This window comes from Terrapene carolina, unplaced genomic scaffold (assembly GCF_002925995.2).
Source record: "Terrapene carolina triunguis isolate 2854851 unplaced genomic scaffold, T_m_triunguis-2.0 Scaffold68, whole genome shotgun sequence".
Taxonomy (NCBI): Eukaryota; Metazoa; Chordata; order Testudines; family Emydidae; genus Terrapene; species Terrapene triunguis.
The window spans coordinates 24,285,671-24,357,759 of record NW_020664419.1 but is presented as its reverse complement, the minus strand read 5'-3'; the positions used below and the strand labels follow the sequence as shown (position 1 = coordinate 24,357,759).

The 72,089-nt window shown below is 41.4% G+C and overlaps 2 protein-coding genes across 2 annotated transcripts; one reads left to right on the top strand and one right to left on the bottom strand.

Moving 5' to 3' along the window:
* Window positions 1-2,803: 2,803 nt before the first annotated feature.
* ABCD2 (ATP binding cassette subfamily D member 2) lies at window positions 2,804-21,743 on the bottom strand. Its single transcript, XM_024216062.3, has 7 exons — window positions 20,793-21,743; window positions 19,154-19,334; window positions 13,479-13,600; window positions 9,618-9,786; window positions 5,413-5,507; window positions 3,507-3,652; window positions 2,804-2,816 (listed from the first exon to the last, which is right to left on the bottom strand). The coding sequence occupies exons 1-7, from the start codon at window positions 21,726-21,728 to the stop codon at window positions 2,804-2,806; spliced, it is 1,662 nt and encodes a 553-aa protein (XP_024071830.3). The 5' UTR covers window positions 21,729-21,743.
* Window positions 21,744-29,473: 7,730 nt separating this feature from the next.
* Window positions 29,474-58,189, top strand: CUNH12orf40 (chromosome unknown C12orf40 homolog). The gene is made up of 13 exons (XM_024216063.2): window positions 29,474-29,496; window positions 34,833-34,872; window positions 37,097-37,232; window positions 38,088-38,220; window positions 40,232-40,298; window positions 44,067-44,270; window positions 45,851-45,984; window positions 49,317-49,837; window positions 50,108-50,180; window positions 51,123-51,183; window positions 55,962-56,028; window positions 57,077-57,159; window positions 57,569-58,189. The coding sequence occupies exons 1-13, from the start codon at window positions 29,474-29,476 to the stop codon at window positions 58,187-58,189; spliced, it is 2,163 nt and encodes a 720-aa protein (XP_024071831.2).
* The last annotated feature ends 13,900 nt before the right edge of the window (window positions 58,190-72,089 follow it).

The window sequence follows — 72,089 nt, the reverse complement described above, 5'->3', positions numbered from 1 at the left end:
TGTCAGGTTCATATGGACGCTGCTTTGAGATCTTGAAAAGATTTGATCATAAATGTGGTAAAATAACTTGAGTGAGAGGAGAGGGGGAATTTTCATCCACCAATCTTCAAAAGTTTCAATCCCACAGTCCTTTTTACAAATACAAGCTACTTGCTGGCTGAGGGCCAAGCTTCTCAGTTTTAAGGAATTTATATCCCAGAGAGCTGGACTTTCCCTTTCCTCAAAAAGAGGACTTTAAATCCTTCAACCCAGTAAGACAGAGAAGCTTTCTATTCAGATTTTAGAAGGGTCCTAAACTCCATCTCTCACTTTCATCCCATTCTGAAGCAGAAGACCATAATGGGGCCACCTGAACTAAGATGGAACTTAGTCAACTGAGAGCTCTGAAATGGACCTGCTAGCCAGGAAAGACAACAGTCTCATTGATGTGAAAATTCCCTCCTTCTGGGGCAAGGCACACTCCAGCACACTCCCATAAGGATACTAAGGGCAGCCTTACTTTGGCATATCCTAACTTTTGAGTGCTTGACATTATTATTGTATATAGACTATAATTTGAGCTACTTGTGTGTTAAGCTTGAGAATCTATTTTGTAGTTAGACTATTTTTCATAAACAACCCATTCTTCTATAATTACTACTACAGTCAACCTGGTCCTGGTTCTCATGATTTTTGAAGATGGGAGAACAGGCAACAGTGCCTAAAGACCCCCTTTTGTCCTACAACTACTCATACGCTGAAGGAACAGTCTTATTTTGCAACAGTCATGGACTCTATTGCCCTTGTTTTTACTGAACTCGGTTTGTTATAGAGTTTTGTTATGTTTTGTGACCAGGCTCTTTCATCAGTTCATTTATTTGTAACTATATAGAAAAAGATAATTGTAGAGTCGCCAGCACATTAAAACTCTGTGCTTTATGCCTAATGCCAACATACCTAGTGAAGCACATTAGACTATGCAGTATCTTTCTATATTACATTACATTTTTTGCTTAGACTTAACCATCATAAAATGTTTATGCAAGGATATCTCAAAAGTAGAGATTTTTGATATGCTGCTTGGAGATTATAAATGAGGAAGGGCGAGAAGAGCTAGTAGTAAGATGATGATGAGACATATAAGCCCCTTTTTGTCATATTCTAATTCTAGCAAAAGCTTATTTATATGTTTATATGGCAGAGTTCAAAAAGCTCCTAGCAAAGAAATCTATCACTTTGGAAGTAGTGACAGATGTTAACAGTGCAGAGGCAAAGGCATGAACACTAAAAAAAAAAGACCTCTTTAAAAGCAAGGAACATACTAATGTTCACCTTTCACCTCCGTGTCACAGTTACAATCAAGTGCTATGCAAGTAGTGACTGAAAGTGATAGTATCTGATGGCTACTCTGAAATGAACTGATGGTTTCAACTTACTTCCAAGAGGACATTTATGCACATCACAAAACCATAACCCCCACTGGTACCTCTGTTTGCTATCTCAACAAGGAGGGCAAGAATTCAATGGCTAAGGAGAGTGAATTACTCTCTCCCCTTTAGAGGTGACCCCGTCAGGTCACAGCTAAGGATCACTTGCAGAGCAGTTTGGGGGAAGCCTTCTCCAAAGACAGAAAAAGAGACATTGAATTCAGAAGTGGCTCCTCCAAGTGGAGTTCAGCCTCACTAGTGTCTAAATCTCTAGCAGTCAGAGGGAAGTTTAAGATGTAACCCTTCCTGACCCTTCTAAATGTTTCAGGTGGAGCCAGGAAGGAAATGGGGAGGGTGGCTTTTTCTTTAAAACTTGTTTTCCCATTGCCTAAAAAAGTCCCTTACAGTTCCAAGTGCCACTTCCGTCATCACTTCAGATCTCTGGTTCAAGGGGAGCTGGAGGATTGTAATCACAGGACCTTTGTTACCAACCAGGAAGACTGCTAGCAGCCTTGGACAATGGGTGCTTCTTTTCCAAAATGGCCTATTTTCTTATTGCAGCTCTGCCTGGCTCCTAACAGAACTGCATTCACACTGGAGGATAATTATCCTTTGCTATTTCTGTTAAATAAGCTGATTCTCGAGTTGGCTTTTAAAATCTTAAATAGAACATAAGACTTGCCATGCTTATTCAGAGCAATGGCTTACCTAGTCTAATACTGTGTTTCCCACAGTGGCCAGAACCAGATGCTCTGGGTAAAGACGCAAGAAACCCCTGAAGCGAGCAATTATAAAATAAACTCCCCATAAGGAAAAATTTTCCTAGCCACCTCAGTAACAGATTGAGTAACATGCTGTGAAGCATGACAGTTTATATCCCTTCCAAACTTCTTTTTTTTTTAATCCTTGCTATTGTAACTGTGGGTGCTCATTATCCATTTTTTTTAATCCTGCTAAACTCTTGGTCCTTAATAATATCTTGTGGCAGGGAGTCCCACAGGCTAATGTTGTCATGTAAAAAGTATCCTTTTATCAATTTTAAATTTGCTGCCTTTCAGTTTCACTGAATGTCTTCTGTTACCCTTTCTCATAACAAGAACAAGAAGTGCCTGGTTTACCTTCTTTATACTGCTCATCATTTAAACCTTTCTTTCCAGGTGAGAGTGTACCATTGATTTCTATAGTGATGTAACAGCTCCCCAGAAGTTCTGAGAAGTTCCTCTTGGGATTGTTCAACTCTTCACTGCCTTCTACTCAGTACTGAGCTTTAATGACACTATCTAGTTGCAATATACTCCTTTGCGTTATTTACACGCAGGCTTTTTTGTTGTTTTGAAGGCTCTGTTTGTCTGCAGAGAAAAATCTATCCATCACTTAACAGCTTCCATTCTACTTTATCACTGGTATTTTCTAAGCAGAAACACATTGTGAACATTTACTTTTACCCAAGTGAAGAGGGTGAACTACAAAAGGCAAGCAAAGATTTTCAATGCTTGATTTAGCTTTTGCAAAAACATCCAAGTTAGAACTCTAAAGAGAAATATTGGAATATATTGGATTGGATTGTGTTCTGGGAGGCCTATAGATTACAAAGGAAACATTCAAAACATCATACTTTCGTTGGCAAAAGGAACACAGATTTAAAAGCGAAAATGTAAAAGTAATGCTGGATTTGGTTTTGGTTTAGTATTGCAAAATTTAGGGGTTTTAAATTGTAATTCAAGTTTGGGGAAAAACAATGTTCCCCACTTGTGATACTTTATTTCACATTTATTTTAAAAACAAGCTCTATTTGGCCTATTTCAAGTTTTGCTTGACAGAAAAGGAAACTATGTTCCAAAGCCTAAACTGTCCCCCTGTGTTCTTCAGTCATCCAGCCCTCTCTGGCTGTATGTGGGCTCATCCCATCACACGTTGGTGACTGGCAATGGGAGCTCTCCCCGTACAACTGAATGTGGCGGCAATTCTTCTATTCTTTCCAGTAATAAGAGGTGAGGGTTACCATCTTCTAACCTTACTTTAGATGCCAGAGGTTTAGAATGTGGACCAAATCTCACAAAACTGGGAAAAAAGTATTTCCAGTGTAGGCAAAGCACGTACCTTTGTGGGATATAGAACATGTGCTGGGGAGGCGGTTTGTAGAGAACACCATCATAGACTGGCCACAGACCACTTAAAATTCTGAAAAGAGAACTCTTTCCACAACCATTGGGGCCAGTGATTAAAAGATGCATTCCTTCCTGTACCTAAAATAGTCATGAAAACGATAAAACAACCACCTTTCAAAATATATCACTTTTACCATGAAGCATATAATGACACAATCTAGCACACCCCACAATGAAACCACCTAAGCATTTAGTTTAAGTAAGTACAAATTGTGAAACTGGCTACAACTCTTATTCAGTCTCTGCTTGAAAAACTGCATTTGCATAGAATATGTGGATTCAAAGAGCAAAAGCAAAGGAACCAGAAGAAATCATGTTTACTAGCTCCAAAGATACAATTTAGATGTTTTTTTTTCTAATTTAGGAAACAATCCAGATGGGTATGGTATTACTTACAAAAGGCTATTTTGTGGAGGGACATGAGTCATTAGCACTGAAACCTTTTTTAACATTTGGGCACTTTGTGTCTTGGGTAAAATCTGACTGCAGTTCATTTTAACATGTAGCAAAATTAGACCCTAGTCACATAGAGCTGGGAAAAACATGCCCACATACCATATGTCACTATCTATGATGAATCTTGATTTCAGTATTCCTTGTTCTGCATCTACAGATCATATTTAGAGCCAAATATTCCCCTCAAGTACTTGCATGCACTGACTTCAATTTGAGGAGACTGTAAGGAGTTAAGGACACTCACTACCTTACAAACGTTAACATTTCTATAACTACACTAAATTCCATCACAATCTCATTAAACAGCATATAGTATTTTTTGTATGGGTGAATTAGACACAAAGGGGTGAACCTCAAAATTCCATTTCTGCTCATATAGTGTCATTTTTATGCATTTCTTATATACATACACATACATACATGTATATATATATATACACACACACACACACCTTTGTTTATTCACCCTATACACCCCTATACTTCCCCCCACCCACCCACCCAATAGCACTGTTTGTGAATTCTCTCTATAAATATACTAGGTAAAGTGTACAAACATACAGGTATCTCTGCCTGAATATCAGTCCATCATTTTATAGTGCTAAACGAAATACATTTAAAGTAGCTGGGAGTTTTGCCAAATTAAAGGCCCTATTCTGCCAGATGCTGACTATTTCTTTAAAGGGGCTCCCTCTCTCTGTCTCTCGCACACACCCAGAATACAAATACAGAGGTAACATGAGCAATTAGATGCATAAATGAGGTAGTGGACGTTCTCATGCAACTTTCCAATGCTTTCACCTATTTCTATATAATTACTGCACTAACATTCAATATTGTGACATATTTTGGAATCATTCAATAAATGAAATGCATTAACAATGTGATGCCAATAGGAATTGATTGCTATTTGCAATAAATCATTGAAAACAATGTGAGTTTTTACTGAGCAAAGATTGTAGGATTGGGCCTGTCAGCTGTTAGTTACTATTGATCCTTGGAGTGGTCAAGTGAAGTTCCACAGACTCACTGTTTGCTCTAATGTTGTGGACTTGGAAGATTTTTAAAGCATCCTAAAGGTGTTAAGCACCTCAGTCCCATAGAAATTCAATGGGAGTTGGATGCAGAACTCCCTTAAGCAATTTTGAAAATGCAGCTGTAGTTTTTAATCTGACAATGACACAAGTCAAACCATTCCTTCTCCTCTCTCTCCATTTTCTTTGAGCAGGATACACTGTACATATCTGCCTCTAGTGAGCCACTATGCCTACCTTTCTTGACTTCCCCTCTTCTCCAAGTATTTAACATAGGGTACATGAACTCTGTGTTGTTTTGTGTTAATGTGATGGCAACAATCAGAAGATTCTTGCATATCATCTTACTTTGAAGTTTAGTCTGGAAACCACCACATCTCCATTTGGGGTAATAATAGGAACATTTTCACAAACAATTCCATGATCAACATCAATAACTTTTCCTACAAATTAAAAAAAAAGTTAGTGAAACATTCAGGGGGTCAGTGATATCTATTAGTCCAAGAACAGGGCTGAGAGCCACGAATTTCTGGAGTTTGTATGTCCCTTCATGCTTCAATCACCATTCTAGAGGACATGCGTCCATACTGATGACGGATTCTGCTTGATAACGATCCAAAGCAGTGCGGACTGACGCATGTTCATTTTCATCATCTGAGTCAGAGGCCACCTGCAGAAGGTTGATTTTCTTTTTTGGTGGTTCGGGTTCTGTAGTTTCCACGTCAGAGTGTTGCTCTTTTAAGGTTTCTGAAAGCATGTTCCACAGCTCGTCCATCTCAGATTTTGGAAGACACTTCAGATTCTTAAACTTTGGGTGGAGAGCTGTAGCTGTCTTTAGAAATCTCACATTGATACCTTCTTTGCATTTTGTCAAATCTGCAGTGAAAGTGTTCTTAAAATGAACAACATGTGCTGGGTCATAATCCGAGACTTCTATACCAGGAAATATATGGCAGAATGTGGGTAAAACAGAGCAGGGGGCATACAATTCTCCCCTAAGGAGTTCAGTCATCAATTTAATTAACGCATTTTTTTTAAACGAGCATCATCAGCATGGAAGCATGTCCTCTGGAATGGTGGTAGAAGCATGAAGGGGCATGCGAATGTTTAGCGTATCTGGCATGTAAATATCTTGCAATGCCAGCTACAAAAGTGCCATGTGAATGCCTGTTCTCACTTTCAGGTAACATTGTAAATAAAAAGTGGGCAGCATTAGCTCCTGTAAATGTAAACAAACTTGTTTCTCTTAGTGACTGGCTGAACAGGAAGTAGGACTGAGTGGACTTGTAGGCTCTAAAGTTTTACATTGTTTTGTTTTTAAAATATTTGTAATAAAAATAATAATATAAAGTGAGCACCATACACTTTGTATTCCATGTTGTAATTGAAATCAATATATTTGAAAATGTAGAAAAACATCAAAAATATTTAATAAATTTCAATTGGTATTCTATTGTTTAAGAGTGCAATTAAAACTGTGCTTAATCACGATTAAGTTTTTGAGTTAATCGCATGAGTTAACTGTGATTAATTGACAGCCCTACATATTTTGTCAAGTCTTAAACTAATCCAAATAAAGAAACAATTAAATACAGGATTGTTACACATGGATCTGGTAGCACTGCCTATAATTAAGGTTGCCTTACACTTTCCATTATAAGACCCTGTTTTCAGTTGCTTATAACTTTACCAATCTGTAACTATTTGGGCTGAAATTTTCCATGTTGGGCATTTTCCTCAGGCTGAATTTTGCAAAGTTTCAGCTAAAATATTTTGGTGGCTTCTGGGAATGAAATTAGGGTTGTTCTTCCCATCTTAAAATAGTTCTTACAACCACTTAGTTGAGAAGCTCTGTTGCTTCCAAGCTCTGGAGCAGGAACTTGAAATTTGGCAGACAGGTCACCCTGATGTCAGGGATGTGCCTTATGCCATCTCCATGAAAATTCATCCAAATTTGGCCAAGTTATAAGCCTCTGAAAAAAGTTTGAACATAAAGGCTTGTTAGAGTTTGGCAGCTACATTCTCTGAATAGTCCATCTGTTGCCTGCCTCATTTGTCGGAGAAGCTGGAAAATGTGTAGTGAAGGAGGCAGGAGACCATCAGAAGAGAATATATAAGTCTTATGGTTAGAGAATTAAAATGCTATCCTGGAGAACTAGATTCTACTTGATTGTCTCTGCCATGTGATGCTGGACAAGCCACTTGAACCAAAATCACCACCATTGGCCACTAACTGTGCGTTCCTTATTTTCTAGGTGCCTGACGTCAAACAGCTCGGACCAGATTTTCAGGAGTGCTCATGACTGCAACAGAAGTCAAAGCTGCATTTTGGACATATAAGGTGTTATAAAAATACTAAATAATCTGAAACCCCTAGGCGTCTCAAGTTGGGCACCTATGACATATTTGTCCTTAATTTCTCTATGCCTCAGTTCCCCAGCTAGAATACAGGGATAATAATACCCTCAAACAGATGTTGTGAAGATCAATTCATTAACATTTGTAAAATATTCAGATATCATGGTGAGAGTTGCATAGGTAACATTAATTCTGGGATTTCCTAATATTTGAGTGCTTGACTTTGCGACCTTAAGGCTCTCTTAATGTAAGGGGGTTGGAGGTTGTTTGTTTTGTTTTTTAATGTAATGAGGCATATAAATTGATAGCACAGCTACAAAAATTAAGTGATGATCCTTTTTTATAATTCTGAATGATAAGATAAGGAAAGACTAAGTAAAGTAATATATTATTGTTATTTGACTAAAGTATTTAAAAGGTTGTATGCAGTGTAGTTGTAGCCATGTTAGTCCCAGGATATTAGAAAGATAAGGTTGGTGAGGTAATATCTTTTATTGGACCAACTTCTGTTGGTGAGAGAGACAAGCTGAAAAGCAGCTCTGTCTGGCTCGAAAGCTTGTCTCTGACCAGCACAAATTGGTCCAGTAAAAGATATTACTTCACCCGCCTTGTCTGTTTAAAAGGTTGTCATTCTTTCTTAGCCTAGATCAGTAAAGTTATGGGCTGTAGTAAATACAGAGGATAATATAACATTATTTGGTGGCACAAGTTGATACTGACGATTTAAGAGGAAATAAGTGGTGTGGGGCAATGTAATAAACTTGCCTTAAAATACATGGATTTTTCTTTTAACAATATGCACACTTACATGTATGCACACATGAGTGTACACACATGTGCACAGATACCCACCCACGCACCCCTCCACTGTTATAAATTCCTATGCAGGGATTTCTGAAATTATCAAGGCTGAAAGAAAGGAAGAAAAATGTTATTACAGTGGAACTTCTGATGGGAGAGCCTCAGAAAATATGTTGCCTCTGCAACTGTAGTGGAATAAAGTCTTGGTATGGACTGAAGAATGGGATGCTATACCACATGGAAACATCAGCAGAGTTCTCATATTTGAACTGCATTCAGTCTTTAAAATAACTAGGCAGTCATGCTAAAGAACAATTGCCTGTGGGCCAAGGACATTAATTTACCACTATTTGGTCTAAAAAACCCTTTTCTCTACTACATTACAAAATGTAGCTATTACAAAATGTTGTTTATTTTATTGGTAATCACACATTGTCATGTCCTACAAGGTCAAGAAATCAGTTAATGCTTACTGTTAATGTTTGTGCCGCCTCAGGGTGTTTATTATGACCCTGTTGAGAAATCTGTGCTGAAGGGCAATAATGTTGTAAGAGAAGGAAGAAAATATTTCACACACAGCAGTTTAACTCCTTCGCCTCTGAATAGCTACTTTTTTCCTGTGGGGGTGGGGAAGGGATTTGGTTTGTCATCAGCAGCTGGGAAGCAGGAAATGGAAGGAGTCCAATGTGGGTAATCAGGAGAAGTAAATGGCAAAAGGCCATATGAGGGGATTGGGAAAGAAATTGGATGGGGGTGAGGGGTAGAGACAGAAGGTGAGTAATGGGGCACAGTGAGAATTCAGTCAGAGGGCACATACACAGACCTTAGAAGGAGGAGAAAGAGGGGAAATGACAGAACGTAGAGAGTAGGAGGAGCAAGGGGAAAGGCAGGCAGGAGGGTTGGAGCTGATCAGAAAAATTTTCAGTGGAAAATTGCGTCTTTTTGTTGAAAATATGAAAACTGAACACATTTTGATTTTCAGTGCCTGACGTTTTTTAGGCCAAATCCTACTAAAAACATCAAAATTTTTCTCTTTTCAGATGAAAAATTTCAGGTTTCAGTTTTCTAATTAAAACTAAAAAAATGTAAAGGAAAGCAGATTCTTTCTGGGCGAAAAAATGTCAAAAAACCAATTTTCTGTGGAGGTTTTGATGGAGAATTTCCAGCCAGCCCTTGTGAGAGTACATTGGGAAGGAATCTCAGGGTTGTCTGCTGGGAGGCATAGAAAACTGCAAAGAAGTAGGTTAGGAATATGTAATGGGAGGAGAGTTGATCTGTGGCAACTTTGAAATAGCAGCAAGGGTTGTGTAAAGAAAGACTTTGTTTATACCAGTAAAGTTGCATAGTAGGCTGAAGAGTTTATAGAGAAAAGTATCAAAATATGAATTACCCACCCTTGATTTCCAAGGGGCCATCAATGTGTAATTCTGTTTTATCTTCATTCTTGCTGTTGGTTTCAATCTCTTGAACAACAGCAGTTCTTTTGTAAATGCCCCTCTTCACTTCATCAAAGACTGAAAACATGTTGTACACTCGAGCTGTATAGCCTGCTAACTCGGTGACCTGAGAAACAACAAATGATCTGTTTAAATTACATAAACTGGAAACTGGAAATTAAATACTTTGTCCAGTCATTTATGGATAGCATTCCCAATCGTTTTGACTCAGTACTACTTAGATTTCATTCTGGATTAAGAATAAAAGGAAATTTTTCCTCACCAATTAATTTTATTTCTTTGAGATCTTCTCTGACAGTCCCCCCAGATGCACACGTACAGTTCCTATCTGCCAGCAGATGGCGACATTACGTTGAAGGACAGATCCTAAGCTGACGTAAATTGGTATAACTCCAATAAAGGCCTTGAGAATTTTTAGTGATGTCATCACCAGCAAATAAGGGGGCTGCTAGCTCCCATCTGTCAGCTGAATCTCCTAAAGCAGTTCCTATAATAGCAATTTATTGTGCAAAATACACCACACACAATTTTTAGACCTTGGATCCCTAGCATAAAACTTGATGTTTGAAAAAGTCCGGGAAATTTGCAGAAGACAGTGCTAAGCTTGAAGGGAGGAAGCCTGGACTGGCATAGAAGATATCAAAGAAAGAAAATTTAACACATAAGGAAAATTTTCCTCTCTTTGATTTTCTGTGCCAAGCCAGATGTTTGGCTACCTCCAAAAGCAATGCTGTGCCATACAGTAGGCACTGATTATACCTCATGAAAGCTGCCTTCAGCACTCTCACCAAATGATGAATCAGCTCATGCCTGAACATTACATTTGCTGAACACTACAGATTAAACAGTGAAGGACATATACCCCAGGTGGCTGCCTTCCCTATCTCCTGTAGTTCTGTATACACCTTCCAGGACACAATGCATTTAACTTTCTAATGCCACACACTCTGAATGCTTCTGGGACTTCCTTGCTGGCACTGAAGCAACTTTCCCTGACTAGAGACTTCATTCTCTTGGAAGGAATGGATTTGGATGCTGCTCACTTTGTTTTTCTTTCTTCTGTGGCTCTCATGCTGTTGTTGTGAGGCTCTGAACTGCTGAGCCTTTTTGCGAGATTCCTAACACCCATCATGGGTCAATGTGGAGAAAAGCATGCCAGTGTACCATTCTATTTAATTGCGAGGGCATCTGTGGTGCTAGAATTCATATCTTTAGTCCTGCTGAATTACTTCTCTGCTGTTCTGTTGGACTCTGTGGCAATCTAGTCTGTTTAGATCTTCTATTCTGACAAATTCTCTCAAAAAACTCACTCCTCTTTTCCACTCTTCCTAGCATATTTAGGATCTGTTTGGCTAGTCTGCACTGTTGCATACTCTGACTATGGGAATAACAAATAGGATGGCTAAGAGGAGCATGGGGGGCTGCTTTCAATACCTGGTTTTCCTTGGCCATCTCTTTGCTCTGGGTCAGTTTATTTGAGTGAGAGATGGTGGCTGTTCAGTGTACCCACACCAAAACATTTTTCAGCCTGTGGTGAAAGTGCAGAGGAACGAGTCCAACTGTTCTCCTCCGGATATGACAGACAGACTCGTACATTTGTCAGCGAAAACTACTACAGGGTCATGGTGTACCCCAGGTACTCCCCTCTCTATACACTGGTATCTGGAGTCAGGATTCCTGGATAGGCTGAGGCCCCAGAGCAACTGAGACTCAAATGAGAGAGGAATCTAAAACTGCAAGGAAGGCTCTCCAGCAGACCCTGGCAAAGGTCTCCTTTGTTCAGGCCTTTCTCCACAGCCATTGAAGATACTGATCCTCAGCCTGCTGGAGACAGAAACAAATGAGCTCTAGGACCTGGCAAGCCCCTTTTCTTGCAGGTGATGACCTCACCAAAAAGTCTCAATGTACTGTCTCCATCTGCTGGCAGAGAGGAATTACACCCAAGCATCTGCAGTAGTATAGAAGACTCCTCATTGCTGGAGTACTTCCCTGCCGTAGGAAAAGACTGCCGTAGGGGGAAAGGCTCTGACAGAGGGGAGCTGCTAGAACCTTTCCCAGCTGCCTCCCCCACTGCTGGAGCCTTTCACTGACACATGTAGCAACACACCACAGTGTGAATGCAGGGTGCTTTTCAATGTAGCATGTAGCACACGTACCTTACACGCCACCGAAAGTGGTGTGTCGTTTAGACATAGCCTTAAAAAACAAATACATTAGCTAGTTGTAGTAAAGCATTTAGAGATAGCCAGATCCAAACCTGGTGTTAGAAGACGTCTCTGGTGTAAGGAAGTGTAACTCTAGACAAGTCCCATAATTGTACAAAATTCAAGAACAGCTATTTGTTATGAATTATAAGGTCCTGCTCTCAGTCATGGTTTTATAAGAGTATAGGAGTTTATAAGGAGAACTTTACAAAACCCATGGTAATTATCAAATGTTTCAACTCCATGAGTAAGCCTAGACTGTCCTGCATTGGCAGGTTTTTGTCTCTAACACTTGTGAAAAGAGTTGTACTGACAGTATTTAAGACTGAAGATCTCCTGCTACCAGTAGAGCAAGTACAACGTGGACAGCAGCAGGACAGACCTTTCCACATTGTCTCACCAGTGTGCCCTCCATACTGACCTGCAATGACCACTTCTAAATATGACAGTGTAGTTCAGTCTCCAAGCCTATTCAAGGTCTGATCCAACTCCCACTGGGAGACTTTCCAGTGAATTCAGTGGGAGTTGAATCAAGCCCTCAATCCTTGGCCTTTGCTAAGCCTGCAAACCAGCATTTCAAACAGTGTTCTCTGTTACAGTGATATTTGTGATACTGAATGCTGTACCCTATGAACAAACCTTAGACCATCATCTCAACTCACACGCTGCAAGAAAGGTAACAGGTGGTAACAGTTTCAAAAGCATGAGCCTGTAGACTTACCCATCAAAACACTGAAAATTTGGATTTACAGTGGTGGCCTACAGACAAAAAATAAAATTGCAAAGAGCCAAACATTGCCCATCTTACTAATGAGGTCAGTTCCAGTGACTGCTACAGGGCTGCTCATGTAAGAAAAGGGAGTGGGATTCGTACTTTATTACCATAAAATATTAAAGTTCACGGGAAGCATATTACCATTCGATGGAAATTGCCTAAAAGTAACTTAGAATAAACTATGAAGGTGTGGTATCCCAATACTACTTTGGCAAAATTTTATGTATAAAATTAAGATGGAAGCTCAGCTCCCTGGGTCTTTCACTTCATACTCTCTGAATTAAAGTGTAATTGTGTTACAAGTCAAATCAGTTTGCTGTCTTTCACCTATTATTTAGTGGATATTTTTTCTGCGTCATAAAGCAGCCATGTTTGCAAGGCGCCATGTAAATGTATAGCATTATATAAATGATTTTAACACTGAATGCTAATAGTAACACCTTCACATAATTGGTAACCAGGCAGTCTCTCTACATTGTAGGCCAAGTATTGAAACAGATGAATCAAAAATCACAGTCTATTAGAAGAACTGCTTGAGAAGTCTGCACAGTATCTGGCTCTAGTCTAGAAAATGCTGTCATGGTTTATACTCATGGGCCACAAATTATCCCCACATTAAAATACTATCTGTACTTAAGTTACTGAGAGCTAAATTCTGCAGTCTTCACTCAAGACAAACTCCCATTGATTTAAGGACTGCAGAATCTGCCCCAATATGATTACAAAAGAAAGTTTAAAAAAAAATCTTACATTTGCAAATTCTGTTTTATTTTCATTTATTTCTCTTTTCAGTTGTATACTACAAATGACACCCAATACCTCTTTGTAAGAAGACATAATCCTTTCAATGGCATCTGCTCCAGAGGCCAACAGATTTCGTGAAGTAGTAAAGGCTTCTGTTCGCTCACTAACCATTGCTTGTTTATGGCCATCTTCTAACTCTAAAAGCAAAAAATGTTCTTCTGTTCAAATATTCTTCTGAAAAATATCTCTACAAATTAAATTATGGTTAAAATGTGAGCCATTATTAAAACAGATATTAAGTTAAGAACACTAACTCTATGAAGACAACTTTCTTAAAGGAATCAGAAAGGCAAACAATTGGCATAAAACTTCTAGTAACAAAGAAAAAATGGGAGTATGAGAAATTCTTCTTCTTACACAAATCATCCTTTTTTCTTTTTAACACCCATCAACCTCTTTTTCTTTTTAATATACTATTACTCAGTCTGAGTTTTACCACAACTGTAGTGAATCAAACAGAATTTCAGTTTCATTGTTTTGTTTTTACTAGTACTGCTATTACTCATTTTCAACCTTACTTAATTCTTCATTCCACTTAAAAAGGAACATTCATACTGATGCACATTTGGCAAAATTAGAACATTTTATAAGAATGCAATTAACTGACAGTAAGTTTCTATATTCCTCTTGGTAGTATTAGAGGGATCTGTGTCTGAGTAAGAGTCTTCTTTCTCACAACCCAGTTTCTCTGTCTGTTTGATCCCATAATCCTTTGTTATAACATTGTAGCCTGTTAGCATGAAAATTCTTCTGAATCAAATAAGAGCAAGAAGTGATGTCTGGTGAGAAAATATCCTTAACAACTGACAAAGGCAAAAATGGCAGCCGAAACTAGAGAGGGCATGGGAAAAATAAACACATTTATGTTTCAAGTATAATATCTTCACATGAAGTGTTTGTTTTTCCCAGAGTAAAATTCATTAAGTATTTCATGCCTGGAGTCCAATTCTGCTATTGTGATATCTCTTGCCATCATCACACCCACAGAAACTGCTATACAGCATGGAGCCAACCTGTAATTTCCTCCTCCACAAAATCATCAAGATAATAATGTGGCTGAATTTTTTAAGAATGAATAATGTATAATCCTTAACATTTGCAACTAAGCAAATTAAGATGACAATATATGGTCAACCAAATGTGAAATTTTAGGTTGCAAGAGGGGTTTTGGGAAGATATCCTTAACCAGTCTATAACATTATGCAGACTGGTTAACGGTGCTGCAGATTGGAACTTCTGTCTTTCTCTGAAGTATGGGTACTGCCAGACACTAGGCTAGCCAGACTAGGAGGCTGATCCAGTATGCCAACTCCTACATCAGGAATTATTATTATTATCTTCTATTAGGCTGGCTCAGTGCTTTTAGTCAAGAAAATCTGTGAGCAGTTTCCTACAGGTGTAACGTGATGGTCATTTTATGTGCTGTTCTATGGCAGGTAATGCTAAAGCAACGTAAGCGAAATTTTCTTACGCAGCGAGTGGTTCTCTCACCTCCGTGACAAGGTCAGACTCTGCAGTGTTTGAAAACATAAATCCCGTACCAAATCTTGTTGTACCTGTCTGTATCTTCTTTTTGCTTTTGAAGCTCCTGATACCCAAACGCTAGTTTGTTTTAATTTATCAAACCACCAAAAAAAAAACAACCTGGATAAATACATCCTTGGTATAACTCCACTTACATCAATGAAGATACACAACAGATAAGTGTAAACATTTTGGGCCAAAAATATTATATAGAAAGTTACTGTCATACACATATGACCCCAATTTGGCCTCCCTTTGTCTCAAAATTCAATTTCTGAATTATTTAAGAAAACTGTGGCTGTTCAGATTTTTTAATTTAAGTTATTCCAAGTCAGTAGTGTGTCACCCAGCACACTGGGATATACACATCTGGTACACAATGAGAGTCATGCCTTTCTAAAAAAGGACAGAACCTTCCTCAGTCAGGGTGCGATCCTAAAACCCTCACTTATATAGATAGTCATGTAAGTTGTCACATTTACTCCAATGGGAGGACTCATGTGAATAAGGCTCTGTAGGGAATCCAGTCCTCAGTAGTGATGCCAATTCAGTAGTACAAAACTAAAAAAAAAAAAAAATTATAACTCTTCCTTGGCAGATAACCAAGTTTTACTGATCTAGACAGCATTTTAGATGTCACTGTGGATTTAAAATTGGGTAAATTTGAGGAACTTTAAACTGCTCCAGAACACAATTCTCCATTATTGCATGACTGAAATCAAACCACCAGACCTGCCCAAAATAACTTTTCTTGATCATTTTCTCCAATGTTTTTCACACATAGGCTTTTCCTTCTGTGTTAGAGGAAGTGCCATATTACAACAGACTGGGCCAGTGGTCTCTCTTTAGTCTAGTATCTAGCCTCTGTCAATAGTATAACTTGTTCCCCACTTATAAAACTTCTTAATCCCATTTGTTTTATGGAAAACCCATATTTATTGTGCCTAATGAAATTAAAGTCTCCTTGTCATTAATGTTTAATTTCCAGGGAACTAACTACATTCAGGATATTTTGGTCTACTTGTGTTTTTTGTATGATTCCTTTTGCATACTAGCGTACTATAAAACGACTTACAAAACTCATATACTGTAACAGCAAACGGATATCAGAAAAGGTAGCACTAGCTGTGGTCTGTGTGTATTTTAAATACATACAAATACCTAATTTTTTTTTGGCAACAGTGAAAAGGCTATTGCTGTACTGATGCAATCCCTCCTGTCTGAAGACCATCTATGTGAACAGTTTCAGGTTGATTTCAGGCATGGTCATAAGTTCTAAACACTAGCTATTCGGTTCCAAACACTTCCTGGATTCTAATGGGTTTATTCATCAATGACAGTTCTAGTTCCCATTCCTCAGATTTTAACCAACTTCATTTGCCTTCCACACTTGATCTGATTGGATACAGTACTATTTCGCCAACTAAATCGCCTTCAGCAGTGAGCTGCGCTTGTTGGATTTTTAGCATACCTGGTTTACTTCTTACCACTTGATGGGGTCAATTTGTCACCATTAATAATGCATTTCTGATCTTGTCCCTGTTCTTGTAGAATGCCTCAGGGCTCTGTAATAAGTTCTACACTTTAACATTTTGCATGTTCCTCCTGGCAAATACTCTTCAGTATTACACCTCTCCCCCGATATAACGCGACCCGATATAACACGAATTTGGATATAACGCAGTAAAGCAGTGCTCTGGGGGGGCGGGGCTGTGCACTCCGGCAGATCAAAGCAAATTCGATATAAAAAAAATTAAAAAAAAAAATTAATGGAGATACCCTATCTCCTAGAACTGGAAGGGACCTTGAAAGGTTGAGTCCAGCCCCCTGCCTTCACTAGCAGGACCAAGTACTGATTTTTGCCCCAGATCCCTAAGTGGCCCCCTCAAGAACTGAACTCACAACCCTAGGTTTAGCAGGCCAATGCTCAAACCACTGAGCTATCCCTCCCCCTCACCTATAATGTGGTAAGATTTTTTGGCTCCCGAGGACAGCGTTATATCGGGGTAGAGGTGTATGTGACAGGCCTACCACTGACATGGAGAAGACAGATTTATTTTTCTGACTTCTGCTCCGTCCACATTTTAAACATATTTGTCAGAGGTCCATTCCTGGATGTCAGAGAATGTTACTTACTGTAGAGTTGATATGGGTGAAATACTGCTCCTTTCCTCTATACACCTTTATAGAGGCTCTCTCTCTTTGAAGGACCCTAACCTGTTCATGATTCATGAGGGAAGGGCTAGGGAGGAGACATTTACATTCTGTGGTTAAATAATCTCTTTATCAGTTAAGGGATTTTGCTGAGCTGCATTTATTTCCATTTTAGCAGAAAGTACATTAAATTGGTTAACCTCATTTCTGTTTCCAAAGTACTAAAACACTGTTATCCTTCACTGGTTGTTCTGTATAATATGGACCTGTATAAACTCCTTTGTTTAGAATATGATTGCCAAATTCCTTATCAAATTCAGACAATATGCACAGATTTCACCTGCTCTGAAAACAATCCATTGGTACTTGGTTAAATGTACTGGATTTAAAATTGATCTTTTCATTTACAAAGCATTACAGAATCTTTGCATGGTGAATCTTATTGATTTTTTTAAGACTTCTTATGATTCCAGTCATGTATATGGAGATTTGTTGAGCCAACTTCAAAGTCAGTTTTTCTCTATCCATTTATTTAGCTTAGGTATTGCTAGGATACTTATCATTATAATTTCTAAGCTCTAATATGCAGTATCTAAAAATGTTAAACAGGAATTTTTAAATCATTGTATTCTTTTTTTGTGGATTTCTCTTCTACTGAAGTTAGTATATAATCACAAAGTACAAAGACTTGCACATGTTTCAAGTACATAAAAAGGCTGTTACAAGGAGGAGGGAGAAGAATTGTTCTTCTTAACCTCTGAAGATAGGATAAGAAGCAATGGGCTTAAACTGCAACAAGGTATGTTTAGGTTGGACATTAGGAAAAACTTCCTGTCAGGGTGGTTAAGCACTGGAATAAATTGCCTAGGGAGGCTGTAGAATCTCCATCATTGGAGATTTTTAAGACCAGATTAGACAAATACCTGTCAGGAATGGACTAGATAATACTTCGTCCTGCTATGAGTGCAGGGGACTGGACTAGATGATCTCTTGAGGTCCCTTCCAGTCCTATGATTCTATGTAAACTACAAAATGAACAAGCAAACAATTTGTTTTTGCTTGTTAGTACTTCTTAATCTAACACATTCCCCTTGCCTCCTGCTCTTCCAAGTTGTATTTTTTCCCTGACTTTAAAAAAAAAAAAAACATTTCAGACAAAATTAAAATCAGGGCTTCACTTCGCTCTCATTGCTGGAAGATCTGGACATGATCTTCAGAAGACCTGAATAGTGCTGCCATACAAGCCTATAACCTGAATAGTGCTGTCATAAAAGCCTATAACCTGAGCTTCACTTCTCTTTCTGTACTCTACTTGAGGTGAGAGGAGATGCTGATTCTTACACAGGTCAACACAAAACAGAATAAATAAATATTAATTAATCAATGTTTGTGAAGCATTCTGATACTAAGGTGATGAGCAAACGCCACAGAAAACCCACTAGATAGGTAGGTAGATGGATAGTATTTAGTAATATAGCAGCAGACATTCTGAGAATTGACACACCTTCCCAACCCTGCTTGGGGCATGAGGGCTACAGCTAACATTACAACTTGATGAGACCTCACAGCTTAGGGCCTCCTGTGAAGAGAGGAAAGCGAGCACCTGACATTCTTGATATTGCAAATATAAAAAACAAGATTTTATTTTAAAGTTTGTGAGACCATCTTCATACATCAGAAAGGGCAGTAAACGGTTAAAGTGATATTTATAAACTGCTTAACCACAATTCACCTTGGCATCTTATTTGAAAAACCTATCCTTTGATTCAGAATGTGTTTATCACGCTTAAGTTCAAAGATGCAGTTTCTGTCACTGATATTTCTTCAAATGGTTTGTTTGTAAAGTTTTACACATGCCAGGAGCTGCCCAAGGATGAGGCGTGTATGGTTTGAATATTATAGCACTACAGCTATAAATGGTATTAAAATGAAATGTAGTCTTCTTACATGACTACTCTTCTACACTAATAGTTTTAAAGAAACATTTGAAATTAAATAAAAGTCTTTATTACCGCCATCTGCAAATCCTGTTGCTGTGATGATAGGTACAGCCACCATAATCAAACCACAGCTACTCCAGACATACTTCATCAGGAACTGCTCTATCATGATGTACCATAAACGTTTGGACAATATGAGGTTCATTTGGTCTGCCAAAGCCTTGTAACTTTCCTGTAGTTGTTTCATTTCCACCTATAGTTAAAAAAATGTAAGTATTTACACAGTATAGTAAATATTAATATACATATGAGTACAATACACACACACACGTACATATAATATAATCAAATGACCAGTGTTCGGATTTGAATTCTTCACTATATCTTGCAATCAGTACAGCAAGCTATGTGGTACCTGTTTAGACAAAGGGCCACATTCTCAGTGTAAATCAGCATAGCCCATGGAACTCATTGGGCCGGATTCTGATTTACACCAATGCCCCTTTACCCCACTCTGGCAGTTTTATACCCACTTCACAGTGCCAGAGCAAAATGCAAGCGAGTGATAAAAGCTGTTCCTTACCATCGAAGTAAAACTAGTTCTACATGTTTAATGAAGAGGATTTTAAGAACTATACACCTGTAAGTTGAAACTGCAACTCCATGAACTAGGCAACATTTGGGGACTCAAGCCTACAAAATTCCAATTTATTCCAATGAGAGTTTTGCCTGAGTAAATCTGCAGAATTCATACCCAGAATTGGTATTTCATGTCTTTCAGCAATGTGCCAAGAGGAAGTGATAATGTACATCAAGGAAACGAGTCAAGAATAGTGACAAATCAGTATGACATAATGCAGTCAATTTGAGCCCACACAAAAGTTGGAATAGGAAAAAAAGAATTGAATTACTGTTTAATTTAGCTGCAGTTAATGCAATGCTGCAGACAATTTTTGGTGCTCATTGCTACTATAAAAATAAAATGTTTATGTTGTTTTATTAATACTTTTGACTGAAAGGGTAGTGTGAAATTTTACTATTTTCTTTTTCACATTATGGGAAACTTTTTAAAAAGCCATTTTAAACACATTACAGTCAAAACTCACAATAAAATTTTGAAAATGTCTTCAATATGCTGATTTTTAAATTATCAGTTACTTTTATGTAACTGATAACCTAAATACTGTACTGTATTTCAGCAACTTTAGGACTATAGTGACTACAATTTTTCTTACCTATCTACACAAGACAATGTCAAAGATCGTGTTGCCATCTAAACTACTGCAAAGTTTTCTTCTGAATTACTGTGTGCTACTGATTTTTGCATTTAGAGAAAAAGTATTTCTGTATCATTAAATATTCTTAGTTAATAAAATAGGGGAGAAATAAGAGCCTGGAAAGGTTAAAAGGTAGGGCACCTTTTGGAAATGAGACAGAAGAGGGAAATTAAAATGTATTAGAGAAATGTGATGCTGCTCAGAATACTTTGAGAAAAATAAAATGGGGAATACTCTATACTTCTGTCTCTCTCCATACCATGTGAGAGAGTATGTATCGTAAACAGGTTTAGGAATCAGAGGAATTCATATCCCTCATGGGGGAGAGGGTGAGGGCACATGACCAGCATTATTACAGTAGATCAACATCTAGTAGTACAGCAACAGTTCTGAACCATCTCAGATTTTGGTCCTTGCCTTTATTTCCATTTTACCTTGTGTCCTCTGTAGAAGGCGATCTCTTCCACATTGGCTATAATCCGCGAATGGACGTATCGCAGATAACCCTTTCTATGAGCTTCCTCTGCGACCAGCTTGCCGAATTTGGGCGAGCACGCTTTCAGTACTCTCGCCGTGGCATACACCACCAGGCCTGCCAGCAGCGTAGGTCCGATGGGGCTTGCTCCCCTGGACCTGGCAGTCTGGATAAGACTATAGGATGTCAGCACCACATCCAGGATGGGCTTGGTCAAGTTGGAGTACAGGTGTGCCACCGACTGGGAGAACATCATGATGTCCTCGGTCAGGGATTGGTCGGGGTTCGCCAGCCTCCCATCCATATTGATCACCTTGTAGTAAGTTTGATTGGCAAAGTAGGTCTCATAGGCATGATCCACCAGGCGGGTACGGAAGGCTAGGGCCAGCTTGCACTCCAGGTACCGTATGGCGCTGTTCACAAAAGTGGCAGGGATTGCAATCATGAGCCACTTGATTAATTGGATGGCAAAGCTCCTGGGCTTCTTCTCCACGATGCTCTTGACGATCTTCCCATCCAGCCCGGCCACGTAGATGGAGAGGAAGGTCCGGGAGACCAGAGCCACCGAGTGGAGGCAAAGCCAGCCCGATTCGGCGCTCACCAGCTTCGGGAAGAGGATCTTACGAAGTTCCAGCAGCTGCTTGAAAAATTCCGCATTCACTGCCGGGGAGGCTCTGCCCCGGATCCGGCTGCAATGCAGCGGCTCCTCGTCCCCTCCAGCCCGGCAGGCAGCCTGCAAGCCCTTTTCGCAGGCTGTCTGCTGCAGGCGCTTGCGGAGGATGGGATAGAGGATTTTCAGCCCATATGCCGCAGCCACCAGGCACGCAGCCCTCTTGGCCGCGCTGGATCTGGTCCACTTCCCTCGCCCGGCTGCGGCACGCAGCAGCTGGGTCATGTCGCACAGCCGCAGGGACCGCCGCGGAGCAGGGATGCTCTGGCGCTGGGTCATGCCCAAGAGGAAGACCGCCTAGGAGGGATGTTCATGGAGCCCGGGCATGCCCCATGGCTCCTTCCTCGCCGCCCTTGTCGTGACAGAGGCGGACGGACGCCGGCTTCCACCAGAGGATGGTTCCTTCAATGCACCGAGAGCTGCCGCACGCTGTGATCCGCCGCCGCCAACTCCGCCCCCGCCGGCCGCTCATTGGCTGCGAGGAGCTGGGGACCCCGCTGATCCCTCTGGACCTTCCCCAGCCCCGCGCGGCGCGCTCTGAACGTGCGCCAGGAACGGGGCCGGTCGGTGCTGGCAGCACCCGATTCATGGAGCCGTAAGGCTGCTCAACTAGGGCTACGCATTGGCCTTCGCAGGGGCCATCAGTGCGTCGCTAGACACTGCGAGGACCACGCAGGAGGAGCATCAGAGGGGGAAGGGAAAGAGCAGGGCTGCTGATTTTGCAAGTGTATCACTTCTAGATTTACCTACAGAGAGAGGAACAAAAGGGGAACTGAAGGGGGGAGGGAAGGTGCTTGGGAGCTGCCTAAACTCTTGAGTGGGGAGAAGAGGAAAAAAATCAGGCATAACTCCACTGAATTACCCCCTCTGTAAATATTGTTGCCAACCCTCCAGGATTGGCCTGGAGTCTCCAGGAATTAAAAGATTAATCTTTAATTAAAGATTATGTCCGGTGATTAAATCTCCAGGTATACATCCAGCCAAAATTGGCAACCCCAACTGTAAATGAAATCAGAATCTGGCTCTAGATGAGAGCTCCAGGCATGGCCCTAGCATTGCAGCTAATTCAGAATGAAATCAGATGGGGGAGAAGACAGAGAGGAAGAATAGGCCCCATGTGAGGGAACTTAATTAGCTCGAGGTTTGAATTCTAATTCTAGGTAGGCACTTGGGACAGCGTGAAGGATCAGATGGTTCCCTCTGGGAATATTTTGAAAAATACATGTAAACTGGAAATATTCCTCCTCTCTCCCTCCACCCACCCCCATTTATCCTGTTGCTACACTACTACATACAATTTATTGTATTGTCAATCATGGGACTTTCTCCCTGAAAGAGATTTGAATTCCTGTTACCTGAATCATCATTAGCACCTATAACATATCATAAATCCACAAAAAAGAATGACAATACAAACATGTTTCTAGCTATTTTTCATTTCCCTTATTCCCCCAATCCCCATTATCACATTATTTCAAGGTATATTGCTTAGTAAGAGTATAGCATTTAGGACTCAGAAGGAGAAAATAAAATGTAAAAAAGAGCAGTTGAGCATATTTCACATTTTAAAAGTTAAATAATGCAGCCACTATAGCTATAAATGCAATAGTTCTTCCCCCATTTGGTGGCGGAGGGTAAATCAGAGTTTTGAAAATACATTATTAGAAATAACCATAAGACTAATATAACTAAGGATCACAAACTTCCATAAGAAATATTCATTAACATAAGGCCACTGAAAGGTGCATGACTCAACCATTCTATAAATCAGCTTATGCAGAGTAAAACTAGCTCATATTACTGCTAAAAACAGACTTTTTATGTAACAACATTTAGGAAGCATTTTACTCTGGATGTTTCAGTAATAGGAAACACTACCTTATCTTTGTGAAAGTTAGAATTGGAAAAAAAAATCTAATCAGGCACCAATTTCCGTAGTGTGAGAGCTCCCCAAACAAACCCAAAACAAGACAAGGTTCAACAAATCAGCTATTTTTCTGCCTCCTTCCCTAACAGGGTTGCAAGAAATCTGTACCCATTGTTGATTGGAAGAGTTTTGTAGAACAGATGGAAATGTAAAAACAATGGAGTTAGAATATTTGTAATTCTATATAGTCAAGGGTGCCTAGTGGCTTGGATGGGTGTCTATCTTTTTACTGTGAAAATCAAAATAAATAAAATAAATTAGATCTTAGAAAGCAGTTTTGTTGATATATGCGATAGCTGTACTCTGGTCTAACTCTTTCACAGCTGCACTTAAAATAATAACTAGTGCAATAGGGTGTCAGTAAAATAACCAGAAAACATACAACTGAAAGATACACAGGAACTAGACATGTTGAGTAAGAAAGTGCCTAGTTCAGACACACTCCGTTTTTTTAAATCACAATTTCCATTTGATGATTGCATATTTGTGCACTAGGCATAACATTATCTTAAAGTTGGTTTGCCAAACCACAGTTACTTGCAATGTGCCCCACCCCAGCATTTTTTTTTTAAATAGGGAAAAAGTTCATAGATTCCTATTTCACTTCTGCATATCTGCTGAGTTTTGGCTGTACCAGAGTCTGAAAAACTGAAGCTTTCAGTCATGCGGGGCCTGTGAGAACATAAATGAAACAAAAATCTCCTGACCATACAATACTGTAATGAATAAGAGCAATGCATTTTCTCCTTTTTTTTTTTTTTTAAGAACATGGGAAATGCCTGAACTGTCAATTGAATTACCTACTTTCTTCTATTCTTGCTGCCCTGAGATTTTTGCAGTCACTCTCTATAACCTATAAACAAATTACATCTTTTGTGGAATGTAGCCTTAGTTGTTAGAATTTTTGGAGTGGTTGTGACTAGTGATTTTATCACTTCATAATAAAACTACTCAGGCAACACTGATGAAACAGTTACAAGGCTAGTAACATCTAGATCAGGGATCTCAAACACGCGGCTGGCCCGCGGAGTTATTTCCTGCGGACGCCAAGCTCCCCTCACCCGCCGCTCTCCCTCCCCCCCAGCCTACCTCCAGGTGCTTAGCGCTTTCCAGGAGGGAGGGGGGAGGAGCGGAGAGCCACGCACTCAGGGGAGGAGGCGGAGAAGGGGCGGGGCAGGGGCGGGGATTTGGGGAAGGGGATGGAATAGGGGTGGGAAGAGGCGGGGCTTCATGGAAGAGGTGGAGTGGGGGTGGTGGTGGTGGGGCTTTTGTACCTTTAAATGAAAAGATGTCAGTGATGCAGCCCTCGGGCCAATGTACTAGTCCTCATGTGGCCCTCGTGGTGATTTGAGTTTGAGATCCCTGATCTAGATTATTTTTAAGCTATAGGGTCTACCCAATTTCTAACAACTGATTTTATTTAAAAAACACAAAAAAGAAAGTCCATTCAAATAAATTAGAGTAATTGACACTGGAAAGGGGGCACTGTTGTAATTTCTGTCATGCATAAATGGAGATCCAGAGATATGCATATGTTTTTTTGTTTTTAAAGTAATTTGGCTGCTTTTTTATTGATAAAACTGGTTTCAATCAAATACATTAAAAGTCACCTGTATGCACTTTCTGAATGGAAGAACAATCCCAGAGAAGGAAAAATAAGGAGGATATGAATGACTTCTAAAGGCCAAGATGCAAGCAGAACAAAGTATACTGCAACCATCATGTTGCTCCTGGAGATCTAATAGATTCTCCTTTTTCCAAACAGTAAAGTTGTGATGAAGGAAGGAATAGAATCATTGCATATGGAAATGGGTTGTATTCAGATAACATTACATTCTTTTGAACATAAATAGAGGTGATTAATGTTAGGTTAGATAAGTTCTATGAACATATAGGAACTAGAATGGAGAGTGCATGAGGATGCCAATTGGCTCCTGCACCACTATAGTGCCCTGCACTACTTGTGGACATTATGCAATACTAGAGCTGGAATGTAGGCGACAAGAGAATCATTTACTGATATCATCCAGCCTTCACAACTTTTTACAATTCTTTTATATCTTTTGAATAATATTATAAAATGCAAAATTTGAGGCAAAAGCCCACTTACCTGATCTCCTCTAGGCCAGTTCCATGGGATCTTGTGGAGGTTGTAACAGACATGGGGGTGGTGGAGTGTCATTGTAGAGTGGGAGCTGGCTGATGTGACATTGGAGGATTTGAAATGAAAGTCAAAGGTAAATTTAAAATAGATAAATACTGTATGTCCCATAGTCTTCCTATTTTGTGCTTTCAACATTTAAAATACATTTAATTCATATAGGTATATATTTACACACACACACTGATTTCAATGGGAGTTGAGTGTCTTAGCTTCTTACACAATTGGTCCTTTAACATCTACTTTAACTAGAGATTTTTCTTCTGTATTTCTACAATATGCTGATTAGTTGATTATATTTCTTCATTTTGGATGAATTCTTAGTATTTCTGTTGCCCTTCTGTAAACTAGGTACTGTGCTGTTATGTTGTGCAAATATTTTCTTCTTCTATTTGCATTAAGAACCACCTAATTTAATATTAGACTTCAATTGTAAATGATTTCTAAGATATGCAGTATATGAGTGCATATCATAGCGTCCCTAGTATTTTGTGACCATGCTTTTTTTTTATTTCACTCCACACGGTTATATATTATTGTAGGAAAGATCAGCTTTGATCTGAGCCAAATAAAATAGTGCTTGATCATGCAAATCCTTATTCACATGAATACTTCTACTCATGGGTGTAGTTCCATTTAATTTAGTGTGACAACTCACATAAGTAGGGACTACTCTTGTAAGCAAAAGTTTGCAGGATCAGGCCCAATTCCAGTCCCCAAGGCCAATGTCAAATTAGGCCTTTTAACCAAGAAACCATTTAAGGAGCCTCATATTTACTCTGAAATGTTGTGTCAGCAGCAAACACTTGCTCAATATAACTCCTGCTTTTGGTCTGACTCAGTATGGCCATTCTTATGTTCTTATGTTTAATTGCCTAATGTCTGATGACAGGATTGAAAATTCTGGCCAGAGTAAAAAAAAGTGTGTTAAATTAACACACACAAAAGTTCAGTAGTAATAGACTTCATCTAAAGCTAGCTGTGAGAGTCTTCAGATTTTATCATTTATTCATTTGCTAAGTAAACAATTTTACCTAGATACACAGAAGTATTTAGGCACTTAAACCCTAGATGCAGGCACCCAAGTCTCTGGGCCAAAGAAAGAAAGTGAGAATGACTGTAGTCCAGTGGTTAGGGCACCCACCTGAGAGGTGGGAGACTCTTGGTCCAGTTTCCCTACCCCAATCACTCATTATTTATCTGCAGTGGAACAGCTTCAGGAGAGATTGAGGGAGCCCCACATCAGAATATCCAATAGCTCAGTTGTTAGAGCACCCCACTGAGAGGCAAGAGACCCCTGTTCTAAAGTTATAAAGTAGTAACCGCCTCCTCTGGCCATTTTGGGTGGAGCACAAAATTCCTGCAAGAAATGCCTTAGATGCTTAAGCAGCCTGGAGTCAGGCAACTGGTTCCTGTTCTTGGGTCACTAAGCAGAGATCAGGGGCAGCTCCAGGCACCAGCGCAGCAAGCGCGTGCCTAGGGTGGCAAGCTGCGGTGGGCGGCCTGCCAGTCACCCTGAGGGCAACAGTCAGGCTGCCTTCGGCGGCATGCTTGCGGGAGGTCCGCCGGTCCCGCAGCTTCGGCGGCAATTCGGCGGCGGGGACGCCGATGATGCGGCACCGGCGGCCCTCCCGCAGGCATGCCGCCGAATCCACGTGACCAGCGGACCGCCCGCAGGCGCGCCGCCAAAAGCCGCCTGCCTGCCGTGCTTGGGGCGGCAAAAAACATAGAGCCGCCCCGGCAGACATAGCTACCTCCCTGCTGCCAGGCTTAGGTGCTTATCTCCACAAGAGGGATAGGACTTACCACCCACACCTCTCACTGGCTAGCTTACATGGGTTCCCACCTAGCATGTGACTTTGTGGATCACATTCTAAGGTGCCCATGTCTCCCCATTCATTGTATAGAGTGCCTAACTTGACTTTGTGGATTGCAGTGTAGTCCCTGTGATTTTCTAGGTGCCCCAAAGTTAGGCCCTGTGATGCTCAGCGTTGCAACACATTTGTGGATCTCGCTCTTCCTTTACCATAACCAGTAACAGATTGAGATCACTTGCTCGGAAGTAACTATAAAATGAAAGGACTTATTAAGAGACATAAGAATCACTTATAATCATGGAGAAAAAGTTTATTTCTAATAAATGAGTTGAAAATTCAGTTTTTATGTATCTCCTGTTGGTTAGTAAATACAGGGTTTTACATTAGCTGTTCTAATTCACTTCCCTCCACGTGAGACAGTCCTACTGAAGGAAAGCAGAGAGCTGGAGTCATTACTGAGCAGAGGCTGTAGGCTCTGTCAGTGCTCACCTCTACAACAAATTGTGCCCTGATTGTGCCCAAGAAAAAGCAGCAACTTTAGAACTGTACCTTCCCTGCCCCCAAGTACTTCTGGCAAGCCACTCTGAGCAGTTCAACATGGGAGCATTGGGGTGTGGGGAGGGGCTTGACAAAGGAATCCAGGGCAGAATTCTATTGTTTGATGAGGTGGCTATAAAAAAATGTTACCAAATAACTGAAGTCTTCAAGACTATTTCATTCATCAGGTTATTTCAGTTTCATGAACAGAGGAAACAGCTTTGCTCTGTACTTCACTACAAAGAAAACCAATTGAAAAAAAAAATCATGAAACTCAATATCTCTTCCTTCCAAAAATGAATAAGAATAATGGTGTCTTGCAATCCTTTGTATGTGTGATATCATCCCATACCTGAGCCCATTGTCTAAAAGCTTTCAAATGTTGACAGTGAAAACATATTATTTAAATATTAGAAATCCTAGGTCAAATTCATCCTTGGTGTTACTTCAGTACATTAAGCTCTGAAGATTGGACTTGAGGTCAGGAGGGGACACTGTCCGGTCATGGACTGGCAGTGACCATGCAGTCACCCGTAATTAACCTGGCTGCACCAGATCAGTCATAATCCTGTGGAGCTTTTAGATGCTTGGAATAAAGCCATAGTGTGGTCATGGACACCATGCTACATTTCTCCACTGTCTAAGTATATTGTTGCTACTTCACTGACTTTACTGGGCTTACACTAGAGATAAATGTGATTCCTTATGTTAAGTTTGTTTGAAAGAACTTTTCATGATTTTGGTTCCAAAAACACAATTTGGGGTGGGGGGGGGGATGTCAATATTTTTTACACTAAAATATAATCAAGTAATTTAAATCTTCATTCATGACAATTTTCCTAACTACCAGATCTAGTAAATGAAACAAGTGAAAAAGTTGCTTGTGGTCTTTTTTTGCTTTGACTCAAGGTAATACCACAAAGTGCTGCAGAATAATTAAGAACAAAGGTGGTATAGAAAGTATCAAATCTCCGTGACCAAATTCAACTCTGATATAAGACAACACATTTGCCATTAAAAGTTGGTTCAACCAGGGGCAACTTGGAAAAGCCTTTGGGGACCGGGGCAGCCTGTGTGGAAGGGAAGCTGGTAGCTTGTTGCCAGGGTAAGGGACAGGACCCTGGAGCAGACACCCCCCCCCCTCATTCTGCCCCATCACATTAGCCTTCCCCTGACTCAGAGTCTGTGGGAAGGGGCTTCCTTCATCCTCTGTCTCCCAAGCCTGTCACATTCCTTTCCTGCTGGTGCACCTGGCAGCTACCACTTCCTTTCTTCTGCTCCTCTGTGAGCAGTCCAAGCTGGCTGGCTGCCACTCTGCCAGCAAGGAGAGCACAGGGAGAGGAAGAGGAGAGACAGGCTCCCTCCTCTCAAAGCCAGTGGTCCCGCTGGTTGCGAGCCGTTATTACAGAAGGTCCCAGCTGCAGCCGGTCTGCAGGCAGGCTGCCTTGGCGTGGGTGATCATTTGCGAGAGTCACACCCCCTCACCCTCAGCAGCCCTCCAAGCCCCCTGCACTCATTCTCTCGGACAATGAACTGGGTTGGTGGCTCCCGGTGAGTGAAGCTCATCCAGGGCCTCGTTGTTAAGGCACAACCAGGCCCCAAGACAGTGTGAGGCTTTGACCCCCACCCCAGAGCGCGCAGCCTGGAGCTGTGTGCGATGCGGCCTACACACTTCCCCCACTCCCAGACGGGGCAGCCTGGAGCTGTACACAATGGGGCCTACATGCTTCACACACACACACAGGGCAGCGTAGGGCTATGTGAAAGGGGCCTACACACTTCCTCAGACCAGCAGCATGGGGCTGTGCACAATGGGGCCTACACGCTTCCTACACACACTGGGCAGCATGGGGCTGTATGCGCTGGGGCCTACACACTTCCCCAGCCCACATGGGGCAGTGGTGGGCTGTGCACAATGGGGCCTAAGCATTCCCCCTGCCCAGACTGGGTAGCATGGGGCTGTGCACTATGGGCCTCCTCACTTTCAAGTTGACAGAGTCAGACTGTGTGAAGGGGCCTCCCTTCCTTGGCCTCCCCTCATTTGTGCTGTGTACAGGAGTCTCTTCCCAGGACTGGGTAAGGTGGGACATTCAGAAATGGCTTCTCTGCACCTACTTCCATCCTTACTTTTTGTTTGGGCAGTGCAGGGCTATATGTGAAACATAGCACTGGACAGAGTGGGGCTGGGTGAAGGGGCCATAACAAAGTGTTGTTACTGCAGTGTCATCTGACCTGGATTTACTACACCTGTGCGAATGAAATGTGTATGTTGTTAACTGGAACAGATATTTTTTAACATTTGTTCAGCAGCATCATGATACTATCAGTACAGGAGGCTTCTATACTAAATGTTAAGATAGTTTCAGTCTATTATTATCTAAAGTTTTTAGTAGTATGACATGTTTAACATTTGTACAGCAAAGATGCATGCATTACTAATTCACAGAAAATAATTTTGGATTGCACAGAACAGGAATTAGGGGTGAAAAATATTAGGTCTTCTAGTCCTTTCTTCCACCTGTGCAGGATTGATCTCTTCAGTGTATTTTGTCAAGCTATCTTCAGTTCTGATAGGAATTTCAGCATTATTGTGCTCTTGCTGAACACTGATCTACTAATTCAGACTGCTACAAAGACTCTCTAAATCTCAAAATCAATATTAGTAAATTCTCCCATTGTATCTCTTAGCTTAGGTCCTCCTCAGAAAGAAGAGAAAGGTAAAGCATCTTTGAATGGACTTTCTTTCCTTCCTTCACATTCCCATTATGCTTGAGAAGATTATCTATCACACCATTATAGCTTTAGGGTAGAATTTTCAAGAAAGCCTAAACTGCCTTAGGCACCTTTAAAAACCCTAGCCATATTTATTACTCTCAGTTTCCTTATCAGAAGGAGACAACGATTTCTCACTTCAGAAGATTTGTCTTGTTTGAATAAAAAACCACAGTTAAATGGTTTAAAAAAATAATTTCTTCCGGTCTGAACCGGGCAAAGGGATTCTGCAGACAGGCAGAGGGGTCTGCCCACTTCAAGCCCCATTGCAGGATGGGGGCTTTGGTCACTAGAATAGGTTTAGTTTAATTATAGACATCTGATTCTTTTGCCCCTAATATATGCCATACGTCATATACAGTTTTGACTGGATCTTCTTTGCTCAGTGTTCATTGCCTATTTGCCCCCAACCCTCCCCCCTCACTCTTCACTTGAGCTTCACTGCACACTTGGCCATCTTCGCCCCTGTCCTTCCCATTTGACTTATCCCCTCTTATTATTAATTAGTATTATCATAGTACTTAAGTACCCCCGCCCCCAACACACAGGAAAAGTGGAACATTTTGCTATCCCATTGTTCACTCTGCTGGTGTGTTCTATCCCATGTCTGTCTTGTATATTTAAATTACAGCCTCTTTGGGGCAACAGTACTGTACTCTATCTGTACAGTGCCTAGCAGCACATGGGGACCCCATTCTCTAGGAACTACTATAATAAACATGATTAATCATATGGTATTTTGGAAGGATGAAGAGTAAAAACTGAGTGAGTTTGAGGGAAATCTCCCACCACTGTTTTAGCAAATACGAAAGACATGATGCTGGCAGCCACTATACATTAGAGCTCCTTTCATTGGGAGCTCTGGCAGAGCTGCAGTGGTGCTAGAGCAATGGTATGCAGTTTCCCTAAAATTGTCAGTGTGGACAAGGGCTAATTGGCTCACTCAGAGATTTGATGGTCCAAGACACGTTGTAAATCTTCTGACTTCTTTTAAAATTTAAATGAAATTAAGAGGTCTTTTGTAACTTTACTTTTCTGATTTTAGTTTCCAGGTCATTTTAATAATGTTTTATATTTTTAAATTCTTAGCTGTAATAGAATCATGTTATCATCAACACATGTTGTTGTTCTCTCATTTTCTTGCAATTTGGAAACAGTTTCAAACTTTGTATTCTGCAACTTTTGTAGTCTGAATTAACTATAACCTTTTATTCATATCTGCTACATTTCTAATCAAATTCAATAACTTCATCATATAAGCCAAATGTACATGTCTCAATCATGAGAAATTAAAAGGAGACAAGCTCATCTTCTGATCATTAGAACACTTTGAAAATAAAATGACAATTCAGTAGACCAAAGTTTAATTAGAGAGGAAACCTTCAGTGCCTTTTGCTCCCAGTAATGGTTTTAGTGACAAGATTGTCCATTCTCTTTCAACAGTGAAATTTGAAAGTTGATCATGTGTATTTTCTATTATCCTAGCTATTTTTATATCAAGTTCTGGGGAAGCAGATGTGAGACTACTGAGCTGTACAGAAACAGTAAAGTCACCAGCAGCAGGTTTACTAACCTTTTTATACCAAATGATTTTGAAAAATTCTTTTTTTAAGAGCACTTAAAAAGCACTCCACCATCTATTAGAAATTTAAAATTCAAAGGATTTCACCAGGCTTTTGAGGTTAGCCTTGCTAAACAATTTTGTAATCATCCTAACCATATATGGAGAATCAAACTAAAGTAATTCCAAATGCATAAGGAAGCCTTTTTGTAAGATTCAAGTTGTTTAGCACTACATATGTGGGGGAAATTTCAGCTTGACAAACACTGGCCTAAATGCTTGGGAGCACTATCCCAGTGTCCCCACCCAAGACCAAGTCCTATACCCCTTTCCCAGCAAGGGATGGGTGGTCCCAGGTTCCCCTACTACTCTGGGTTTCCATCCAGAGATCCTATGTCCAGCAACTATAATCTGCTTGCTCCCAGACCCTATTGTTATTTCCCTGGACTCCTTTCTAATTCTCTGCTCTATTTTCTGTCCTCCCATCCTTTTGGGGTTTACTAACCCAAATTCCCTCCTCCAAAGGAGTGCCTACTTAGCTCTGTAACCCCTAAACACATATCCCAGAAAATGACTACAGGCTACTTCATCTACAGCCATCTTCTGGATGCAGCTTGCTGGCTTTATACCAACCCTTTTTACCCCTGCCCAGCTGGGCTCAATCATAATCAGGCTTTCAAGCCCTGGCTCTCCCTCAGGTGCATCTTATCAGGTCGATCAACCTGATTTAACCTGCTCTGCCTTGTGTGAGGGTGGACATCCAATCACAGTATCACATGTGGATGGAGCCGAACCATTAGAGGACTTTAAAGGTCAAAAAACCATACAACACTTTTAAAACTTCCAAGTAAATTGTAAATAAATGTATATGGTCTGCATAAGGCTAACCTTGAAATTCACCTAGAAGCTCCAGATAGCACTGAATGTAATCACCTGTCTTCTGAGTGATGCAGGATGCTATGATCCCATAACATTTGTAATGGCTAACACCTTTACTTATGGTTTCAATTCAAAATGTGGGTTATAATCTTGGAAGCCTAGAATGATGAGGAACTTGAGCTATATACATTAGCTTTTGTTTTTCTTTGCTATTATAACATCTGTACTACTGTTGAGCCATGGCAGAAAAGGCAGAAAGAGGGCTGTTGAAAAACTGCAGGAATAAATATATTGTCAAAAATTTCTTGTATTATTCTAAGGATTTAAAAATAGATAATTACATAGCTGGTTAGTCACTTAGAGGTTTGGACTTTTAGGTGCACAATGTATTTAGTATCATAAAATATCAGGGTTGGAAGGGACCTCAGGAGGTCATCTAGTCCAACCCCCTGCTCAAAGCAGGACCAGTCCCCAACTAAATCATCCCAGCCAGGGCTTTGTCAAGCCTGACCTTAAAAACCTCTAAGGAAGGAGATTCTACCACCTCCCTAGGTAACCCATTCCAGTGCTTCACCACTCTCCTAGTGAAAAAGTTTTTCCTAATATCCAACCTAAACTGCCCCCACTGCAACTTGAGACCATTACTCCTTGTTCTGTCATCTGCTACCACTGAGAACAGTCTAGATCCATCCTCTTTGGAACCCCCTTTCAGGTAGTTGAAAGCAGCTATCAAATCCCCCCTCATTCTTCTCTTCTGCAGACTAAACAATCCCAGTTCCCTCAGTCTCTCCTCGTAAGTCATGTGCTCCAGCCCCCTAATCATTTTTGTTGCCCTCCGCTGGACTCTTTCCAATTTTTCCACATCCTTCTTGTAGTGTGGGGCCCAAAACTGGACACAGTACTCCAGATGAGGCCTCACCAATATCGAATAGAGGGGAATGATCACGTCCCTCAATCTGCTGGCACTGCCCCTACTTCTACAGCCCAAAATGCTGTTAGCCGTCTTGGCAACAAGGGCACACTGTCGACTCATATCCAGTTTCTCGTCCACTGTAACCACTACGTCCTTTTCTGCAGACCTGCTACCTAGCCATTCGGTCCCTAGTCTGTAGCAGTGCATGGGATTCTTCCATCCTAAGTGCAGGACTCTGCACTTGTCCTTGTTGAAGCTCATCAGATTTCTTTTGGCCCAATCCTCTAATTTGTCTAGGTCCTTCTATATCCTATCCCTACCCTCCAGCGTATCTACCACTCCTCCCAGTTTAGTGTCATCTGCAAACTTGCTGACGGTGCAATCCACGCCATCCTCCAGATCATTAATGAAGATATTGAACAAAACCGGCCCCAGGACTGACCCTTGGGGCACTCCACTTGATACCGGCCTCCAACTAGACATGGAGCCATTGATGATCACTAGCCCTGATTTAGAGACAATGGGCCAGATCCCCAGCTGGTATAAACAGACATGGCTCAAATTGACTAGAGCTATGCTGACTCACCAGCAGAGGACTGGCCCACTGTCTCATCCTCAGAGGCAAGGGTTTATACATTTATCTCTCAGTAGTATTACTAAGAATTACAGTCCTGCCTCCTCATATCTCAACTTTCAACTACACTCTGCAAATAAATAATAATTCCTTTTTAAAGAACTAATTAGCTATTTGCCACCTTTCAGGAGCAGAATCATACTTAAACAGGAAAGGAGAAAGCAAAAGGTAAATTGTTATAGCTATTTGTAATAATTTTACACGACTAAAAATGTTTAACATTGATTTCACATGCAGATAATTTTTCAAAGCAGTTGAAGGGAGGTATAGTGCTATGGGATTGGACTAGTGTGCATACTTTCAGAGTAACTTTTCAGGGCAAAAATATTTTGTCTAGGAGAGCTTTAAGCTGAATTCCTGATTTTTAATTATTATTTGTGTGTGTATTTCTATGCATAAGAGTCATGCAAAGTTTAGTAATTTCTTACCCATTACAAACATATGCCCGTTATATAGATAGGACTGCAGGAATGGCTTGCAGATTCACAGTCCTCAAATACTTGGTCATTTCAACTAATAGCTAATTACATATAGATGGTACTCTTCCTGGGGCTAAACATAAGAATGTTTAAGTACTTTTTTCTGGCTGCCAAAGTGCACTGAGTGGATCAAATTCTGCCTTGATATAAGCAGAGGAAATGCCAAACCATAGGCAGGAAAGGAGAGAGGGAGGGCAGGTAGGTGGGTGCAACTATAATAAGAACAGACATTCTCCTTCTTGGCAGGAGCTAGGAGCAGTGAGGCAAGTTAGAAAGCCCAGGCAAGGAGCCTGGACACTGAATAGATTATGGAGACTAGACTCCAAGTGGCACCTTTCACCAAGCCATAGAGGAGGAGGAAAAGCAAGCTTGTAGGATGTAGCCAGTCCCAAAAGCAGACTCCCAGCAGTAGGATGACCCTCTGGAGTTCCCTTCAAACACTCTCCCAATTCCTTGGATACATAAGTAATATGGGGCAGGTCATCAAGGGCTAATTGGGCTAATCAATAACATTACAAGTATGTAGTGGTGCTCCAGCATTGTAGAGATGGTTGAAGCTGGCTGGGGGGTCCAGGAGCTGTTGGAGAGGAATTTGATACAATAACTGTAAACAGTGCATTTAATAAGTGTGGAGGTAATGGGAGAAAGATGTATGGGACCATATCTGGATATATGCTGATAAGGGACAAGTGTGGGATTTTGAGGGTAGAGGCATTCAGAAAATTCTTGTATTGTGAGAGGGAAAGAGATTGAGGAAGAGTATGAGGAAGGGGATAAAAGTGGGAGATAAGGAAGATTACAAGGCAGCGTTAAGAACACTGAGGGAAATGAGAGGATTAGAAGAGGCGGATAGGAATTGTGTTCACTTATGTCAGGGTTGAATTTGGCCCCTTGTCTTCCTAATTGGAAATAGCTTTATCTGAAGCATATGTGTATTTTGCAAAGATCAATATCATAATAACTTGAAAGATTATTATACAATTGCTTATCCTGGAAAATATTTACCAAAAAGTTACATCTGAAATCTGTCAAATATCACATGGAGGTGGTCCAGTCCAAAATATATTCCCATGAAAAGCATTGCAGCATTTTGTAACTTGGCACAGCCTGGAGTCTTTGATGTCCTTGTGGTGGCCAAAATGAACAAGTTACCATTGTTCTTATGTACTCATTCAGTATTATTTGCTGCATTTGATACTGATGATCTCAGGATGATTATTAATAATCTGTTCTCCTGCACAAAGCTTGTTCCCTGCATTGCTATGAACAGAATTCAAGGGTTAAACTGAATTGTTTACATAATCCATAGACTTTAGAAGTGTTAACCAGATCTGCTTTAGACTATTGCCACACGAGGGCAGCTATGGGAATTTCTTTTTTCTTTATTTTATAAGACTGTATATTCTGTGCCAAGGAAGGCTGTCTAAGATAATGATAAGCTCTTTGCATCTTTGTGGATGGCCATGTGTATATAATCCTTGTTGATTTTTCTTGCTGGTTTATAATGTGCATACAAATTCTCAGCTCTTCAAATTATTAAAAAATAGAAGTTGTTTTTCTTCAAGGAAGTCTGACGCTTTAAAAAAAATCATACAAAGTTTTAAATTGTTAATAGGTAGGTGAAGGTTGAAAAAGTGAAATTTCAGAGACTGAATTTTTCCATCAGAAGCACCATCATTCATTTAGCTTTAAAAAAAGAAATTCAGATAATATTTGTACAAGAAATAATCTTTTTAAAAGAGATGAAAGTAAATTTAAATGCTAGATTTGTGTGTATAGCAATTCAGCCATGTGATTTTGTTGATATTAAAGGCAATTGTGCAGCTAAATCACGAATATGCACCACATGTACTTCTGCGGTGCTCTGTAGTATATATCAAGCAATTTATTGTTCTGTCTTTTGAAAATTATAGGAATTCTTTGAAAAGAAAAAGCTTAGATCAAAGATGAAGCTGCTAGGAGTATCATCCCCTAAAAGTTCAACAGTCAGTTTAGATCTCCTCAACTTGTATGTTGTTAACCAGATATCCACCAAGAAAGACACTGCTGGTGAGTATAATATAGTAATAGACTTTACAATTGGAAGACCCATTTACTGTAACCTATAACTGCTATTGCCTCAACTCTTCTGTACTCCCTTGTAAGATTGTAACTTGTAGTGTCAACAATTCAATTTATCTTTAATCAAAATCTAACTGAAAGTGAAACAACAACCACACAAAAAAGTCAGAGGACAAAAGAGGAACCCAATAGTCTTGGCTAGCAACATAATTTCACCTTCAAGGCTGTGCACAGCTCTGCACCTGGCTAAGTAGCTGCACTTGTTTCATCATACATCCCTTTTCTTTGTTCCTTGTGACCTTCTTCTTAAACACTCCATTCATATACTACTTCCACTTTCATTACTTCTTTCCTGGAACATCCTGTCGCTCTGGAATACCTTATCGCCACCCCCACATCAAGTGCTTCCTTCAAATCCCTCCTCAAAATCCACTTCTTTCACAGTCTTCCTACACTGATCTCAATAACATCTCCACACCTCTTGAACCTTAATTGTCATCCTGTATTGCATTTTTGTATGAATCAAACTGTAGAGGCCTTGCCTTTCAAGTTTTTTTCATGGGCTGTGGGAACACCTTAGCCCTCAGAAACTAAATGAGAAGTGTAATAGAGCCTTGCAGTGCCCAAAATCTGATGGATTAAAAAAAGTGTATACTATAATAGACTGTAAAATAGAGTTAATAATAAGCAGTTCAGATAGTGATAATGGCAAATAAAGCAAAACATATGTATTTCATGTTGATTATATAGAGTGAAGGGTGGGTTCTGCGTTCTTATTAAAATTCAAAAATCTCAAATCCCTCTGTGACACAGATACTAACACTCTGAACGCTTTCATTACAGACAGAGTGAGAAAACCAGTCCATGTGGATCTGAACAAGGGGTTAAAAACTACTACAAGGAGACAGAATATTGAACTTCCCATGTCACCACAACGTACATCATCTAAAATAGGCCTAGATGACATCCAGAACAGGTACTTGAATAATTATGGCCATTAGTCAAACATTAATGAAGTTCAGCAAAGATAAGAGCTTTATGATGCCATTTCTTTCTTCCTTTTGATTTATAAAAGATATATTCTAAAAGTGCCAATCCAGGCACCATCGCAAAATTGAAAAATACAATCAGAACACAAGTAAAACCAGCAACTTCCACAACCCCAACAACAACAACAAAAATAGCCAGCCCCATAGATGCTCAATCCACACTAACAGCCCTTATAACGCAGCTAAATGGATAGAGCATGCTGCAGGACCTCCTGGTCAACAAAGTTGTGCTATTTCAGACCAAAGGGAAGGGACTGGGTCCCCCGGCTGAGGACCCCTCACACAAAACATGCTGCCAACAGACCCTTCTCTTTTTTTTTTTTAAACTGAGACCAAACACCTCTGCTGATTGGTGGTGTGGCACTATAACTCTGGGAGAGAAGCAGTCTCTCACATACATAGTAGGTGCCAAGCCATTTCAATCAAAACAAACACCTGAAATTCTACCTGCAATCTACAGACAGCCTTTGCAGATCCTAGGGCACTTGTATCATGTGCTCTCAGCAAGATATGGTCCTTAAAAAGTGGGCTGCTGGATTCTGCAGCAGCTTCTGGTTTCCCTTAAGATACGGCCCGATATGGAGCACACTGCAGTATCTAATGTTGAGTTAACAAAGGCAGGGATCACAGTAGCAAGGTCTGAATCCAGAAGAAATTATTGCAATGTCTTAGCTGGAGCAAGATGGAAAATACTGTTGCTATGTGATTGTTTAACAGCAGATGGAAATCCAGCAACACTTCAAATAAATACAGGTCATACTTACATAATAGGGGACTGTCTCCTGGAAACAGTGACTCTGAAAAGGATGTAGAAGTCATAGAGACAAACTGAACATAAGCTCCCAGTGTGATGTTGTGGCAAAAAGCACTAATGCAATCATTGGATGTATAAACAGGAGAGTAGTAAATAGGAGTAGGGAGGTGAGACTGATACTGGAATACAACATTCAGTTCTGGTGTCCACATTTTAAAGGGGATTTTGAAAAATTGGAGAGGATGCAGAGAAGTGTTATACAGAATGTCAGACTAGATGATCTAATGGTCCCTCTGGCTTTAAAATCTCAGAATTTATGAACTGGCAGGACATGCACCCTCCACAGAGGGACAGATACAGTTCTCACTATATTTTCTTGTTGCTTTCCCCAGCCTTCCACCATCATCTCAGCCTTATCCAGATTAAGTTCTAGCCAGCTAGGTCTCTTCCATGCCTGAGTCTCTTCCAGACATTGGGCCAGGTGCTCACCAGCACTGGCTATATTGGATAAGATAGAAATATAGAGATAAGGATGTTGTTATCTCCCCACTGCTCATGACTGATACCATGGGAAGAAGGCAGTTGGAGGACTAGTGGGTGATTGGGAGCCTAGAACTGTTCTGGATCTGAAGCAAGGGATCTGCTCTCATGAGGAGGTATCTGTGTTGCCTGTGCTTGTAGCTGTCCTGTTACCCAGATAGTCCTGTCTTGAAAAGATCTTCTGAGGAAATGTAAATTATGAGTAGGAAAACAAATACAATATTTTAGGGTTGAAATAGTTCCACACCAGTGCTTTAAGTTCCAATTAGATGGGTCATAAACATCCTTACCAATATAATGGAGTTTGGAAATGTATTTTGAACAAACAAAAAGTTGTAGATGAGGCCCTAGATTTTCAGAAGTGACTAATGACTATTTCTTTACTCATATAAGATGCTGCATGCAGTAGCTGTATCTAAGGAGCAGGCCACTGTATTCAAACATTATTTTGAATCCTCAATCTTTCTGTGCCCAACTTGGGACCTCTTAAAGGAGCCAGATTTTCAGATGGCCCATGGTGGTTGTTCAGGACTCTTTGAAAATCAAGCCGTTTTAAGATATCTCAAATTAGGTACCCAAAATCATGAGTCTCTTTTGGCCAAGAACTCTATGTGATTTAGATTTTTCTTATACTTTGTTACAAGAATACAACAACAAGTATTAGAGAACAGAAGAAAGCATCTCACAGACAAGATGAAATACCAACCTCAGGTAAGCTAAATATACATTTCTAACTTAATATCAGTTTTGTAAACCAATGACTTTTAAATTGTTTTTTAAACCAATGCCTAATCTCATAGATTTTGATGTGAAGTGAAGCTTTCCTCTTTAAGACTATGCTGCATCATTACAATTATCTGCCAAATTATTCTAGGTGGTTTCAAAATACAAAAGAAGAACAGTCTCTGCTCCAAAGAGTTTACAGTAAGGACAAACAAGTACACAGAGGTTAGGGGAAAGGGAATGGGAACAACAAAAAGCAAACTATGTAAAATGTACATAAAGTCAGTTTGATTCACTATGAGCAACATGGCAGAAATGAATTTTTAAATGTGGACAGGGTATGGGCTGTGAGGATGAATTCAGAGGAGTGTACCACACATAGCAGGTCACGTGGAAGAAGACACAGAGGTCATTGTAAGAAGTTAAGAAATTGGCAGACAAAGTTGGGAGCACTGGCAGAGCCTGGGGGATGGGAGGCAACTTGACAATGGAAGATAAACAGGGAAAGGGCCGGGTTATAGAAATCAAATTTCTCCTCAAATCAGGCCCTCAAATCTTGTCTCCCAAAACACTTTGAAACAAATTCTGCTTCCGCTACACCTGTTCAACTTGATGGGATTGTAGGAGTATAACTGAGAAGAGAATTTGTCCCTGAAAAATCCATTACAAGCATTTCCAAAAGTATATTGAATTTAGGGTAGATGTCATTAATCTATCATAAATAAATCTGTGCAGTCTTTAAAGGCATTTGCCAAAAAGATGTGGGATCAGAGGAGAATCTCGCACATCACCTCGTCTTTTAATGGATGCCACTGGATAATGTTAACAGACTAATTTAGCCTCACTTTTACTTTCACTATTTTATATACTTATGGGAAAGATCATTATTTTTTAAGATCCAGTAATTATTTCTTCTGTTGTAGTGTAAAATAGTTAACTTGCTATATGAGGTTAGGCTCTGGCCTAGCAATTAAGCTTTTTTGCAGTTGTCAGGTTTGGAGGTGCTGAATGTTTCTATGTAGTCAGATGCCCATTAAGATTCAAACCAATAAGCCTGCTCAGTTTCATCAATTCAGTGGGTCTTTTTTAGGAGCAAAGTACTTCTCAGCATGAGTAAGAGTGGCAAAATCTCTCTTGTAGTGCAGTAGGCCATCAGTAATGTTCACATATGGACTCTTAATTAGGCCCAGATTTAATCCACCCCATTCAGAATAGAACTTAATTATATGTTTAAGTTTAAGACCATACTTAAATCCCATTGAAGTCAGTGGGACTTAAGCACAAGCTTAAGTGCTTTCCTGAAAAGAGATGCTATCCTGAATTGGGGTCATGAAGAGGATATTCTGTATGCTCCACTAAAGGGAGTGGGCTCTCTTAAACCTGTTTCCAGTCAGCCACAGACAACCTTTGGTGACATGTAGAACTATAGATTAAAAATGTAAGGCTGAATTCTGTTTTCATATGCGAGTGCAGCGCCTATTTTACTTAACGGGAGACCTATACCTGTGCATCAGTGAGCAAAATTAGACTATTTGCATGCAGATATCCTGATTTCCAGCCAGAGTTTTGAATGAGATATAGAGTGTTGACTTGATCACTTTTTGAGCTGAATTATCTTTACTAGTGGAAAATTATTTAAAAATATAGAGAGGGATTTTTTTTTAGCCTTCCTGAATCTTACCCAAGAGAAGTGGGAGGATAAAATCTGATGTCACCAACTCATGAATATTTTAAAGGAGTTCCATAGTTAAAACATGGTTTGTTTGCCTTCTTTTAGATGGTCCGAATGAGGTGATAACCAAGGTTTAGCAACTTGCAAACCCATGTACTGATGGGTGCAGCTGAGTAGGAGATGGAAGGATAGCTTTATTATCCACAGGAGGCTCACTGCTAGAAGATGCCTATGAAAGAAGCTGAATCAGCACTTCTCCAGAAGGCCTAGCCCTACCTCAACCCACTTTTGCAACTGTGCTGGCCCACTACCAGGCTCCTTGGTGTAGCAGGGATTGCTGGCAATTCATAACACTGCACTCTTTAGACTGTCAACAACTGAGAGCCTGGGTTGTGTCCTCTTGCACCAAAAGAATCCATTAAGTGAATCAGGCCTATAGGTGGGACCACTAGGACTTGTGCTCTGCTCAATTAGGCCCTTTCTCTCTGTCTAGGCTAAACAAACCATGTTGTCCCCAGTGTGTCACAACAAAGCTCAACCATCATTTTGCCTTAGAATGCAGATATTGAAGTATTAGATCTGTGCAAATGTTACACTTCTAATAGCTTGTGTGAAAAGCATCCTTTGAATAAAGTTATCAGCTGCTCAGATGCAGCTACTAAACACAGATTCTTCTATGATTAAAGAGAGAAAATCTCTCTAGACCTAGCAATTAAGCCAAGTTCTCTACTGACATAATCCACTGATTTCAGTGCGGTTATGCTAGTGGAGAATTTGATCCATTGTTCCTAAAGTCATGCAGTTGGGCCAAGTTTTTTAGACAGAGTAAGAAAGATAGACATATTTGCAGGATTAAATCCTTTTTTTGAGCAAAGGAGAATTACTTGGTCTAGGTTAGGTGTTTGGCTATGAAAATGTATTTTACAAAGGTCACAGCTTGCAATAAATTACTTTCCTAGACATTACTTTAGTAAAACTCTTCCACTACACTTGTATCCCTCATACTAGTTGGAGAGAGAGAGAGGCCATTATTTTAGGTTGGTATAGAATGTCCAGAACTCATGGGGGCAGATTGTCATCTGGGCCTCTACCTGACTTTCACGTGCATGTACAGAGCTGTGTAGGGTGACCAGATAGCAAGTGTGAAAAATCGGGACAGGGGTGGGGGGTAATAGGAGCCCATATTTAAAAAAAAAAAAAAAAAGAGCCACAAATATCGGGACTGTCCCTATAAAATCAGGACATCTGGTCACCCTAGATCTGTGCCTGCTCTTTATATGTGCAAATACTTGCTAACACTGTGCACGTACAGGTGTCAGGCTGTTTTGAAAAGTGTGCACCAGCATTTGCACCTGCATGCTTGTTTGCATCCAAAAATGGAGACACTGGGCTAAAAAACTATTAAAAATAAATAATTGCATTGGGTGAAATTTATCCATCCCCACAAAGCCTGAAAAAGTGGGATTTGTACAAAGTACTAAGCAGATAGAGTGGGTCTGAAGATTCACATTCTCCAGCCTATGGCAAGCTATCGGATTGCAATGCAAAGGCATTGTCCTTTAGTTTGAACAGAAGACCTTGCCACTATGTGCTCCTTATGCTGGATGTAAGGGCAACCAGGATCTCTGTAGTTGCAGATCCCATGGCACTTCACCCAGTCTGCCTCCAAATCTCCTTTATATGCTGACCGGCTTGGGCCAACATGGCACCCTCCCTCCCAGAAGACAGCTCTCCAGGCTAGAGAGAAAAATATTCCATTTTGTTAATTTAAGCCTCAACTCAGCAAAGCACTTCAGTACATGTTTAAAGTTAAATACATGTTTAAGTCCATCTCCATTCATCATAGCACTTAGGCACATGCATAAAGTTAGGCATGTGCATAAGTGCACTGCTGAAACAGGGCATTGGCAGAATTCTTTTTCTTCATGAAAAAGTTTATATATGGATAGGTCACATAGGTTTACATTTTTCTTGTAGTAGGTACATGTGTAACGTATTCTGTAAAATACAGAATTTTACTGAAAGTGTAACGTTAAATCAAAATATGTTTAGATAAATAAAATGTCTGTTGTGCTTTACTTAAGTTATCACAAGTTATGGAATCAACTTGCACAGACTCTAGTCTTGAACATCTGTACAATCTAGCAGCAGGCTGTAATTCCTATCCAGTGTCCTCTTCGGTTTCCTGGTCTTCTAATTACAAACAATCTCCAGAACAAAATTTCAGAACGCACCTAGCATGCAGTCCTTGGGAAGTGGCCTACGAAGAGGCGAAGCAGAGCAAACAGGTTTGATATGTTGTCATTTCAGAGAAATTCTATTAAATGAAATTTTTTCTTTTGGGATGGGTCTAGTGAAATGGCAGAAGGTTTCTTGCTGATTGGTGCAAGCTACATTTAGAGCGACATTATTTTTTTTAAACAATTGGTTGGTTTGAAAATAAGCCCAGCTTGATTTTATGAACATGCAGAACTTTCTCTGAGTTCTTACTCATGAATACATAACAATAGTGTAAAGGCTAAGCAAGCTCTATGGCAGGGGTGGCCAACCTGAGCCAGAGAAGGAGCCAGAATTTACCAATGTACATTGCCAAAGAGTCACGGTAATATGTCAGCAGCCCCCCATGAGCTCCCCCACCCCTGCTCCCAGTGCCTCCGACGCACCGGCAGCCCCGCCCATCAGCACTTCCCCCTCCCTCCCTTCCTGCACCTCCCGATCAGCTGTTTTGTGGTGTGCAGGAGGCTCTGAGGGGAAGGGGGGAGGAGTGAGGGCATGGGAGGCTCAGGGGAGGGAAGGGGTGGAGTGGGGGCAGGGCCTGTGGCAGAGCCAGAGACTGAGCAGTGAGCACCCCCCGGCACACTGGAAAGCTGGCACCTGTAGCTCCAGCCCTGGAGTCGGTGACTATACAACGAGCTGCATATTAACTTCCAAAGAGCCGCATGTGGCTCTGAGCCACAGGTTGGCCACCCCTGCTGTATGGGCTACACACCGACACCAGCAAGTACTCTGTGGAGAGCTGGCTGGTAATATGGTGCTGACTCTACTTCAATGCAGGAGCAGGAAACAGGAAAGACCGCTAAAATACATGAAATATTTTCCTAATATTACTCTCCCACATAAGCAAGTACAATCTAATTTGTGATAACACACCATCCCCCTACCCAATCTCTCTATTAAGATGTTGTCAATGCTCTGAAAAAGTTTGAGAACTCCTGCTCCAGAGGATACCTTTTAACTTAAATCAATATTTTGATATGCCATTTTAAGGCAATTAACAACAGTTGTCTATTCTTAGGCCATCTGATTTTGTAGTTTTATTTTGTTTTAGATTTGAAAAATCATGTGAAAGAATACAATAGCAATTATGAGCGGTTTTTCCTGCTAAAATACGTTTATTTTTTAGAAAATAATTTTTTCACACACGTAAACCTTTTAAATTGTATTAGTGATGGCATCTTAATGCAAGTTCAGGAAGTCAGAACTTTGTAGTTCTGATGGTATTGGATGCTAGATGGATATTTGAAGGCCTTCTGTTTGCAAGCTGGCTGACAGCCAGTATTTAAAATACGACCTGCACTGAAGTCAATTGAGACACTTCTGTGAATAAGGCAAGTGGGATTTGACCCGTTACATAGCACAATACAATGAATGTTTTTCTCCATAATGAATTTATGGAAATAAATAGCATTATTCCATTTTTTCAACTGTATTAGAATAAAATCTTGTTTTTCCCCATAGAGATAGAAGGGACATTGTCTTGTTGAATTTTATTGTAAAAAAATTCAAAATAATCACAATAGTTATATAATGTGAAATGTCATTTTAAATATTAAAATTTAACTATTCTCTATATTTAATATTTTGGCAGTTTCTACCATTTTCTCAGCCGGGAAATATTATCTCTCAAGACCCTTGGGTTTCAAAATCCCAAAACAGGCAATGCATTTTCAGCAAGTCCAATACAGCAGGACCATTGGGAACATTGTTTAAGAAATTGAATAGGTAGGCAGAGATTTTGCTTTTTTTTTTTTTTTTTTTTTTTTAAATGACAGTCACATTTAAAAATAAGAAAGAAAGGACTTTCAAGACTCATTATCTGATTATTTTTATTGTACTTCAATGCCTTTGAAAGTAAGTTGGGATGAAATGTAAATGACAAAAGTACCAGATTACTTACAAATTACTGAAATACATCAAAATGTTATTTTAGTTCAATATCCTAGATTCAATTGTTTATTTTCTCACTACATTATTCAGTAGTGTCACTGAATTCCTCCATTACACGTGCAATTTGCAGAACAAACAAAAGCATGCACTTGCCTCCTGTTGGTTAAATAATTCTTCTTGTTTCCTTTTCTAATTAAAAATTTAAATTTTTTTCATGAAATCATTCCCTTTTCACAAAGGAGAAATAGAAACATGAAATAAAATATATTTTGAAAAATGTGCTGATAAGAGAAAAACGTTACCTATTAACTGACTGCTTAGGGTCATACGCAGTTTATAATAAATATCTTATTTCAAGTTTGTTCCAGGGGTTCTCTGCATGTCTCTTGAGCTCCTAAGGAGTCTAATTTTCCTCCCAGTTTATTCCTTCACTTGCTCTCAAGTCCCCGGTCCACCATATGACTGAGGAGGGCAACACAGAATGCCTTTTGGAATCCATCCTCATGTTCCAACACTGACTAGGGAAGCACAATAATGGGAGCTCTTCTCAAGTACACACAGTCTATGCGCTTGTCCCTACAAGAAAGGGACTGTGGATTTCTCACTTGGTGGCAAGCAGCACTAGCTACAGGAACACTGGACTGACGCAGTCATCAGAAATTTAACTTATCTTTGCTTCTCACTTCTCCCACCTTTTCCCCAGCTATCTAAAATGCAGATGATTGAAGTCCTCTTCCTATTCTCTCACTCTGACTACATCATGCCCATCCTTGAATCCCTTCATTAACTTCCTGGCCCTCATTGCATCACATTCAAAGCCCTACATAATCTTGCCTCACCTACATTTCTGCTTTCATTTCTTCGTGCCCCTTCACTCCTGTGCTCTTTTCAATCCTCTCTTCTTACTGTTCCCCCTTTGTCTCCTTCTCCCACTCAAGGATTGCACCTTAAGCTTGGACCACTTTCCTCCTCTTTGCTGAAGAAATGCTTCTCTCGGTCCTTCATCTCTTCCCTCCTCCATACTTGATTCTCTTCATCTATAATCCCTACAACCTCTTATCTGAACTGTTGTCCCACATCTTATCTTGCCTTTGACTGCCAGTTGTTCAAGGTAGGAAATGTGTTTTTCATTGTTTGTAAGGTACAGTGAAAACTTGGGGCATTATAGGAGTTTTTTTTAAATAACACTTTAGAGTATTTGCATTTATTTATTAAGCAGTAACCAAAAACTTGGATACAATGTACAAATGCCAGATGGCTATGACTCTAAATAGTAGTAGACTAGGTCATAGATTAGCACTTATTTTTACTTAGCATTAAATAGTGTCACTTGGCGGTGTTGTAATGCTCACAGGTTAGCTTTGGCCAACACTACTGAAGGCCATTTCAGAAACAGCATGGTATTACTGATACCACTTGAGGGAAAGAAAGACCAGGAGACAGGACAAAGTGGGAAAATGAAGTGAGACGAGACCAATTAGGAGCTGTAGGGAAGGTAAATCAGCAGAATAAGAGGTAGTTAAAAGAAGCTGAGGGTGGCAAACAGTAGCTGGGAGGAGGGCAGAAGCATAAGAGCAGAGCCCCTGCATTCTGTGTTGCTTCAGTTCTGTTACGTTCTTACAGAGATGTGTCATAGGTTTCTGCAGATAACATTTTCCCCTCCTCTCATGTAGTTAGTCTCTCAAAACTTAAATGTTTGCCAGATTTTACATAAGCAGAGGACACTGCTTTCACCCAAGAATCATTTTGGGTCTTTGTCCAATTTCTAGTATTTCCTAACAGACACTCCAACAGGGCCGCCCGGGTGGGGAAAGTGGGGCAATTTGCCCCAGGCCCCAGGCTCTGCAGGGGTCCCCCGAGAATATAGTATTCTATAGTATTGCAACTTTTTATGGAAGGGGCCCCCGAAATTGCTTTGCCCCAGGCCCCCTGAATCCTCTGGGCGGCCCTGCACTCCAAAACTTTTACCATGGTATGCAATACTGGGGCATTTCTCTTTCCCTGACTGTCATGCAGTTGTGCCCTGCATTGGTGACAGGACTCAAGGATGACGTATCAGCCATTGATTTGTACTCTCTTGCTTTTGTCAGTTCTCAGAGCATCAATGTGGATTTGTACTAAGATACCTCTGTATTTCTGTTCAAAAACTATGCTGCGTGTGAGCACATGTATCCTTCCTTACTGTACATGGACATGTGCTATATGCATGATTTTTTTCCCAAAGGCTCTTCACTTGGTCAAAATCAAAAACAATTTTCACCAGAACACACCAAGGCACTTCTCTCTAGTGAGGGATTTTTCCAGATGTTTAAGTTGTGTGGTGTTCAGAAAAAAAGACATATGCACTCAAAAACAGTTAAACTTATTTACTTAGACTCCCCAAAAAGTTATCCTGCAGGCAGGATCCAACACTGGAAAGTTTTAGTTTGAAAGATGAAAATTTCATTAAGGTTCAAGTGAGCTTAGAATGGAAATATTTATGCAGCCTTAATTATAGTGGTCATTAATGTCACCCCTACTGTAGGCTGAGGCTGTTCTCTGGGCAAAAGAAAATGTATGTTTATTAAAAAATTCTGTGCTAAATGTAAATCACTGCCACTAGATACAAATGAAATTTCCCTCTGTCCACAGAGCTTGCACAAGGCCTATTCACCACTTAAGAACAGTGACTTAAGTGGCACAGAGACTTTGCATGGGCCTTCTGTACAGAGGGGAATTGTACCCTAAAAGAACAAACCACCTTTTACAAACCCTAAAGAAGATTGGCTTGCATTTGGATGTTGTGCACAGTCCAGTGTCTAATTCAGATGAGTGGAGCAGCAGTGACATACAGTGGTTGATTTAGTTATTCACAGCTCTTTGTGCAAGAGGATACATCTCAGGTCCCCTGTTATGTCCAGAGGTGGCATGAAGCTGAATTCTAATTCTCTTTAAAGGTGCAGGTCTAGGTTCTATGTTTTTTGCCTTACTATAAAACCACATCTACAATACAGGAGAATTTATCCATTAAAAGAACATACGTTTTTGATAGAAGTAAGTATGGAGAGCATAAAGAGTAGAGGTTTTTTGAGATTCTTAACTTAAAATTGGTAATTTAATGTTTAAGCATTTAGTGTTTTGCTTACTTTTGAACTGAGCAGGCTTTTTCTCTTTTTTTTCCCTCAAAGTCCAGAATATATAAACTCTGTTGGTAATACTCCAGCTTTAATTACCGGTAAAGATTCTGGAAGCAACAACAGAATAAAAGAGCCATTATTTGGTATTGTGAAAGAAACAGCAGCAAACGACACTCACAATGAAAATGATCGAGCATTGTCTGAAGATGAGAGACCACTGATTCATGATATTCCTTCCATGGAATATTGTGGTCCTTTTGTTAACCAAGCCAGTATCAGCCAGTTATTTACAGATCCAGATGATATGAATGAAATATCCAACAGATGTAGCCCTTATAATAGAGAAATTTATAACATGACTAAATGTACTGAAAGGTATACTGTAGACAGATGCCTTAAAGGGATTTTCACTGTTCCAGAGCAGACTTTCTTTAAAAGTAAGAATATTTCAAGTGCAAGCCATAAAGAAAATAAACAGCCTAATAAAAGCGACTTGAAAGAGTACCCTGATGGACATTATTACATTATATCTTCTGAAAACCAAGAAAATCCTTCAAAATATGAAAGAACAGGTAAGTATAAGTGATGCAAGGAAGTAAAATACTATGCTTCCATCTTTTTGGCATTGTTTTAGTGAGCCACATGATTTGTATGTCATACTGAGAAAGATGTTATGAAACTAGGCACTGCAGTATTTTTGTTTCAGGTGAAATTATATAATGGTAATCATCTTGTGAGCTAATATGTCATTTAATAGTAATTTCTGATCAAAATTGTTATGGAATCATTTGTTTTAATTCAAAATTGTATTTTAAATTCAAGATTTAATTTTTGTTTTTAAGGAGCATTTACAAATCACCACAATCACAAGATTAATGTAGAGAAAAAAATACAGAATTATTCAACAATGAATAAGTAAGTTTCATAAGCAATTGTTAAATTAAAAGGTGATATCTGTATATGATAGACTTGATGGGCGAAATCCTGGCTTTACTGCAGTCAGTGGCAAAACTCCAATTGACTTCAGTGGGTCCACAGTTTCACCCACTGAGTATAAGAACATGAAAATTTCTTTAAGATTATTAGCTTTGCAGCCCATAAGTCTGCAAATATTTAATATACAAGATATTTCTGAACATGCACCATCCTCTACTGTATAAAATGAGTATTTAGATTGTGCCTTTCATACTCAAACTAATGCAAAGTGCTTTAAAGGTACTAAGTTAAATAGACAGTGTGACAATACACCTCTACCCTGATATAACGCTGTCCTTGGGAGCCAAAAAATCTTACCGCGTTATAGGTGAAACCACGTTGTATCGAACTTGCTTTGATCCACCGGAGTGCGCAGCCCTGCCTGCCTGGAGTGCTGCTTTACCGTGTTATATCCAAATTCGTGTTATATCGGGTCACGTTATATCAGGGTAGAGGTGTATTTTTAAAGAAAGTAGCCATTATTGAGCAGACCCATCAGTTACCTCAAGGTTGCTCAAGTACCCAATGTCACAGTCTTTCCTCTGGAGCTATCTTTTCATTTTACAAAGTGGCATTGTCTTCAGTAATCTTTAATAGCATACTGTTCCACAGAAATGATGTTTATAAAATCAAGTTCTTTGTATTATATCTTGAGAATTTTAAAAAACATATAACTTTAACAAATTGTAATAGTGGAATGCATTTTGTAATTAGAGAGCAGTGACATGAGCTTACAAATAGCAGTATTGCTATGTTTTATGAAAATAATCAAAGTGGACTGTAAGAGTAGTACTAATATTTTTCATTTGAGGAGTAAATAGATGCTGAAAACCACAGTATGAATCTCTTACCTTAGGACCTTATTTTGTTTTTATTCCTTAGTGACAGTGCTCCTCTGGAACAATTCACTTGTGAGTGCTCACAAGTCTTTGGATTTGAAAAGGTAAAACAGTTTTACTTCACTTTTGCTTAAGGAGACAAATATACTTTTGTGCTATATACTACAAAATGTTGGTGCCAGACACTTTGGATCAGATTCTTTGCTGCACCTCCAGAAAGCAGCAGACAGCTACTGTTTGAGGGGTGGGTACTGTGTGAGAGGTTGCCACATACCATTCCCTGCTCTATAGCTGTGCATATGTGAATAGCTATGTAGATAAGAACAGGAGTACTTGTGGCACCTTAGAGACTAACAAATTTATTTGAGCATAAGCTTTCGTGGGCTACAGCCCACTTCTTCGGATGCATAGAATGGAACATATATTGAGGAGATATACACACACATAGAGAGAGCATGAAAAGGTGGGAGTTGTCTTACCAACTTTGAGAGGCCAATTAAGTAAGAGAAAAAAACTTTTGAAGTGATAATCAAGATAGCCCAGTACAGACAGTTTGATAAGAAGTGTGAGAATACTTACAAGGGGAGATAGATTCAATGTTTGTAATGGCTCAGCCATTCCCAGTCCCTATTCAAGCCTAAGTTGATTGTGTCTAGTTTGCATATCAATTCCAGCTCAGCAGTTTCTCGTTGGAGTCTGTTTTTGAAGCTTTTCTGTTGCAAAATTGCCATCCGCAGGTCTGTCATTGAATGACCAGACAGGTTAAAGTGTTCTCCTACTGGTTTTTGAGTGTTATGATTCCTGATGTCAGATTTGTGTCCATTAATTCTTTTGCTTAGAGACTGTCCGGTTTGGCCACTGTACATGGTAGAGGGGCATTGCTGGCACATGATGGCATATATCATATTGGTAGATGTGCAGGTGAATGAGCCCCTGATGGTATGGCTGGTGTGATTAGGTCCTATGATGATGTCACTTGAATAGATATGTGGACAGAGTTGGCATCGGGCTTTGTTGCAAGGATAGGTTCCTGGGTTAGTGTTTTTGTTCAGTGATGTGTGGTTGCTGGTGAGTATTTGCTTCAGATTGGGGAGTTGTCTGTAAGCGAGGACAGGTCTGTCTCCCAAGATCTGTGAGAGTGAGGGATCATCTTTCAGGATAGGTTGTAGATCTTTGATGATGCGCTGGAGAGGTTTTAGTTGGGGGCTGAAGGTGACAGCTAGTGGTGTTCTGTTATTTTCTTTGTTGGGCCTGTCCTGTAGGAGGTGACTTCTGGGTACTCGTCTGGCTCTGTCAATCTGTTTTTTCACTTCAGCAGGTGGGTATTGTAGTTTTAAGAATGCTTGATAGAGATCTTGTAGGTGCTTGTCTCAGTCTGAGGGATTGGAGCAAATGCAGTTGTATCATAAATACCACCCTATACCGGAAACCTACTGACCGCTATACTTACCTACATGCCTCCAGCTTCCATCCAGGACACACCACACGATCCATTGTCTACAGCCAAGCTCTTACTTAATTGGCCTTTCAGAGTTGGTAAGACAACTCCCACCTTTTCATGCTCTTTGTATGTGTATATATATATCTCCTCAATATATGTTCCATTCTATGCATCCGAAGAAGTGGGCTGTAGCCCACGAAAGCTTATGCTCAAATAAATTTGTTAGTCTCTAAGGTGCCACAAGTACTCCTGTTCTTTTTGCAGATACAGACTAACACGGCTGCTACTCTGAAACCTGTCATTATATAGATAAGGGGCCAGTAGATGGCATTCAAAAATACGTAGAATTGTTCATGGGTTTTGTAGGCCCAAAAGTACTTCTGCACTTCAGTGGCTTCCTCTGTGTTGTTCTTTACATGGAGCTCTTAACATTCACCTCTTGATCCAAAATATGATGCAAGTATCCAGCAACTATATGGGAAAGGGGTTCCTGGCCCCTGGTACCTCTCAGCACCAGAACCAGGGCAGCCGGGGGCCATGGCTCCCCAACTTTTTAACAAAAATAAACACAAAATTCATGTCTCCTTTATAAACCCCCTCCCTCCCCCCGGCAGAATAATAGATTCTGCTGGGGAGGTGCTGCAATTACATTTTTTGCCCACCAGGAGCTGCTGTAGCATCAGAAGATAGGGGAGCTCACTCACCACTGGAGCAGCCAGCTGCAGAGAGGGAAGGGCACTTTTGCCTTGTCCCCCCCCGCTCCCCCCCCCCACACACACACACTTCTACAAAGGTTCTGGCATGCTAGCCTCTCAGTTGTGTTCCTTGTAGATTCCTGGGCTAGTTTCAATTCCAAATCAGATCTCATAGACCACTTCTGTGAGAACTGGGAACTGTAGGATCCTCCCCTTCACAGTCACTATCTTGGTGTTTCTCCATATTTGGCAATGAAATTATTTGGTGGCAGCATAATTCATTTTACAACTTAAGTTCTCTGGTTATGGCTGGTTGGAGCTTTGCCATTAAAACAGAGTGACCATCCGTCCCGTTTTTAATGGCACAGTCCCGTATTTAAGCTCTCTTGCAGGTGTCCCACCTTTTTAAAAAAAAAAAAAAAGGGGGGGGGGGGGCAAATTTTCTGGTATTTTCCGCTTCCCTGCTGGTCAGCGCAGCCCCAGCTGCATCTCGTTTGCAGCAGGGGGGTGAGTGCGGACAGGCAGTGGCCGGTCAGTGAGAGCATGTGGCGGTCTCATGCCAGGTGGAGAGGTGGGAAGTGGTGACATCAGGCAGGAGGAAAGGCAGCCCTGGGGGGCGGGGTGGGAGGGTAGGGGTGTGTGTCACCCCTCCCCATGTGAAACCTAAAGCAGGAGTTCCCATGGGGGGTCCACAAGCCCTTTCAGGAGGGTTACTGGGCGCCAACGCTAAAACCCAGAGCTTGACCTCCCAGTGCCCCCCGCGGGGCTGAAACCCCAATCCCCAGCACCCTCCACAGGGCTGAAGGTGGGAGCTGTGGGGCTGAAGCCCCAATTCCTCCCCCCCCTGGGCTGAAGCCCCGATCCCTGGCATCCCTCTTCCCCCTGCTGAAGCCTGGAGCTGCAGGCGCTGAATGCCTGAGCCCTGGAAACCCCCATGGGGCTGCAGGCAGGAGCTGTGAGGCTGAAGCCCTGATTCCCTAGCATGCGCACTCCCCTTCCCAGGGCTGGAGCCGTGGGGCTGAAGCCCTGATCTCTCTCTCTCACACACACGCACACACACACACACTGGGCTGAAGCTCTGATCCCTGGTGTCCCCTGTCCCTTCCCCCACTGAAGCCGGGAGCTGCGCGGCTGAATGCATGCCCTGGTGACCCCTGTGGGGCTGAAGGCAGGAGCCGTGGGGCTGAATCCCGGATTCCCGATGCTCCCTGTGGGGCAGAAGCTCCCTGAGCCCATGGGCAGAGTTGGGGGCATCGGGGATGTTGCCCCCCCCAAATTGCAGTGCAAGTGCAGGGCAGTCCTGGGAACAGCTCCACCCCCCCACAGCTCCTGCCATCAGCCCCGTGGGGGTCGCCAGGGGGCGGGGAGCCGCGTAGTGCGGAGCAGGCAGCCATGGTGTTCCCTCCTCTCCTGCTGGTGCTGATGCAGGGGGTGAAGCTACTCCTCAGCTCCCAGCCCCCTTTTTCACTCAGCTGGTAAGAGCTGCAGGGGTCGGGGACCTGGCTCCATGGCTGACAGAGCCCGTAGGGAACAGGGACCGTAGGGGAGCCCTCCTGGCACACAGCCCCTAGCTACCCCTTCCCTGCACCCTGAGCTACCCCGTGCCTGCACTCAGCTCCTAGCTACCTCCCCCTGCACCCTGAGCTACCCCCTGAGCTGTTTTCAAACTTTTTGAGCTGACCCCCCACCTTTTGAGTTATAACTTTTGGTTGTGCCTCTCCCCACCACCACCACCAAGACCAAGACAGGCTGGGTGGGCTGCTGAGGTGAATCAAGGGGTGGAGGTCGCACTCCCTCCCTGGACCCACCATATGGAGCTAGCTTAAGCCCCCTGCCGGCCCAGACCCCCAAACCCCCCCTTCCCCCACTGGGCCCTGGAGTTTTTATAGCATGTGGTGGAGGGGGGGGGTGTACTGCATAGTTCTGATTGATTGCCATTGAACTCGCTTGAATTTGATTTGAGCAATTTTACCAGGTGTCCTGTATTCAGCATAGGGAAATATGGTTACCCTACATTAAAAGCTGGCCATGCAGACTCCTCTAACATTACAGCCATGTGACTACGTGGGGCCCACCATCAGATAAAATGACCCCATGACATGGAAGGCAGCGTCCTTTCCTCAGATATTTTTACCAAAAAGAAAAAGGCAAGAAACATGCCAAATGTCAAGGGTCCCTGCTCCAAAGCATGGAGACACAAGAGCTTCTCAATTAAATGGATGTAAGCATATTTTTTTAACATGGGCAAACCATGTTTTTTCTCTCATCTTGGCAATGGCCAAACCACTTTAGCTTAAATTTTCCAGAAAAATTCATCCTGATGCTGGAAGATTTCAGCCCAAAAGGCTAAAGTGTGGCCAAGTTATAATCAACTGACAATAGGGGTTTACAATAGAAAGTGTCAGGAAACCTTAACTATTGGCAGCACTACCTGTGCCGACTACAATAAATGGTCTGGCAACTAATTTATATTTCTTAGTCAGTGAATGAAGTGATAAGTTATAAAGTGGAGGAATATTAACCCCAAGAGAACTAAATAATTGCCATGTGGCTGCTATTATGTTCTTATGAGGGAAGGCTGGACACATTAGGAGGTCAGGCTAGATGCATGGCAGAACCATCATGGAGATTTCTAGTATCCTCGTCCAATGGGATACAGGAAAAAGAGATTTTATAAAAAGGAATACAGTGAAGAAAAGTATGACTGTTGGACTGAAAAATGTATTAACTTCCCTTTTTTAAAAAGGTTCTGACAGCAGAGGAGGAACAGTGTGATTTTGAAGTGAGTTCAAAGCTTGGAAAGATGGAAAAGGGTCAGTATACATAGTTCTAAAGTAGATTTTTCTCCATGTAAAACTGATACAGCTACATCTAAAGTCAAGAAAACAGGATGTAATCACTTTTAGTGAGCTACTAATATGTCTAATTCACTCAACAGTGAATTAAGAAATTGGAACATTAGTGCACAACTGAAATACTTTTAATTGTTTTTACCTAAAAAGATTAAAGTTAGCATCTCCCTAGTGATTAATCATCTGTAATTTTTTCATTGTCTCATTTCTGCTACTATTGGCATCTACAAAATCATAAAAAGCTAATTCTGCGAGCAATGGTAATTGTAAAAAAAAACCATTCCACTAGACAGCTTAGTAATGCTACTATGAACACAACAGCACAAGCCTATGAATGTTCGGCATTTGATAGTATAAGGTGATGGTTCCAGATATAGTTTTTTCATTTGCTTCCTTTCTCATTCCTTCGGACCATGATTAGCTTGAAAAAATTTTGTAAAATGTTTTGACGTGAATTAGTCCCTGCACTGGAAGTTCAACCATAGCCTCTTACTAGACTCTTTACCCTCTTAGTGCCAGACTTTCCTGCAACTCCACAGGGGCATGGTAGTGGTAGGAGTCTACAAGGAGTCTGCACCCCCACCTATCCCTCTGTAGCAGCAGGGCACAGATGAAGTCTGTGGTTTCCAGGAACATCCCCACCTCCTGGGGTACAAGATACCCAATGAGGTACAGCAGCTGGCACACTCCCCATAGAGCTTGCCTCTGACAGTATAGCTCCACACTGTGCCCAGCACAGGGCTGCATTTTAATGGCACAATTTGGGCTTTAGTGCATGAATAGAACTCCCATGGATTCTACCAGGAGACAACACCTATTCTGAGAGGAGAATAGGCACTTTATAATGTACTGCACAATGAACTAGCTAACCCTTAATACTATAAATAGTGTCTTAAAATTATTTATAAATTGGGTCAATGTTATTTTAAAGTGTTGTACTGGTGTATACAGTATATGAGAGGTTTGTTTGTTTGAACCTAATTTTTCTCAGTCTAAGCTCCTTTTGTAGACATTGAATCATCACTGAGCAGTCAGTCCCCCAGTTACTCTCCAAAGCAAACAGACAGTTGTTTCTGCACTAGTTCTGAGATGGTAAGCAATGGAATTTTATCTTTATTATTATTATGCTTTTTATTTGTAAGAGCTCTACCACCATGCTATCTCGTGCCAAAGCACATGCTGAGGACCTTGCTTTATTACCTTAGTTATTAGCTTTCTTTATACAAGCAAAAATCACTTGTGAGAAATACAAAAAAGAATCAGTTCTAAGCTTTAAAATAGCTTAGTTAAGCAGTAATTTGCATTGTCTGTAAGGGATATTAGACCATAGGGAATTTTGATAATATCTAACGAAATACAGTTCCACTCAGTTGCTTATATTATAGAACTGTTCATGAACAAGAAGATCGTAAGTCTAGCCTTTTCACTTTACTTACAGTAGTTGTGGTAGCAACTTATTGGACTTATGTACAACTGCATTCATACAAATCTGTTTGTACAGTCTGAAGAGGACGACCTAGCTGAAAAGTGTCTTTCTGACAGCTCCTTTCAAGTAAACAGTGCCAATCCAATTGCAGCTTCAACAAGCAAAGGACCACAACATAGCTTTGGCACGGAAAGTTTGCTTTTCCCTCCTGGCACTAGTGTTGCTATGAAAGAAACCAACATTCCTCAACAGGCAGAGCCCAGTTTACAAGCAACAGAGGAGGAAAATAAAGACCAGGCTGCTCAGCCTCAGCCCAACTCATCACAGACATCATTTAAAAGGAAGAATATTAATCACAGAGAAAGATGTGATGCTTGGTCACAAACTGAGAGCCCTACTGTAAGGGTAGAAAAATTAAATGCTGCCATACAATGTGATATAATACAGGCATGTTGCTGTATAAATCATCTTTCCTCTGTCCACAGCGCTGAACTACTAACTAATGTTAGTAAAGCAGATACCACTGGAGGGCAGGAAATTACAGCAGATGAGGCATTTCAGTCTTCAAGTACAGACAGTGCACCAATTATTGCAGAATTTCCTCCTGAAACTGAGTATCTGACTTTGCCTGACAAGATGACTGTAGATGTACTGAACTACATTCACATAATGAAAAAGAGAGAAGAGAGCAACTGAGTACAAAGGAGAACCTATTAAATATATTGTGGGTACATCAAAAAGCCCTGTACTCTTAGGGAATTTTATTCATTCCACAGTACATTTCCTTTTATTTGGTACATTTGGTTTTTGCTGTTGGACAAGATATTCTTTTACAAATTATTATTGTGTTCTCAATATTTTATAGTAGCTTAGTGAAAATAGCCTTTATTCATTACATACATTTCCACAATACAGTTATAACATTTTGTGGTTTGGGATGGATCCTGTTCTTATTGAAGTCAATGTAAATACTCCAACTGACTTCCAAGGGCATTGGATAGGGCACTTGGTGCACAAAAACATGCACATGGTTATACACACACATGTGTCTAATTTTTATGATTTTTAGTTTAAAAAAAAAACAGCAAATTCACATCTATGCACACAGAATAAACTGAAATTATTACAACATATTAAAATGAGCAGTAGTGGTAGGTTTGTGCTCTGACTGCAAATACAGACTCATCTTTTTGTAGTTTGCCTGCCGCTTAAAATGCTGAGTTCTAACCTTTTCTTATTTAGTTCAGTATTTGTGTTAATCCATAAATCTTGAAAAATAAAGAGTTGTATTTCCTATAACACTGTTCACACTTATTTCCCCTCCCACCCCACACACACACTTTAAAGTGTAGATCTCGTGAAAGGGGCCATGCAGACTACAGCTGAAATCCTCTATTCACCTACATGACCAACAGTAGACATGCACATCTCCCATCAGTGTAGCTCAATCCTGTTCAGAAAAGGCCACCCCTGGAGTTGTCTCCATTTCCTTTCAAGCTTTAGCCTCCTGACTTCTTGCAGCGATCACATTTGTTGAGAAATGAGTTTAGGCAAAAGATGCATTAGCAATTCTTCTGTGAACAGTGCTGTGGGTTTTCTTTATAAGGGTAATATGCTGTGGCTTATCCTGTTGGTGACCCCTGTTGCAAGATTCACTAGTTCTACCACCATAAGGTCAGTTTCTCCTCTTACCATGCTTTGACTAGAAAGGATTCCTGGCTGAAGGGATGTGGGCAATCCCACATTGCTAAAATCCCTTTCCAGTGTAAGCAGAACGTTATTTATCCCCACGCCCATCGCTAAGCTATAGTTTGCATTTTCTACAACATTTTATGTTTGGAGCTAAGGGACACTTATATGGAGCTATTTTAAAAAAGGAAGCTAGGATGTTTCTAAAAAAGTGCTTTCAAAACTTTCAGAGCACCAAAATTTAGGGTATTGGCCTTTTCCCATTCACAAATCTTGTGTGGGATGGGATTTGTACAGCCAGACTTCTGAAAGATGGGGCCAGAATTTAGCCAGAACAGAGCCTGATTCCTGGGGCCAGACATAAACAGATTTTCTTCATTCACATTATCTCAATCTGACTTCAAAGAACACAAGCTTCCTAGTAATTTTCTTACCTGAAATTACAATGATCATCTTCCTCACAGGGAGGTATAATTATCTGAATCATATTTAATATTTGCTAAAACCACAGTCTTAACATATCATCTGAAATACTGTCCCCACAGTTCCTGACAATATTTAGTAAAAATGTGATATCCAGTATCACAACTATGAGCAAGGACTCTATAGGGTGTTGTGTTGTAACAGGGACATAATACATTGCACACACCCCTGCAAAACTTGTGCAGACTATGTCACGTGAAGGAGGTTTTAAGTGTTGAGGTTTTAAGTCTGTGTATCCCCGACTTTCTTTTCAGAGTCAATTATATGGTATCAGAGTACCTGTAAATAACAGATTTCTTGTTGTGTCTGGAGGATCTAAGTGTGGTGGTCCATGGGTTTCTTGTAAATAGTAATCTGTTGGGTTCCATCATTGAAGCTGATCGTGGTGTCTAGGAAGTTGATGCTGGTGTGGGAGTGTTCTAGAGAGATTGATGGCTGGGTGATAGTTTGAAGTTGTGGTGGAAATGTATAAGGGAATTTAGACAGGGGATACACATTTAAAACCACCTTCACTAAACAAGAATGCTCCACCAGAGAAGTAGATTGCATCATGGAATATGCCACCTGAATACACTGGGAGAACCTGCTTTAATACAGGGGGGAAAAATCCTACTAATCACACACCCTGAGTTGTCACCTATCACCCCACACTAGAACCCATATGGGCTATCATCAAACAATTACAATCCATACTTGAAAGGGACTGCATCCTGAAATAATTTTTTTCTAAGGCCTCTCTTCTGGCATTCAAACAAGCTCCCCATCCTCATCATCAGAAGCAGGCTCTGCACAGACCAGGATACACCAAAGTAAAGTGGCACCGGTCCATACCAGAACAACAGATGCAAAACCTGAAGATGCATCTTCACTACTATGATGATCAATACCCTCCCCCCCACACACACATCTTTCAAGATCCTGGATCCCACACATGCCTATCATAACATATAATATATTTCATCCAGTGCATCAAATGCCCCACAACAGCTATGTGGCTGAAACCAGACAATCATTACACTCTTGAATGAACTTACACAGAAAAATGATAAAAAACAAAAACACCATATCATCTGTGGGCAAACACTTTTCACAAAGTGATCATGCCAGATCTGAACTTTCAGTCCTCATCATCAAAAGAATCCTGAACAACACCTTCATAAGACAAGCCTGGGTCCTTAAATTCATAACTCTGCTGGACAATAAAAACCATGGACCAAACAGTGCCACTACTAATTTTATGGCTCATTACAACAATTTGTAACACACACTGCTGCTTGCAAACCCTTAATTGCCCACTACATGTTAAGTGTGTGAACCCCTTCTGCTTAACAATCTGTTCCACCTTGTATTTAGGTTGGATACTCTGGTTACCTTCCCTAGATCTGAGGAAGAGCTCTGTGAAGCTCGAAAGCTTATCCCTTCCACTAACAGAAGTTAGCCCAATAAAAGATACACCTCTACCTCGATATAACACTGTCCTCGGGAGCCAAAAAATCTTACCGTGTTATAGGTGAAACTGCGTTATATTGAACTTGCTTTGATCCACCGGAGGGCGCAGCCCTGCCCCCCGGAGCACTGCTTTACCGCGTTATATCCGAATTTGTGTTATATCGGGTTGCGTTATATCGAGGTAGCAGTGTATTACCTCACCCACCTTGTCTCTCATATTTACCTGTCCGTTTTTTCAGTAGTTTGTATCATACATCATGCATGGCTTTACATGCCAGATGTTTTTTGGCTCTGTTCTAGGGCATTAGGCTGTGCCATGCTACTACAACTATCCTGTGGCATGGATCAGCCTCCTGTAGGTGACATGTCACAGCCAAATGTTCCTGAATGACACATTTTACATTTGGGCTGCTGATTTAGCTGGAAAATGCAAAAAATCCCATGTGGCCAAGTAATTCTCTAGTGACTACGCTTGGGCAGATGCTGAAGAGTACAAATGATTCTGTCTTAAATTGGCATAAGGTTGCAATTAAAAATCTGGCACTATGGGAACCTATTTCAGATAGAGTAACATTTCAGATAGAGTATTCAAGGTTTTTTAGTTTTGTTCTTGTTCTCTTAATACAGCACCACCCACTTCTGGACAAAAATGGCTGATCTGTAGGCCTAAACTTTCTGCAGGACAGCATTCTACCTTGGTGTAGTGAAGATGCTACTGTAAAAAGAAAGGCAAATTTCAGGGAAGTACAATACAGATGTGAGAGCATCATAGAGACCTAAGCAAGGTAGCTTTAAAAGAGGCAACACTGCTTGATAAAAATAAATGTAATGTAAATATAAGAACTTAGAGCCGTGCTATAGGCTGGACATTTTTCATAAATTATACTACTAATTTCTGTGTCCCCCAAGCTTATACTACTAATTTTCTGTGTCAAGCCAGATCATTGCCACTAATGTTGGCAGTGCAAAGACACCATAAAGCCATTTTAACCAGCTTCCTGAGGGTTCCCCAGCATAAGGGCAATCACTGCTTTGTGCAGATTGGTTTGACAGTTCTTAACCAACCTCTTACCTGTCATAGAAGTAGTGGCTATTGTCAGATGCTACCAGTAGGGTGCTCTGCTTTCTCCAATGCTGATATCACTCGGCTGTATGCGTGTGTTCTCTCTGTGTGCTGTCCCAGCTCTGCGCAGATAGCTGACACAGCAAACCCGACGAGAACCCCCAATAACCACAGGGTCTAGTAAGATGCAAAGTCACGTCGACTAGGTTTATTGCGATCTTGGACACAATAGCAGTTCCCTGTAGGTTTCTTAGCCTAACTCAGGGCATACTACGAGAAAGTGCTTCTTGGCAATGGACCCGGCTCAGTCAGTGGCGGGACTTTCCACTGCCCCCTCGGTCGGACAAAGACACCACCCCAGGGATACACTCTTATACACAGGTACAAACAAGTTACACATCACTCCTGACGTATTGAGGTGCAACCCCTCTACGTAGCAAGGTGCCACCTCTCACCTTGTACAGATTGGTTCAATCAAAACAGCTCTATCCATCGTTTTACCCTTTTGCCCCTGTCATTGGGATGGGTCGGCCTGTTCCATGTTATCTGTGGAATGTTCCAGTATACTGTGTTTTGGTACCATGTTTGTACTTTAACTTTGCTAGGTGAATATATATTTATGCAACATCAGCCCTTTTTCCTGCCAGCTTCTGTGAACCGAGCCGGCCTTCAGTGCACAGTCTGACTTTGCTTTTTAGCCAAGTCTTGACCATTACTTTAGTTCAGGCCTCAGGCCTCATACTGGGCCTTTATTAGGCCCTTCAGTTACTACAGTGGCTGAGGGGAAATACCTGAATGCCAGATAGGTGCCTTGGTGCTCCAGGTAGTTTAGAACCAGCTTGAGGCTGTTCAAAATTGCACGAGGGAGGGACAAACTGGCTCCAAGATTGGAAAGCTGCAGAGCTTTGTACCTCCCCTCTGGTTCAGTGGCCAGCACAGCTCATTCTGTCCAGAATGTCCTTACAAGTTTACTTAGTTTTCAGTTTCGGCTGAATGTTCAGTTTCAGTTTAGACTGAAAATGTGCATCTCAATGGCAGAAGCAAGCACTGTACTGAGTATATGCAGGAGAGAGAGATAATGTATGTGTGAATAACCAGTCAAACACAGGTCTAGATGTCTATAACATGTAATAATTCTGTGCCAGGAATGTCTCTATCAAAGTAGATAACCTTATTCCAAACCCTTTGGATGAGAGCATGTAAAATCCAGTTACTCACTCTTCAATGCGTCTCGCTTATAATGCTAAACCAATGAGAAGAATTAAACTGATTTTTCTAGTTATAAATATGGTAGCATGTTCCCTTGAGACACTACAAAGGTATTTTAAAGTATTTATACGCAGATAATGCATATAAGCGAATAATCCAAATACATTTGCCATAACATTCTATTCAATTTACAGAATACACAAAAGCTTAATAATAGGCATGTGTCTTACTCATCTATTCCTTCATTCTGTTCATGTGCATCCAGAAGGGAATCAAAGCACATTTAATATTCTATTGAGATCTCTAAAAACTGAAAGACATGCTGTAATGGAGTCCATAAGTAAGGCTTATTAGCTAGCACAGACAGTCATGCCTTGTATCCTAGCCTCAGCATTTGTACTACTAACCTTTTCTTGAAACCCAGTTTGCACCACAGGAGTGTTTATTTACAGGCAGGATCTCAAATAGACTGGACACTGCTGAAATTTGCTATGTTTGTCATCTCAAATAAAAAAACAGGAGCATCAATGTATTGATGTAGCCCTCCCAGGATGATCAATTCAAACGAGGTGGTACAGGTTCAATTTAATAACATCAGAGTGGCATAATCAGAGCTGGGCTAGCATACCTCACACCTCTTTCTCATACTCACCTGAATGTCAATCCAGTTCAAGAAATCATAGCACATCCTTTCACATTTCAGGGGCTGGGGAGAGGGGGGAGGAGGTTGTGAAATTTTGGAAGCGTGAAGGCTGAATTAATGGGGATTTCTTCAGTCTTTTCCAGTGGGTGTTTCTAATAAAAAAATTCCTTTAGTCTTCACCAGCTGAGGCGTTCAAGCAACTGGTATTGGTCAACTGTACTGAAGACCATGATTTCACTGATGCATGTTGAGCAACCACTTCAGGTTTATCTAATCTAATGAAATTGACAGAGATGTGGTTTATCAATCCATATTTTTTTTCTTCCTGAAATTGTAAAGGCACCTTTGAAAGTTTTAAACAATGTAGATTTGCCTTATGTAGGTTTAGTAGGAGTCAATTCTTATGTCTGTGCTATACTTCTCAGTTCACTTTTAAAAAGAAACCCGAGTTTTCTTAAGGAAGAATGTAGAAAGGTATCTGAAACTGACCACAAACTATAGAATTCTCTTAATATCACTTCAGCATTTCTAAATATAAGTCACCCAGTTCTGACCAAATTTTCTAAACAAATTCATTCCCTCATTGAAAACTTTATACCAAGTCTCAGTCTGAAGCAATTTTAATGGCCAAGTTAAAAACCCTTTTTAAATAAAAATGTCTCTAATTACAGTGGCCCTCCTGGGAATAAATTTAAATAGGTATGTTTTTTAGGCAAATACCAACAGGACTGTACCTTTAGTGCTACTCTACTTCATTTACTTTGTCCTGGATGCAAAGATAACTGCAGCCTCCATGAACTCGGCAGAAATATTTGTTCCATTTTTATAAAAGATCATCACTGTGTGAAATGAAAAGTTTAATGTAAGTCTTCAGACAACTGACTAGTTCTCAAGTGGAGACCATTTGGGAACTTCCCTTTCTCCCAAGGGTTTTAGTGGAGAGCTTGGTTTACCACTGTCAGCAGGTAATATGAGGTTGGGATTCTTGCTTAGTGTTGCCCATAGGGCTAGCTTGCCTTTATTATATTCACTGCCTTGCCTTCATTATATTCAGACTTTATTATATTCAGCAGTAATGCAAGGAACTTACAGGCCTGTATTCTGTAAGATATTGACTTCAGCAGTTAGCATAAGGCTTGAGGCAAAGATAAATGGCCTAACAATCACTCCTAAGTTTTGGGGAACTGGAAAAATAGTGTGAGGGGAAATTTTGTCCATAATGACATCATTCAATCATAGTAACATGAGCTAACACCAGCTTTTGGATAGGACATCTGCAAATGTCTGACCACAAGAGTGCCATGGCAACGAGTTAACGCACATGATAATAAGCTGAGGTCATTAATATACTAACCTGTAGGAGAATGAGACCCCAACACTAGTAGAGTGAGGAAATACAAATAAGGAAGAGGGGAGAAACCCCTACTGAATATGCATTAGACATAGTGGCATCAGCATGATATATTATAAAAGCTGTATCCCAGCCTATGTGAGGAGAGGAGAGAGAGATGTAGCCTTTGAGAGGTGCCAGGATATGGCCACTGGTGATGATGAGAAAGATGATGGTGATGAGAAAGATAATGGTTAACATATGAGATCGTTCTGCAAGGGATTGTGTGAGTATATGGATGTGCAGATGTATATTTTGTATTATTTCCATCTACCTTACTGAGTTGGAGTGTCGGTGACTTTGCTAAATGTATTAATAAACCATTGTAAATATAGAAGAGTTCCTATAGTGTGAGTGTTGCAACTGTGCACATCAGGGTCCCCAACTCTACAGTAAGTTTAATAATATTGGGCCTGCTCTTGAGACATGAACCTGTCAAATCTCGACGTGATAACTGGGAATTCTCAAGTAATCAGTAGAATTAATACATAATCCATAGATCAGCTACATTAGAACAAGTCCCAACTCTCCTATCTAAATTGTAGTCTGTCCCTCTACTCCAGAGGTACAAAACCTCCCTGCTACTATTTCTCAACCTAACCTTGTAAACATCCTCCTGTGGATCAATCCTGTTCATTCGACTCTGAAAGCACAAGCCTCTAAAACCTGAGCTAAAAGAAAACTCCTGTCAGAGCTGTCCCGTCCATAGGATGGACCGGGGCAACCGCCCCGGGCCTCGCACTTTGGGGGGGCCCCACACTTTGGAATGCGGGGTCCAGGGCGGCCTGGGGGGGTTGTGGGGGCAGCAGTAAGCGGCCCGGCCCCAGTCCGCTTCAGTCCACACCACCGGCTCCTGGCATCATTAAGGGGAGGGGGCAGAAGCCAGAAAGAGGCAGGGCAGGGGCTTGGGGGAAGGGGTGGAATGGGGGCGGGACAGGGGCATGAAGAGGCGGAGTGGGGGCTTGGGAGAAGGGGTGGAGTGGGGGTGGGGGCAGAGCAGGGGGTGGGGCAGGGGTGGAAAGAAGCGGGACAGGGGCTTGGGGAAAGGGATGGAGTGGGGGCAGGACCTGGGCCGGAGGGGGGTTTCCCGGGCCCTGCACCCCACTAGGGACTGCCCTGACTCCTGTATTTCTGCTAGTAGGTCTTTTATCATTGCTATGAGCCAGGCCTCTAGAGGGCAATCTCTCTCTCACACACATGTGTGTGCACCAGTAGATTATAATGTAATTTATACACCAACAATAGAAAATGATCATCCCAGTTAATGGAGGCTGATGGGAGTTCAAATCCAGCAGGCACCAACCTGTAATGAATTCATATAAAGCACACAGATTAGTTACATAAGTCACATGGGAGCCCAGCCAGCAGAAGGTCAGGAAAAGATACCAGCTGGAAGCTAGAAGCAGTTGGCCCATCAGCTCTGTGGAGGGGGACAGGGAGTGGGTAGGATTGGCTAAGGAGGGAAAGGAGTCAGGTTGGGACTCTTTGCAAGGGAGGCTAGGAGACAGGAAACGGCTAGTTCTGTCATCTGCTCAATTGTTCAAGGCTCAAATGTTTTAAGTTTCCTAAATGACTGCATAGTTCTGCACAGCGTACACTGTTGGTGGGTGGGACTGTGCGGCACTCCGTATCTGTTCAGTGCCCAGCACAATGGGGCCCCAACCTGGACGAGGTCTCCGGGAACTACTGCACCACACATGACAATCAATAATATTGTACCCAATTTATCCTATACTGGGGCTGGGAACCTTGTCAGAGCAATGAGACCACTCCAATGCGGTTGGCTATCCACGCCACACATAACTGGAAAGGCCTTTCAGTTCACCAGATTCATCCTTCATCACGCTGAAGATCCCTTCTTCTCGCCCAGTCCCAGTCAGCACTGCTAGGCACGTCCCCACAATCCTGTTCCGGGGCCATGGCTCTGTTCCCACAGCACAGGCCCATTTCCAAGCCATGGCCCACACCTGTGTCAGGGCCCTGTCACCACCACGGCCCTACTGCTGCTTGGGGTGATAATGTGGGGGCCACCCACAGGGAGCCATCTGCTGGAATGGTGGGCCATCACCCCACTAGAGGGGTCTCCTGCCAGCTCAGTAGAAGGCCTCGGCTAGACCACCGTTCCAACAAATGTGAGTGCCAGCCTCCTCCATGGACCCTTGCTCCTGGGGGTGGGATCATGACCCCCTCCTGGCTGCCTGGAAAGCAGTATCTGTGGCAGCTGGGTCTCTCTTCCCCAGAAGAGCAGCAACAGCTGGGTTGGGCTGGCCTGTCTTTCAGCTGTTGGGCATTGGGTACTCACCAGGAGACTACAGTTGCTAATAGACAGGAACAGGCCAATAGTACATAATGTGACCCCAGGTTAGAGCTGGATACGTTCACCTGGTAGCTCTCTTCCCTACAGCCATTGTCATGAATGCTGGAGCAATCCGAGCCTGGATCTCCTCCTTTGGCCAGTGGACCGTACAACAGCTTCATCTTTTTTCTATGGCCTGTATGCCAGCTGCAGGGCTGATGGAACCAGGGACTCAGGTGTACAGTGACTGAAGGGAGGCAGCTGTTCAGTGCTGGCCCATCTCCCTTCTGCCTGCTGCATTCAAATCTCCTGCCTGTCACTGCTCCAGATTTCATTGGCAATGGCCAGCAGCAGCATTTTACTGAGCCACCGATTCCCTGCCCTTGGTCTAGGTGTTTGTAAACACAATTAACAGATAATTAACAGCTGTGGTGAATCCCAATACTTAGTGGAATACAACACAGTTCTGGGCAGGATCAGGGGCTGTTGCAAACCACATTTTGAAAGAATACATGATGTTTCATCCTATGGGGTTATCTTAAGCTTTCAACTTTTCCCCATGAATCTGATACACAATAATAATTTCTGACATACTAGGAGGCTTTATGTAAAAGATATCTCAGCCGCTATCAGGCAGGGGGCATAAGTCATCCAGCTACCCAGCTTATAAGAAAATTGCTTGCACTGTTGTGACTATTTTTATGTTATCTTTACCACTCAGTCTCTGCCCAGTAATAAGAAAGCAGCAGGTGCACCAATACCAACGCCTGACTTAACTTTGATGTTCTACAATACATACAGCCTCCCCCTCTATTCCTCAGTTAACTTGTTAGACATTGTCAAATATAAAACAGAGGGGCAAGGAGGGGAAGACACCACAGAGCATTAAGGACCAGGTCTAACTAGAATCTCATTTCTGTGACAGTCAAAGAGGACATGATTGTGACACTCTACACCCCAGGGGAGCACCCTGTAACCCCATGTTCATCATTTGTATATAATTGTGATATTGCATATAAGGCATGCCATGTAAGGTATCATGGGAAAAGTTATGATCTGCTGAAACCCACTGTTCCATCTAAATATGTATATCATTAATGCATATGAAGTTATGAGATTGTGTTGTATGGCTATCACTAAAATATGCTGTGGGTTTGGGAAGCGCCCAGATACTAGCTCCCCAAAGACAATAACCAGGGAGATAACCAATGTCCGTGCGGGTGTCGAACAACCATAAACAGCTATTGTCCAGCAAGGGAGCTACAATGCAATCACTCATTTGCACAAGGCCACACTAGGGGAATTGCTCAACCTTGCCTGGGGACTCAGCCATGCCCCCAGACATGCCTGGACATGTGTTCTCCAAGCACATGGACTAAGAGTATAAAACAGACCACAGCAGGCCCATGCTTCGCCTTTTCTTCTTCCCCTACCTATGCTGCAAGCAACAAGGACCCTCAGAAGACTGAAGACTCTAACAGAGGAGACTGGCCCAGGTTTCAAGGGTGAAACCTGTGTACTATGAACTGCAATATCCAGTGGGGTGAGAAAAACTGCTTAAGCTAGATGTTGCCTAGTATAATTGGGTTCAGAGTTTAGACTGCGTGCTTATATTTTATTTTATTTTGGTAACCATTCTGACTTTTTGCCTATCACTTATAATCACTTAAAATCTCTCTTTTGTAGTCAATAAACTTGTTTTACTGTTTATCTTAACCAGTGAGTTTGCCTGAAGTGCTTGGTAAATCTGCTCAGGTTTACAAAGGCTGGTGTATATCTGCTTTCCATTGATGAAGTGGTGAACCAATTAATAAACTTGCATTGGTCAAGAAAGGGTCTTGAGCAGTGCAAAACACTATATTCCTGGGGTACAGTGCTGGGAACTGGGGGGATTTGGCTAGTGCCCTTCTCTGTGTGATTCATGAGTGGCTCTGGGAGCATTCATGCAATCTAGCTGGGTATAGGGATCCACATGTGGTTGTGCTGAGTGATAACAGTGCCTGGAGGGGTTTGCTGCTTTTCACTAGCAAAGCATTGTGAGAGACAACCCACGCTGGAGAGTTAAGGGGGCACAGCAGTCGCACAGGCCTAAGCTGCACCCTGGGGATCCCGTTACAATGATTATCTGATCAAATATCTTAGACAAAACAAGGAAGATTAGTGGGAGCAATAGCATGGGCTTTGGCGCTGTTCTAGTGTGAAAAGATTAAATAGGACATCTCTTTAAGAAAAATAATTACCCCCAAAGTATCATGTTACATTGTGGCCATCCAACATCTTGACAGATGAAAGGAGACGCGACAAAGTTGGTCGCTCAGTGGTCCTTAGCAATGGTATGGGAAAAGAGCCCAATGCGCGAGCAGCAAACCTTTCCCAGAGCTACAGATCCATTTGCCAGATGGAACTTGAAGCATACCCTGCTTCTTGGCTTGCCTACAGGCCTCAGCCTGCGCTCTCTGATGGGTATCCATGGCGACTGCACCAGCCTTACCCCAGCTTCTCCAAACTGAGCAATTGTGGGCAGGATTTTCCCACTTATCAGTGGGAATGCTGAATTTCTTGATATCTTTGATCTTGTGGCAGTATCAGAGCTTTGGCCTTCCTCTGCATCGTGGGCAGTTCTTAAGTTGGCCATGGAGCACAGCCTTTGGCAGATGATCTTGAGGCATACGCTCTACGTGTCCCAACCAGAGAAGCCAGTGAATGTCCAGTGTAGTCTGCATAGACTGTAGGCCAGTTCATGCAAGGAACTCATTATTGGTGATCCATTGGTCCCAATTTTTCTAAGACAGCAGAGGAGGAAACGGTTCAATCTCCGCTCCTGCTTGGAGAACGTAACCCAGCTTTCACAACCATAAAGGAGGGTACTAAGGACATAAGCCTGATAGATGGACTCCTTTGTGTTCAGGGTTAGCAACTTGTTGTTCCAAACACATGTGGTAAGTTTGTCAAAAGTGACAGAAGCTTAACTGATTCTAGCATTAAATTCCCTATCAAGGTTAAGTGAGCTGGTAAGAATTGAGCCGAGATAGCAGAAGTGATCCACGTTTTCCAGAGCTTCGTTATTGATACAGATTTTAGGTGGAATGTTGGTACCATGTGACATGACAACTGTTTTCTTGATCTGATTACCATGCAGTTCATCAGGTAAACTAGAGATGAATGCAGCGTCATTTGCGAAAAGCAGATCCTGAATAGTAAGTTGGGTAACATGCCTTCTGCTCTGGAATTGTTTGATGTTAAACAAGCCACTGTCCAGCCTTAATTCAATTAATGTACCAGATAGATCATTTCCAAAGCTGTACTTAAGAAGAACAGAGAAGAAGATGCCAAAGTTAGTGTGCACTAAGATGCAACCTTGCTTCATACCAGAATCAATACTAAACTCAGATGATGTTTCATTTTCATACTAGATGGTAGCCTTCATTCCCTCATGGAACTCCTTGAATAGGTAGAGCACCTTTTATGGACAAATTTCTTGACAGCAAATCCAACACCATGTATCCTTGGTTCATTGTCAGATTTCCCAGACCAGTAGAAGTTGTAATTTACTTCATCTAGTGATCCAATTTCCAAAAGCCTCATTCATAGAATCATAGAATATCAGGGTTGGAAGGAACCTCAGGAGGTCATTTGGTCCAACCCCTTGCCCAAAGCAGGGCCAATCCCCAACTAAATCAATCTGTAACGCGGTGTACACCCGTTCCTGCCTGGAAGGGCTTGAAAGCGGCCCTGGAGAGGGCTGCAGCTCTAAAAGCTGGGCTGATTGGGGAAGCGGCCACAGCTGGGTCACACCCCAATCAGGCCACAGCTGGCCTGTATGAGGCTAGGAGCCAGGAGCTCAACAGTCTCTCTCTGAATTCAGAGAGAGAAGGGCCTGGCTGCAGGAAGCTAGAGACAGAGTACCTGAGTGGAGCAGGGCTGGGGAAAGGCAGAGGAGCTGGGGAGCTCCAGCCTGGAAAGCCCCAGGCTGCGGCCTAGCATTGGGCTAAAAGGTACTGGGGGTTACAGAGGGCAGCCGGGGTAGGCCAAGGCAGCAGGTCCAAACCCAACCATGCCAATGATGAATAGGCTGATACTGCAGTCTGCCCCAGGGCGTGGGGCTAGACGATGACTGGCAGTAGCCTTATACTGAGGCGAGGTGGGAATAGTGGGTGGGGGTTCCCCTGGGAGGGGAGACCCTAAGACTGAGGGGTTACTGCCAGGGGGCAGCACCCCAGGTAAAAGGGCACCGGGGTCCAGGGAGGGACATGGGGGCCAGAGGACAGGCGGATCACCAGCCTGCAGAGGGCGCTCCGGAACTGGAACGAGCTAATTCCTGGAAGTCACCAGCAGGAGGCGCCACAGGGGTGAGTCCACTCCTCTACACAATCC

Coding starts and splice junctions, on each gene's coding strand:
- ABCD2 (XM_024216062.3), bottom strand. CDS start 21,728: ATGACCCAGCTGCTGCGTGCCGCAGCCGGGCGAGGGAAGTGGACCAGA. Junction 19,335..20,792: donor CCTTCTACAGAGGACACAAG/GTAAAATGGAAA, acceptor TTTTAACTATAG/GTGGAAATGAAACAACTACA. Junction 13,601..19,153: donor AACAGGATTTGCAGATGGCG/GTAATAAAGACT, acceptor TTTTGCTTTTAG/AGTTAGAAGATGGCCATAAA.
- CUNH12orf40 (XM_024216063.2), top strand. CDS start 29,474: ATGAACTGGGTTGGTGGCTCCCG. Junction 29,497..34,832: donor AACTGGGTTGGTGGCTCCCG/GTGAGTGAAGCT, acceptor GCCACCTTTCAG/GAGCAGAATCATACTTAAAC. Junction 37,233..38,087: donor CACCAAGAAAGACACTGCTG/GTGAGTATAATA, acceptor CTTTCATTACAG/ACAGAGTGAGAAAACCAGTC.